This window comes from Coregonus clupeaformis, chromosome 3, assembly GCF_020615455.1.
Source record: "Coregonus clupeaformis isolate EN_2021a chromosome 3, ASM2061545v1, whole genome shotgun sequence".
NCBI classification, from domain to species: domain Eukaryota; kingdom Metazoa; phylum Chordata; class Actinopteri; order Salmoniformes; family Salmonidae; genus Coregonus; species Coregonus clupeaformis.
The window spans coordinates 31,114,133-31,186,221 of record NC_059194.1 but is presented as its reverse complement, the minus strand read 5'-3'; the positions used below and the strand labels follow the sequence as shown (position 1 = coordinate 31,186,221).

The window sequence follows — 72,089 nt, the reverse complement described above, 5'->3', positions numbered from 1 at the left end:
ATATCGCATTTGGTTATAAGGGAACCAATACAGCACCAATTTTAGGGGAAAGAATACTTATTAGGGTTAGGATGGGGACGTTCCTCCCATATGGAGAGATAATTATGGAGAATAAGTATTGTTATCAGGACCAGATGTAGAAGCGGTGTCCCCTAGTCAAAGGAGGGATAGTTTGTACAACGATATGAAGTGGAAGAGGTTAGGAGTGACTGTTCACTTATTTGGCGTAATGTTACAGCGAAAGGTCAGGGAGAATATATGTATACTTATCTAGGGCAAGCATTAGAAGTTGTTCCGGTTAAGAATTATTGGTTAAAAGGCTATGTAATTCGTAAAGTGACGCTTATGATGGAAGATTTCAAATCTGTTGAAGCTCCGCAGTCACCGAAGGAGTTCAGGAAGAATATGTTATAGTAGTCACTCCAACAGTAGATAATACACAGAGGATAATGGGAACTTTCGCATTAGAAGTAATTAAGGTTAATGCATCAACTACTTTAATGGTAACTTTGGAAGGGATTAATGATACGATGGCAATAGCAAATGTAGGGAGTATGACATCGACAACTTTTCTGAAATTAAATGGGGAATTTTAGACTCATGGGGTATGTTACGGATGGAGAGTGCTGGCAATTATAGTACCAATAGGGTTAAAATAGGAGAACAGATAGTAGTAGAGAGAATATAGATCCATCATGGAGGACAGGATGAGGTCTTTGATTTTGATGACAGACAAGGAGAGGTATCTGCAGTACCGCTCGTTGGGGAAGAGAGAAACTATATGCATGTGGTTTGATTCTTCTGTTGTGAAAATTAGAGATAGATGGGCAGGTTCCAGCAGCTCATTCTGTAAGGTCAGTGAGGAATCTTGAGGGTCCATGTCTGGTTAGAATTCCAGTCAAACATGTTAGAGACGGTCGTTCGACCTCTATCAGGTATGGGTCAGTCTTATGCTTTGTCATGACTGTGGTATCAGCAACAGTCATTGACAGATAAAATAATGTCGTTGTTAGAACAGTGGTTTAAGCCTAGGTTTAAGTGTTCTTGGTTAAATGAATTACCCTATGGGAATTGTTAAATGGGAAAGGAAAATCAGGTAACAACGGAACCCTGAAGTATTCAGGTGAAACATTGAGGGCTAAAAGTTGTTTTTGTTCTAATAAAACATATGAGGTAAAGGGTATGTTTATGGGAATATCAGATTGTGATGATTATATGATGACTTTGGATAAGCATGAACATAAGGTTAGAGATGACAAATATAATGTAATTTTTATGGACCAGTTAGTAAGAACAGCAGGACTTTGATGGTTAAAAGATTAGCTTTTGCCTGACAATGTGACTATGGGGAATTTTAGAAATATTTAGAGGGTTTGGGGTGATAAAGCATATATATTCTTACATTATGGATGGACAGGATTTGGTTACATGTCAACGTTGAAGCTTCCATATGAGGTTTTATCATTATAAGAGGGATAGCACCGGACACAGCTAAATCTAGGGTTAAAAGGGTGACATGGCGACATGTCATAGTCTTCAAGCCTATCATTGAAGGATTGGGAGATCTGAGAAGACTTGGTTGCAAAATCAGTTAGGCCCAGTAGGGGCAGTGATGGGTCAGATTTTAGTTTCAGCTTTGATAACACTGTGTGAGGTTTGTAATTGGTTACTGACCTTTGAGAAAGCTATGATATTGAGATAGGTTGGAGAATGATGCCTGGAGACAACACTCAGATGCCGGTGTTGACTGTTCCTGATCTGGATAAAGATGGACAAGTGGAACTGATGGATAAATATCATTTTGATGATTTTTCAAAAAAAAAAAATCTATATTGGGGTGATGTTGGTATGATTTATGAATCAAAGGGGGGAATAGGTTTATGTGATTCATGCATCATTTATATATCATTGTTATATTCTTAGTTGATATTGATGGTCAATTTCAAAATGTTGTTTTGCAAAAGATACTGTTGGGTTCTTTTTCTTTTCTTCCAGAAGCATTTGGGAGAACATGTGGAGATTGAAATACTCAAACAAGGACAATATGAAGGGACAATATGACTGGAGGAGATGAAACAAGGAGGGTGTGGCTGATTCCATCATCAACAGTCCATTGGAAGTCGAGACTACAGGGAGATGAAGTGTAGTGGACTACATTCCAGTGTCTGCAATGAAATATAGACATGTGTAATACATAATTGTGTAATAGCCTCAGGGATTAATTTTGTAGAATGATGTTTGATGTTATTGAATACATGTGAGGATCTTAGATGTTTTTGTTTATTTCGTGAATGTTTAGGGACAGAGAGGCTAGGAAGGGAGAGTTTCATTGTACGGTCCAATGGGTTGACCAGCCTTACAATGGATATTTATTGGATAGGATTTTGTTTGCAGGGGCTTACATGTGTATTTAATTGCATCATAGTTTCAAGGGCATTTACATGGTTTATGAGGTTATCTGGAGTACCGAGGTGGTTGCCTGGGGCAGAGGGACCGTGAGAGAATTTTACTGTCTTGATTGATGGATGGATATCTGAAAAGATGGCTGCCGGACAGTTTTTCGCTCTCACACTCCATAAAGATTTGTTCATATTTCATAGTAATGTATTCACACTCCATAGAGATTTGTTCATATTTCATAGTAATGTATTCACACTCCATAGAGATTTGTTCATATTTCATAGTAATGTATTCATACTTCATAAACAGTTGTTCATATTTCATAGAAAGGTATTTACACTCTAGAGGAGAATGTTTTGGTTTAAGGTTAAAGATACTCAATAGGATAAATTGTTACTGGTCATAATCCTATTGTTGTCGAGACTTTTTAGTTTTGTCTCGAAGGGGGGAATATGTAGTGTATTAAGATTATGTCTTTGTTAAATGTTTTTCATGAAGAACTGGAATGTTGGTTATGTTAGTATCAAAAGGCAATGTTTAGTATAATGTCACATATAATAGACAGGAAGTGTGTTGTAAACTGGTGATTGGCCAGAAGAGGGAGCCCATCTTGTTGCATTGTTTATAAATAGGGGTACACGAAGAAGATAGGGCAGAGCAGCCATTAGAATTGGAGGACACTGCTCTCCAGACCTCGCGAGTCTGTCACTCATGCTAAAGCTTGTGATCTGAATAAACCTTATGATCAACGTTCAGTATGAGCAGACTCCTTTTGTTCATCAGCAATAATTGCCACCACTCACTCGATACGACAACCTCCTTTGGCCGCCATTCCTTCCAGTTCTCTGCTGCCAATGACTGGAAAGAACTGCAAAAATCTCTGAAGCTGGAGACTCTTATCTCCCTCACTAACTTTAAGCATCAGTTGTCAGAGCAGCTTACCGATCACTGCACCTGTACACAGCCCATCTGTAATTAGCCCACCCAACTACCTCATCCCCATATTGTTATTTATTTTGCTCATTTGCACCCCAGTATCTCTATTTGCACATCATCTTTTACACATCTATCACGCCAGTGTTAATACTAAATTGTAAATTTTTTTGCACTATGGCCTATGTATTGCTTTACCTCCATAACTTACTGCATTTGCACACACTGTATATAGATTTTCTATTGTGTTTTTTGACTGTACGTTTTTTTTGTTTATCCCATATATAACTCTGTGTTGTTTTTATCGCACTGCTTTGCTTTATCTTGGCCAGGTCACAGTTGTAAATGAGAACTTGTTCTCAACTGGCTTACCTGGTTAAATAAAGGTAAAATAAAAAAAATATTTAAAAAAATAAGATAAAAAAAGAACCCGAAGGTCACTCTGATAGAGCTCTAGAGTTCCTCTGTGGAGATGGGAGAACCTTCCAGAAGGACAACCATCTCTGCAGCACTCCACCAATCAGGGCTTTATGGTAGAGTGGCCAGACGGAAGCCACTCCTCAGTAAAAGGCACATGACAGCCCACTTGGAGTTTGCGAAATTGCACCTAAAGACTCTCAGACCACGAGAAACAAGATTCTCTGGTCTGAAGAAACCAAGATTGAACTCTTTGGCCTGAATGCAGGATCGAGGGAAATATGAACGGAGCAAAGTACAGAGAGATCCTTGATGAAAACCTGCTCCAGAGCGCTCAGGAACTCAGACTGGGGCGAAGGTTCACCTTCCAACAGGACAACAACCCTAAGCACACAGCCAATACAACGCAGGAGTGGCTTCAGGACAAGTCTCTGAATGTCCTTGAGTGTCCCAGCCAGAGCTAGGACTTGAACCCGATCAAACATCTCTGGAGAGACCTGAAAATAGCTGTGCAGCAACCATCTATGCAGCACTCCACCAATCAGCACAGTAATACAGTTCACACTCTAGGAAGAGTCTTGATGGTTCCAAACTTCAGAATGATGGAGGCCACTGTGTTCTTGGGGACTTTCAATGCTGCAGAAATGTTTTGGTACCCTTCCCCAGATCTGTGCCTCGACACAATCCTGTTTCGGAGCTCTACGGACAATTCCTTTGACATCATGGCTTGATTTTTGCTCTGACATGCACTGTCAACTGTGGGACATTATATAGACAGGTGTGCCTTTCCAAATCATGTCCAATCAATTGAATTTACCACAGGTGGACTCCAATAAAGTTGCAGAAACATCTCAAGAATGATCAGTATAAACAGGATGCACATGAGCTCTACTTCGAGTCTCATAGCAAAGCGTCTGAATACTTATGTAAATATGGTATTTCTGTTTTTTATTTTTAATAAATGTGCAACCCTTTCTAAAAACCTGTTTTCACTTTGTCATTATGGGGTACTGTGTGTAGATTGCTGATATTTTTATTTATTTAATCCGTTTCAGAATAAGACTGTAACGTAACAAAATGTGGAAAAAGTCAAGGGGTCTGAATACTTTCCGAATGCGCTGCATATGGAATGGAATTACGCACCTCGTTCAAATCATGATAAAGCGGAGAGAGAACATGCAATTCTGGTGCAGCACATGTGGCCTACAAAGTTACAAGTATAGGATAGCGAATTTTATTTATATTTCCCATAATGTTATTAGCCTACCTCCTCTTTCTCTCTCTAGTGTTGCTTCATTCCTTCCTCGCTTTCAACAGTTAAATTAAATGTTTTTCGTTGTCCTTGTCTTCATCATTCTAATGTCACGCTTGAATAATATAGGACTAGAATGAGATGCAGAAGGCTTTCACTTCTCTTTATGAGGATTGAATGGTTATGTGTCTGAATAAATAACTGCTATAGCCTACCCCCATTGTGCGTTCACTCTTCTTTCAAACTACCCGTGAGTTCTATTCTCAAGAGCTGGCGTTCATCTTCGAATAGTCTATTGGTATTAGAAATGCTAAAAAAAGAATGTCTAGCAAGCTATTCTAGTCTAGCTTTTCCTGCATGGGACTCCAAAAGCTAAGGAGACTTTTTCACAGAGAGAGGCCAGTGGAGCACAGGTGCGTACTGCACAAGAGACAGAGGCTATAAGTTAGAAGCTTATTATGCATAACCCATCATTAATTAGCTAAATATAAGGCTAATACTGCATTGAATTTATTACCTGAAAGAGGTAGGCTAGGACATCTATATATAGGCCTATATATCAATCTTGAACAGGGTTACCAATTTTTATTTAAAGCAACAATATATGAGTGTTTTAAAACTCTGCAAATAAGGTGACCCCCAAAAGCCAGATGGAGATCTGTAAATTAGACACGCATTCGGTCTTTATATTACTGTAGCATAGGCTATGCTGCAGCAAATGTAGATCTACCTGTCACAATTTAAAACAGTTACCATGATGAGATGATAGGTCTATATACTGAGATGGGCTGTTGGTCCCCACCCTGAGCATTGATCATGCAGTGACCAGAGAGAAGGCTGTAGAGAATACAGATTTAGACATCGCGTATAATAGCAGTTCATTTTCACTTCATGTTCATATAAGTTATTATAATATTTTATTATAAATTACCTGTTTCTCGCAGTTAAAGGGGAGTGGTTTTGGGCAGTAAATCTCTGTAAATCTTGGTAACCGGGTTCCCGCCTTTCACGGATTCAGCCGAGGCTGCCCCTCCTCCTTGCTCGGGCAGGCTTTGGCGTTCGTCGTCCCCGGAGTACTAGCTGCTACCGATCTATGTTTCTGTGTTTGACTTGTTGGGTCTTGATTGTCTACACCTGTTTCCCATTATGTTGTATTGTCTTCCCTATTTAACCCTCTGTCTTTCATTGTGTGTTGTGTGTGATTGTACACTGCTCAAAAAAATAAAGGGAACACTAAAATAACACATCCTAGATCTGAATGAATGAAATAATCTTATTAAATACTTTTTTCTTTACATAGTTGAATGTGGTGACAACAAAATCACACAAAAATTATCAATGGAAATCAAATTTATCAACCCATGGAGGTCTGGATTTGGAGTCACCCTCAAAATTAAAGTGGAAAACCACACTACAGGCTGATCCAACTTTGATGTAATGTCCTTAAAACAAGTCAAAATGAGGCTCAGTAGTGTGTGTGGCCTCCACGTGCCTGTATGACCTCCCTACAACGCCTGGGCATGCTCCTGATGAGGTGGCGGATGGTCTCCTGAGGGATCTCCTCCCAGACCTGGACTAAAGCATCCGCCAACTCCTGGACAGTCTGTGGTGCAACGTGGCGTTGGTGGATGGAGCGAGACATGATGTCCCAGATGTGCTCAATTGGATTCAGGTCTGGGGAACGGGCGGGCCAGTCCATAGCATCAATGCCTTCCTCTTGCAGGAACTGCTGACACACTCCAGCCACATGAGGTCTAGCATTGTCTTGATTTAGGAGGAACCCAGGGCCAACTGCACCAGCATATGGTCTCACAAGGGGTCTGAGGATCTCATCTCGGCACCTAATGGCAGTCAGGCTACCTCTGGCGAGCACATGGAGGGCTGTGCGGCCCCCCAAAGAAATGCCACCCCACACCATGACTGACCCACCGCCAAACCGGTCATGCTGGAGGATGTTGCAGGCAGCAGAACGTTCTCCACAGCGTCTCCAGACTCTGTCACGTCTGTCACGTGCTCAGTGTGAACCTGCTTTCATCTGTGAAGAGCATAGGGCGCCAGTGGCGAATTTGCCAATCTTGGTGTTCTCTGTCAAATGCCAAACGTCCTGCACGGTGTTGGGCTGTAAGCACAACCCCCACCTGTGGACGTCGGGCCCTCATACCACCCTCATGGAGTCTGTTTCTGACCATTTGAGCAGACACATGCACATTTGTGGCCTGCTGGAGGTCATTTTGCAGGGCTCTGGCAGTGCTCCTCCTGCTCCTCCTTGCATAAAGGCGGAGGTAGTGGTCCTGCTGCTGGGTTGTTGCCCTCCTACGGCATTCCTCCACGTCTCCTGATGTACTGGCCTGTCTCCTGGTAGCGCCTCCATGCTCTGGACACTACGCTGACAGACACAGCAAACCTTCTTGCCACAGCTCGCATTGATGTGCCATCCTGAATGAGCTGCACTACCTGAGCCACTTGTGTGGGTTGTAGACTCCGTCTCATGCTACCACTAGAGTGAAAGCACCGCCAGCATTCAAAAGTGACCAAAACATCAGCCAGGAAGCATAGGAACTGAGAAGTGGTCTGTGGTCACCACCTGCAAAACCAGTCCTTTATTGGGGGTGTCTTGCTAATTGCCTATAATTTCCACCTGTTGTCTATTCCATTTGCACAACAGCATGTGAAATTTATTGTCAATCAGTGTTGCTTCCTAAGTGGACAGTTTGATTTCACAGAAGTGTGATTGACTTGGAGTTACATTGTGTTGTTTAAGTGTTCCCTTAATTTTTTTGAGCAGTGTATTTCGTCATCGGCAGTCGTTAGTGTGCGGGTTATTTTCCTCCCTGTGTGGAGGTTGTATGTACTCAGTTTACTTTCTAGTAAAGTATGTTTCCAGTAAGCTCTGTGTCCTGCGTTTGACTTCGCCCACCGCAATTCACTGACGCTTATGACACCGCCATTCAACCCTAGTTTCCACAAAATTTACTTGTTGTGGATAAAAATAAGTGCGTGATGACATAGTGCACACAAAATGTACTGATAGTTTTGTCACATTCTCAAACAAATAGTCACAGTTCTATGTAATGTCTTGTTTACCACCATGTCTGCAGCATGGATGCCGCGGTGTTCTGGTAAATGAGGTCCGACCGGAATCCCGATGTTCCGGAGGGGCGTTGGAAAATACCAACCCTCTGTTCACCCCGGGGTAACTATTTTCCCTTGACAAGTTTAAAATAGCCAAGTACATTTAAACAGTGCATTTGGAAAGTATTCAGACCCCTTCACTTTTTCCACATTTTGTTACGTTACAGCCTTATTCTAAAATGGATAAACAAACAATACATTCCTCAATACAACAAATAAATGCAATATTATCAACAATTAATGTACAATAGCAATGTGTAAACCTTAATGAATCCATTACAAAAAGCATACATTGATGTTGTCTTTATTGGCGAAAGAGAGAACAAGTTAACTAAGGTATTTTCAAATTCATAGTGCTGAGCTGCAGCCCATACAGAAACCTTTGTGGCCGCCCGACGCCGAGCCCAACCCTGGGTTTATGCCAAGTGGCAGGCAGCCAAAGAACACAGGAGATAACAAACACCATCCTTCCAGACCCCAAAGACTACTCCAGCTATGAGTAAGCCTATCACTCCTAGGGACCATCATTTTAGTCAAGGCCATGCCTCTAGGCCCCCAGGCAGAGCTCCCATTTGTTACCAGTGTGGTCAGGAAGGTCATACTAAGCCCATGTGCCCCAGGAACCATGCTAAAGTAGCCCAAATGTGAGTTATGCCAAGGCCCAAGTACATTGAGCGGGGTGAGAATCCCCCTTTGCAAGACATTGCTGTTTTACTCAATGGCCAGGAGGTCAGGGCACTTGTAGACACTGGCAGTATGCACACTATGGTGCAGAAGAAGTTGATTCCTACCCACATGTGGGACCAAGACTTTAAAGTTGCCATCCGGTGTGTCCATGGTGATGAGAAATATTACCCCACAGCTGAGGTTTACTTGAAAGTGCAGGGGCAGCCTTATCACTTCAGAGTAGGCCTAGCTGACTCCTTGCCTTTCCCTGGGGTGCTGGAACAGGATCTGCCTTTACACTGTGGGAACTTTGGTCTCCTTGCCATTCCAGTAATGTGGTCTTTACTAGAGCCAAAGCCAAGCAAGCTAAGTTGCAGGCCCAGACCCTTAGCACCTTACCCTTCTCAGTCAAAAGTTGAGGGAGTGCCAGGCAAGACTGGCAAGTCCAAGAGGCAGTGCAGGGCAGACAAGTTCCAGCGCACAGTGACCAAACCTCAAGGAGACACAAGTCTAGATGTACCCTTAGGCTTTAGGGTCCCTAGCAACATTGTTCAGCAACAGAAAGAAGACAAACTACTGGGCTCTCTGTATCAACAGGCCCTAGTGAACGAGTGGTCAGGACAGGCTGAAGCGGTTGGTAGCACTGAGGAGGGTTACTACTTTCTGAATGGAGTGTTATACCATTGGCAAAGACTCGCTGGCACGTAAATAGGCATGAATGATCAGTTCCCGAAGGAAATTGCAGAATGGCGCAAAGTTCTGTTCCCAAATCTTAAAGGACAATAGATTAAAAGGGAAACGTGTAGCTCTCATAGTAGTTGGGGCGGCAGGTAGCTTAGTGGTTAAGAGCGTTGTGCCAGTAACCGAAAGGTCGCTGGTTCAAATCCCCGAGCTGACTAGGTGAAAAATCTGTCGATGTGCCCTTGAGCAAGACACTAAACCCTAATTGCTCCTGTAAGTCGCTCTGGGTAAGAGCGTCTGCTAAATGACTTATTTATTTAGATAAAATGTATATTGATAGACAAAAAAGACTCCTCCATGGCTATTCTAAATATTGCAAGGTTCCCATAGAGGAGTCGAATAATGGAACACCCAATACTAGCCAAGGTAGGGATTGTAATAAAATAAATAAATGGAAAAGCAATAAAATACAACAATTGTTAAAGAAATGAACTACAACTACAGTATACCATTCTAGATAGGGTATGTTGGAAAATAATTGTTATTAGACTTTCCATTTATAGTATTTTATGAATTGATAAGACAGCATTAGAAGAAAGGATAATTAAAATAATAAATCTTCAAATATAAGGAACTGGAACACAAAAGTACTCAATCAACATGGTAAAGATAAAACACAGCAAACAGAGGACATACAGTGGCTTGCGAAAGTATTCACCCCCCTTGGCATTTTTCCTATTATGTTGCTTTACAACCTGTAATTAAATTTGATTTTTTGGGGGTTTGTATCATTTGATTTACACAACATGCCTACCACTTTGAAGATGCCAAATATTTTTTTGGGGTCAAACAAACAAGAAATAAGACAAAAAAACGGACAACTTGAGCATGGATAACTATTCACCCCCCAAAAGACAATACTTTGTAGAGCCACCTTTTGCAGCAATTACAGCTGCAAGTCTCTTGGGGTATGTCTCTATAAGCTTGGCACATCTAGCCACTAGGATTTTTGCCCATTCTTCAAGGCAAAACTGCTCCAGCTCCTTCAAATTGGATGGGTTCCGCTGGTGTACAGCAATCTTTAAGTCATACCACAGATTCTCAATTGGATTGAGGTCTGGGCTTTGACTAGGCCATTCCAAGACATTTAAATGTTTCCCCTTAAACCACTCGAGTGTTGCTTTAGCAGTATGCTTAGGGTCATTGTCCTGCTGGAAGGTGAACCTCTTTCCCAGTCTCAAATCTCTGGAAGACTGAAACAGGTTTACCTCAAGAATGTCCCTGTATTTAGCGCCATCCATCATTCCTTCAATTCTGACCAGTTTCCCAGTCCCTGCCGATGAAAAACATCCCCACAGCATGATGCTGCCACCACCATGCTTCACTGTGGGGATGGTGTTCTCGGGGTGATGAGAGGTGTTGGGTTTGCGCCAGACATAGCGTTTTCCTTGATGGCCAAAAAGCTCAATTTTTGTCTCATCTGACCAGAGTACCTTCTTCCATATGTTTGGGGAGTCTCCCACATGCCTTTTGGCGAACACCAAACGTGTTTGCTTATTTTTTTCTTTAAGTAATGGCTTTTTTCTGGCCACTCTTCCGTAAAGCCCAGCTCTGTGGAGTGTACGGCTTAAAGTGGTCCTATGGACAGATACTCCAATCTCCGCTGTGGCGCTTTGCAGCTCCTTCAGGGTTATCTTTGGTCTCTTTGTTGCCTCTCTGATTAATGCCCTCCATGCCTGGTCCGTGAGTTTTGGTGGGCGGCCCTCTCTTGGCAGGTTTGTTGTGGTGCCATATTCTTTCAATTCTTTAATAATGGATTTAATGGTGCTCCATGGGATGTTCAAAGTTTCGGATATTTTTTTATAATCCAACCCTGATCTGTACTTCTCCACAACTGTCACGGTTTCGGCCGAGGCTGCTCCTCCTCCTGGTTCGGGCAGGCTTCGGCGGTCGTCGTCCCCGGAGTACTAGCTGCCACCGATCGATGTTTCATGTTCGTTTGGTTTTGTCTTTATGTTGTACACCTGTGTCTTGTTAGTCCTCGTTAGTGTCCTATTTAGTTCTCGTTGGTTGTGTTTGTCTTTGTGTGTGATTGCTCTTCTGTTTTCGTGTTGGAGCTACGTACTTCCCTCCAGTGTTTTGGAGAGGGTTTTTCGCACATGTTAGTGCGCCGTTTGTTTGACGCCTGTGTGCGCCGTGATTTCGCCTTCGGGCTTATTGTGCTTATTTTCTACGTGATTATTGCACTAAAGTCTTTTGGACTGAGCTTCTGCGTCCTGCGCTTGATTCATGCACCACACCCACCTTCAGCACCCCTTGACAACAACTTTGTCCCTGACCTGTTTGGAGAGCTCCTTGGTCTTCATGGTGCCGCTTGCTTGGTGGTGCCCCTTGCTTAGTGGTGTTGCAAACTCTGGGGCCTTTCAGAACAGGTGTATATATACTGAGATCATGTGACAGATCATGTGACACTTAGATTGCACACAGGTGGACTTTATTTAACTAATTATGTGACTTCTGAAGGTAATTGGTTGCACCAGATCTTATTTAGGGGTTTCATAGCAAAGGAGATGAATACATATGCACGCACCACTTTTCCGTTATTTATTTTTTAGAACCTTTTGAAACAAGTTATTTTTTTCATTCCACTTCACCAATTTGGACTATTTTGTGGTTGTAATGCAACAAAATAGGAAAAACGCCAAGGGGGATGAATACTTTTGCAAGGCACTGTAGAAGGCACAGTATGTGGGTATGTGAGTGAAAAAGGACAACGGTTGCAAATCCCAGAGCCCATGTGTGTTTGTGAGCAGGGGTTGTAAGAGAGAGCTTTCAATCTTGTGCAGATATGGGATGTGCATTTTAAGTTTATTTATTTATTGTCCTATCATGATGGAACAGTCCCCAACCCTATACCCTAGACACCCACCTCAGCGACCCATACATACACTAAGGAGTCCTTATCTGTTTTATGGGCCTACTGTAAGTAGCCTATACGCAGCCAAATCAGAAAGATGAATGCGATCAGAGACCTACTAAAGCAGCACCGCCCCCTCAAGATTCGGAGCCTGGCTGGCAGGGTTGGTCCTACAAAGCCAAAGCCCCTGATGGGAGAGCATAATATACAAGGAAATTCTCAAAGCTGCTAATGAGAACTTTGACGACCTTGTACCTAGCCGGTGGGGATTCCGGTGGGGTGCCCCCACCCAGGTAGTGGCAGTGCTGGCAACACTAGCTGCAGTAACCCATGGGAAGGGGGTCACACTCTGACAATTAGTGAGGGGGCATATTATTGTGGCCCTGGTGGCAGAAAATAATTAAAGGTCTGACTGCACAGAGATGCTTGGGAAAATGGTCACAACGGGGTACCAGCGTGTGTGTGCTTCAGGGGAAGGGGGTGTATCTGATCTCCATCACCTAGGACTTGACAATGGTTAATAATATCTCAAAATGTTTGCATATTTTTGCATGCCTTTTCAAACAGCTGCAACTGAATATGCATTCGTAAATCAAGTCCTTTCTTGAGTTGGGCTCAGGGATGGAACAACTGTTGAGCATCTGAACTTATGGTTGTTTGTGGGGGTGTCACGACTTCGGCCGAGGCTGCCTCCCCTCCTTGTTCTGGCAGGCTTTAGCGTTCGTCGTCACCGGCTTACTAACCACTGCCGCCCCAATCATCATCACATTAGTCTTGTCTTGTTAATCACACATACCTAATCAAATCAAATCAAATTTTATTGGTCACATGCGCTGAATACAACAGGTGCAGACATTACAGTGAAATGCTTACTTACAGCCCTTAACCAACAGTGCATTTATTTTTAACAAAAAAAGTAAAAATAAAACAACAACAAAAAAAGTGTTGAGAAAAAAAGAGCAGAAGTAAAATAAAATAACAGTAGGGAGGCTATATATACAGGGGGGTACCGGTGCAGAGTCAATGTGCGGGGGCACCGGCTAGTTGAGATAGTTGAAGTAATATGTACATGTGGGTAGAGTTAAAGTGACTATGCACAAATATTAACAGAGTAGCAGCAGCATAAAAAGGATGGGGTGGGGGGGCAGTGCAAATAGTCCAGGTAGCCATGATTAGCTGTTCAGGAGTCTTATGGCTTGGGGGTAGAAGCTGTTGAGAAGTCTTTTGGACCTAGACTTGGCACTCCGGTACCGCTTGCCATGCGGTAGCAGGGAGAACAGTCTATGACTAGGGTGGCTGGAGTCTTTGACAATTTTGAGGGCCTTCCTCTGACACCGCCTGGTATAGAGGTCCTGGATGGCAGGAAGCTTGGCCCCAGTGATGTACTGGGCCGTACGCACTACCCTCTGTAGTGCCTTGCGGTCGGAGGCCAAGCAGTTGCCATACCAGGCGGTGATGCAACCAGTCAGGATGCTCTCGATGGTGCAGCTGTAGAATTTTTTGAGGATCTGAGGACCCATGCCAAATCTTTTCAGTCTCCTGAGGGGGAATAGGCTTTGTCGTGCCCTCTTCACGACTGTCTTGGTGTGTTTGGACCATGATAGTTCGTTGGTGATGTGGACACCAAGGAACTTGAAGCTCTCAACCTGTTCCACTACAGCCCCGTCGATGAGAATGGGGGAGTGCTCAGTCCTCTTTTTTTTCCTGTAGTACACAATCATCTCCTTTGTCTTGGTCACGTTGAGGGAGAGGTTGTTGTCCTGGCACCACACGGCCAGGTCTCTGACCTCCTCCCTATAGGCTGTCTCATCGTTGTCGGTGATCAGGCCTACCACTGTTGTGTCGTCTGCAAACTTAATGATGGTGTTGGAGTCGTGCCTGGCCATGCAGTCATGGGTGAACAGAGAGTACAGGAGGGGACTGAGCATGCACCCCTGAGGGGCCCCCGTGTTGAGGATCAGTGTGGCAGATGTGTTGTTACCTACCCTTACCACCTGGGGGCGGCCCGTCAGGAAGTCCAGGATCCAGTTGCAGAGGGAGGTGTTTAGTCCCAGGATCCTTAGCTTAGTGATGAGCTTAGAGGGCACTATGGTGTTGAATGCTGAGCTGTAGTCAATGAATAGCATTCTCACGTAGGTGTTCCTTTTGTCCAGATGTGAAAGGGCAGTGTGGAGTGCAATAGAGATTGCATCATCTGTGGATCTGTTGGGGCGGTATGCAAATTGGAGTGGGTCTAGGGTTTCTGGGATAATGCTGTTGATGTGAGCCATGACCAGCCTTTCAAAGCCCTTCATGGCTACAGACGTCAGTGCTACGGGTCGGTAGTCATTTAGGCAGGTTATCTTAGAGTCCTTGGGCACAGGGACTATGGTGGTCTGCTTGAAACATGTTGGTATTACAGACTCAGTCAGGGACATGTTGAAAATGTCAGTGAAGACACTTGCCAGTTGGTCAGCACATGCTCGGAGTACACGTCCTGGTAATCCGTCTGGCCCTGCGGCCTTGTGAATGTTGACCTGCTTAAAAGTCTTACTCACATCGGCTACGGAGAGCGTGATCACATAGTCATCCGGAACAGCTGGTGCTCTCATGCATGCTTCAGTGTTGCTTGCCTCGAAGCGAGCATAGAAGTGGTTTAGCTCGTCTGGTAGGCTTGTGTCACTGGGCAGCTCGCGGCTGTGCTTCCCTTTATAGTCTGTAATAGTTTTCAAGCCCTGCCACATCCGACGAGCGTCAGAGCCAGTGTAGTACGATTCAATCTTAGCCCTGTATTGACTCTTTGCCTGTTTGATGGTTCGGCGGAGGGCATAGCGGGATTTCTTATAAGCGTCCGGGTTAGAGTCCCGTTCCTTGAAAGCGGCAGCTCTACCCTTTAGCTCAGTGCGGATGTTTCCTGTAATCCATGGCTTCTGGTTGGGGTATGTACGTACGGTCACTGTGGGGACGACATCATCGATGCACTTATTGATGAAGCCAGTGACTGATGTGGTGTACTCCTCAATGCTGTCTGAAGAATCCCGGAACATGTTCCAGTCTGTGCTAGCAAAACAGTCCTGTAGCTTAGCATCTGCGTCATCTGACCACTTTTTTATTAACCGAGTCACTGGTGCTTCCTGCTTTAGTTTTTGCTTATAAGCAGGAATCAGGAGGATAGAGTTATGGTCAGATTTGCCAAATGGAGGGCGAGGGAGAGCTTTGTATGCGTCTCTGTGAGTGGAGTAAAGGTGGTCTAGAGTTTTTTTTTCCTCTGGTTGCACATTTAACATGCTGGTAGAAATTAGGTAGAACGGATTTAAGTTTCCCTGCATTAAAGTCCCCGGCCACTAGGAGCGCTGCATCTGGATGAGCGTTTTCCTGTTGATTTATGGCCTTGTACAACTCATTCAGTGCAATCTTAATGCCAGCATTGGTTTGTGGTGGTAAATAGACAGTTATGAAAAATATAGATGAAAACTATATTATATATGTTATCATTGTCGTCGTTCAGCCACGACTCGGTGAAACATAGGATATTACAGTTTTTAATGTCCCATTGGTAGGATAACCGTAATCTTAGTTCATCGAATTTGTTATCCAATGATTAAAGATTGGCTAATAGGATTGATGGAAGAGGCAGTTTACTCGCTCGCCGTCGGATCCTTACAAGGCACCCCGATCTACGTCCACGATATCTCCGTCTCTTCCTCACGCGAATGACGGGGATTTGGGCCTTGTCGGGTGTCTGTATGATATCCTTCGCGGCCGCCTCGTTGAAGAAAAAATCTTCGTCCAATACTAGGTGAGTAATCGCTGTCCTGATATCCAGAAGCTCTTTTTGGTTATAAGAGACGATGGCAGAAACATTATGTACAAAATAAATTACAAATAACGCGGAAAAACACACATAATAGTACAAATGGTTAGAGGGCTGTAAAACGGCAGCCATCTTCTCGGGCGCTGTTCTTTGCTGGTTCTAACCCCCTCATTAGTCTGTGTATAAGTGTTCCCTCTGCACCCTTGTCCTTGTGGGTGATTGTTAGTTGTGAGAGTAGTATAGCTCGGTGGAGCTACTCGTACATTTTGTTGCCAGGGTAGATTTTCCCCTGTGCCTGTTTCGTTGATCGCTATTTGAGCGCATTTGTGTGTCAACGAAGGAATAAAGTCTGTATTCGGTGATTACCCTCCTGCGCCTGACTCCTTTCATCACACTCATCACAGGGGGAAAGGGGTTGAGTGTGTATGAGTGTGTGTGTGTGTATGTATCCCACATATGTTGCTAGGGGGTAATGATGTTAGGGACAATGTAGGATGAATCACAAAAATGGTTTACTAAAATAATAATTGCTTGCCAAAAATGTAATTCCATTTACATTACATTTTTGTCATTTAGCAGACGCTCTTATCCAGAGCGACTTACAGTTAGTGAGTGCATACATTTTAATTTTTCATACTGGCCCCCCATGGGAATTGAACCCACAACCCTGGTGTTGCAAACACCATGCTCTACCAACTGAGCTACATCCCTGCCGGCCATTCCCTCCCCTACCCTGGACCAATTGTGCGCCGCCCCATGGGTCTCCCGGTCACGGCCGGCTACAACAGAGCCTGGATTCATACCAGGATCTCTAGTGGCACAGCCTTAGACCACTGCGCCACTCGGGAGAGTTCCCTCTGCCCCCTTGTCCTTGTGGGTGATTGTTAGTTGTGAGAGTAGTATAGCTTGGTGGAGCTACTCTTACATTTTGTTGCCAGGGTAGATTTTCCCCTGTGCCTATGTATTATTGGATTCTACCATTTCAGTGTATTTGCCAGGGATGAGAGTTTCCCCTGTGCCTGTTTCGTTGATCGCTATTTGAGCACATTTGTGTGTCAACAAAGGAATAAACTCTGTATTCGGTGATTACCCTCCTGCGCCTGACTCCTTTCATCACACTCATCACAGAATCACCCATCCGCTATGGAGTCAGCGGGTGAAGAGCGCATGCCTGGAGTCGTGGCACGGGTCCAAGAGCATTCCGTGATGCTGGACGGCTTGGGGGAAGCGATGGATCGGGTTCTTCAGGTCATCCAACGCCTGAAGAGGAGAGAACCCGATCTTTCGAGACCAGCTGGTCAACCGGATCCAGCCACCTACACCCCAGCACCTGGAGGGATCCAGATATCCCGACCACGGGCGTTTGATGGGACGGCGGCACTGTGCCAGGGATTCCTCCTCCAAATGGAGCTGTACTTCTCCAGCATCAGGCCGGCGCCATCGGAGCAGGAGAAGGTGTCCGTCCTCGTTTCCTGCCTCTGTGGGAAAGCCCTGGAGTGGGCCAACGCGGTGTGGAACGAAGGAGGAGCCGCGTTGGAGGACTACGGGGAGTTCTGGTCCACCTGAAGCAAGGGACGAGGACCGCGCAGGACTTCGCGTTGGAGTTTCGGACGCTGGCAGCAGGGTCTGGGTGGAACGAGCGGACCCTAAACGACCATTTCCGGTGCCATCTGCAGGAGGACGTCCGACGGGAACTAGCCTGCCGGGACACCATGTTGTCCTTCAATAAACTGGTGGACATGGCCATTTGTTTGGACAACCTGCTGGCAGCCAGAGGACATCCTGGTAGGGGTCTGCCCGTTTCCACCCCGGACGACTCGGATCCTGAGCCGATGGAGCTGGGTGGAGCCGCCAGCCGAGGGAGCGGAGGAGGACAGCGACAGTGCCACTCTGGTGGCACGAAGGGACAGTACGCCACACATCGTAGTCAACGTTCTTTTGGGCCTGGAGGCAGCAGGCAGGGCACTCACGCATCACCCCAGGTATTGAACACCCACACTTGTTCAGAGCCCTCTGCTGCGCACTGTACCCTACCTATCCACTTTCCCGATCACATGGTAGTTCCCCAGTGTAAGGCGCTAGTCGATTCAGGCGCAGCTGGGAACTTTATGGACAGGGCATTTGCACGCCGTCAAGGCATTTCATTGGTTCCCCTATCCATTCCACTCCCCACGGAAGTCACTATACCAGTCACCATGATCACCCAGGAGACACATTGTGAGCAGGTAATTTTTTCGATTATTGAGTCTCCTGCTTTCCCTGTGGTATTAGGTATCCCTTGGCTAGCACTCCACAACCCCATCTTCTCATGGCTGCAGAGGGCTCTCACGGGGTGGTCGCGAGAGTGTCAGGGTAGGTGTCTAGATGTTTCTGTTGGTGCAACCACGGTGGAAAGTCCAGACGGTACCTCCACCGTGCGCATTCTCCCGAATACCTCGATTTGGCACACGCGTTTTCTAAGACGGGAGGTCTCATCGGGAGGGGGATTGCGCAATAAACCTCCCAGGAGTCATGTGTACCCCCTGTCGCAGGCTGAAATGGAGGCTATGGAAACATACGTCTCCGAGTCCCTGGGCCAGGGGTATATACGTCCCTCCACTTCACCCGCCTCCTCAAGTTTCTTCTTTGTGAAGAAGAAAGAAGGCGGTCTGCGCCCGTGCATTGATTATCGATCACTGAACAAGGAGATGATTAGATTTAGTTATCCTCTCCCCCTCATTCCTTCAGTGATTGAGTCAATGCATGGGGCGCGCTTCTTCACTAAGCTAGATCTCAGGAGTGCATTCAACCTGGTGCGTGTTCGGTAAGGGGATGAGTGGAAGACAGCATTCAGCACAACCACGGGGCATTTTGAATACCTAGTGATGCCCTACGGTTTGATGAACGAGGTGTTTTGGGACATGCTTGGTCGCGGTGTGGTGGTCTACATCGATGACATCCTGGTGTATTCCACTACTCGCGCCGAGCATGTGTCCCTGGTTCGCAAAGTGCTCGCCCGACTGTTGGAAAATGACCTTTATGCCAAGGCAGAGAAGTGTATGTTTTTTTCCAGCAGTCTGTCTCCTTCCTCGGATACCGCATTACCACCTCAGTTGTGGAGATGGAGGGAGATCGCATTTCAGCCATGAGTAATTGGCCGACTCCAACCACGGTTAAGGAGGTGCAGCACTTCTTTGGCTTTGCCAACTACTATTGGAGGTTTATCCGGGGCTTTGGCAAGGTTGCAGCTCCCATTGCATCCCTGTTGAAGGGTGGGCCGTCCCGGCTCCGCCCACCCCGATCCATCACTACAGTTCGTAGTGGAGGTGGATGCGTCCGAGGTAGGGATAGGCACTGTCCTGTCCCAACGCTCGGGCACGCCACCCAAGCTCCGCACCTGTGCCTTCTCTAAGAAGCTCAGCCCGGCGGAGCAGAACTACGACGTTGGTGATCGGTAACTGTTGGCTGTTGTCCGAGCTTTGACTGTGTGGAGGCATTGGCTCTGGACGGACCACCATAACCTGGAGTACATCCGGGCAGCGAGGAGGCTGAATCCTCGCCAGGCCAGGTGGGCCCTATTCTTCACCCGGTTTGATTTTACACTGTCATACATTCCGGGTACGAAGAATGTGAAGGCAGACACACTGTCCCGGCTGTATGACACAGAGGAGAGGCCCAGAGACAACACCCCCATACTCCCGGCCTCCTGCATTGTGGCGCCGGTAGTATGGGCGATGGACGTGGATATAGAGCGGGCATTACGCACAGATCCATCTCCACCGCAGTGTCCAGCTGGGCTGCAGTACGTGCCTGCTCTTATCCGTGATCGTCTGATCTTCTGGGCACACACGTCACCCTCCTCTGGTCACCCAGGTATCGGTTGTACAGTGCGCTGCTTGATCGGAAAGTACCGGTGTCCTACCTTAGCTAAGGACGTGAGGGTGTACGTCTCCTCCTGCTCGGTGTGCGCCCAGAGTAAGGCACCTAGGCACCTCCCAGCGGGTAAGCGACAACCTTTAACAGTTCCACAACGACCATGGTCTCACCTTAGTATTGATTTTTTGACTGATCTTCCCCTCTCCCAAGGTAACACCACCATCCTGGTCGTTGTGGACCGCTTCTCCTAGTCCTGCCACCTCCTTCCTCTGCCCGGTCTCCCCATGGCCCTGCAGACTGCAGAGGCCCTGTTTACTCATGTCTTCCGGCACTACGGGGTGCCAGAGGATATAATGTCTGACCGAGGTCCCCAGTTCACGTCCAAGGTTTGGAAGGCATTCATGGAACGTCTGGGGGTCTCGGTCAGCCTGAACTCTGGGTTCCATCCCGAGTCAAATGGGCAGTTGGAACAGGTAAATCAGGATGTGGGTAGGGGGTACTGTCACGACTTCGGCTGAGGCTGCCTCCCCTCCTTGTTCGGGCAGGCATCTGCATCCGTCGTCACCGGCTTACTAACCACTGCCGCCCCAATCATCATCACATTTGTCTTGTCTTGTTAATCACACACACCTGGTTCTAACCCCCTCATTAGTCTGTGTATAAGTGTTCCCTCTGCACCCTTGTCCTTGTGGGTGATTGTTAGTTGTGAGAGTAGTATAGCTCGGTGGAGCTACTCGTACATTTTGTTGCCAGGGTAGATTTTCCCCTGTGCCTGTTTCGTTGATCGCTATTTGAGCGCATTTGTGTGTCAACGAAGGAATAAAGTCTGTATTCGGTGATTACCCTCCTGCGCCTGACTCCTTTCATCACACTCATCACAGGGGGAAAGGGGTTGAGTGTGTATGAGTGTGTGTGTGTGTGTGTATGTATCCCACATCTGTTGCTAGGGGGTAATGATGTTAGGGACAATGTAGGATGAATCACAAAAATGGTTTACTAAAATAATAATTGCTTGCCAAAAATGTAATTTTTGTAATGGCAATCCTGGATGTAGGTAACAATCCTTTGCAAGAACTGCCTAAATTATTATGCATATTATTTGTTAATTATGGAAATTAGGGTTGATATTTTTTATATATATATATATTTTTATAGCTATATATAATGCAAATCGAGGTGTTGGCAATGGAAATGCTTTTGGCGGTTGATCTGCTTCTGTTCTGTGGGTAGCACTGTGTGCTCTTTTCGAAGGATGGGTCCCAGTCTCTCGGGAGCCCTGGGATCCAGGGGGACGGGGGTGGTCTGCCGGTCACTGGGATGACAACCCAACATGGGATGGGGAGGAGTTTTAACGGGTGGAATAGTGGGGAAAATGTGGAGGTTTACTTATTACAAATGCAAATATCATGGTATAGCTACAGTGCATTCGGAAAGTATTCAGACCCCTTGACTTTTTCCGCATTTTGTTACAATACAGCATTATTCTAATATGGATTAAATAAAACATGTCCTCATCATTCTACACACAAAATCCCATAATGACAAAGTGAAAACAGGTTTTTAGAAACAGAAATACCTTATTTACATAACTCAAAATTTAGCTCAGGTACATCCTGTTACCATTGATCATCCTAGAGATGTTTCTACAACTTCATTGGAGTCCATCTGTGGTAAATTCAATTGATTGGACATGACTTGGAAAGGCACACACCTGTCTATATAAGGTCCCACAGTTGACCGTGCATGTCAGAGCAAAAACCAAGCCATGAGGTCAAAGGAATTGTCTGTATAGCTCCGAGACAGGATTGTGTCAAGGCACAGATCTGGGGAAGGGTACCAAAACATTTCTGCAGCATTGAAGGTCCCCAAGAACACAGTGGCCTCCATCATTCTTAAATGGAAGAAGTTTAGAACCACCAAGACTCTTCCTAGAGCTGGCCGCCAGGCCAAACTGAGCAATTTGGGGAGAAGGGCCTTGGTCAGGGGGGTGACCAAGAACCCGATGGTCACTCTGACGGAGCTCCAGAGTTCCTCTGTGAAGATGGGAGAACCTTCCAGAAGGACAACCATCTCTGCAGCACTCCACTAATCAGGCCTTTATGGTAGAGTGGCCAGACGGAAGCCACTCCTTAGTAAAAGGCACTCCGTTTGGAGTTTGCCAAAAGGCACCTAAAGGACTCTCAGACCATGAGAAACAAGATTCTCTGGTCTGATGAAACCAAGATTGAACTCTTTGGCCTGAATGCCAAGTGTCACATCTGGAGGAAACCTGGCACCATCCCTACAGTGAAGCATGGTAGTGGCAGCATCATGTTGTGGGGATGTTTTTCAGCGGCAGGGACTGGGAGACTAGTCAGGATCGAGGGAAAGATGAACAGAGCAAAGTACAGAGAGATCCTTGATGAAAACCTGCTCCAGAGCGCTCGGGACTGTGACACTCTGGCTCTATGGACTTTTATTTTGAGCCAGGGTTGTTATTTTTCACTTGGGTGTATTTCTATGTTGGTTAGTCTAGGTATTTGTTTTCTATGTTTGGTCATTGACTCCCAATCGGAGGTAACGAGTGTCAGCTGTCGGCTCGTTATCTCTGATTGGGAGCCATATTTATACTGTGTGTTTTCACCTTGGGGTTGTGGGTTTTTGTTCCATGTTTCTGTCAGTGTTACAGAGGACTTCACTATCGTCATTTGTTGTTTTTTCGTGGTTGCTTTATTAAATAAAGTCATTATGTTCACTCCACGCGCTGCGTATTGGTCCGCTTCTTCAGACGATCGTGACAGAAAAACCCACCATAGAAGGACCAAGCAGCGTGTCCAGGAGCAAGACAGCTGGACATGGGAGGAAGCGCCTGGTAAGGAGATCGAGAGGCTGGCGATGGCCCAGGTGGGCAAATCGTGGTCCTGGGAGGACATGCTCGGGGGCAAGGGACCTTGGGGGAAGATCAAGGCCCTGGCGAGAGAGGAGCAACGGCGTCAGCAGGGCCATCATCGTTGGAAGGACGAGAGGCAACCCCAAAAAGTTTTTTGGGGGGGGCACATGGCTTGGGCGGCTGGGTTGGAGGAGGCTGCTACAGGGAGACGTGGAGAGAAGGCTATCGGATTACGGGAGCCATTGGCGAGTAGAGGAAGGGAAGTTGTTGCGGCACGGCGTGAGAGACTGATGTGTGTTACCAGTCCGGTCCGGCCCGTTCCTGATCCCCAGTTAAAGCCAGTGGTGTGTGTTCCCAGTACGGACCGGCCTGTTCCTACTCCACGCATCAAGCCCACGGTGTGCGTCGCCAGCCCAGCCCGGCCTGTTCCTGCTCCACGCACAGAACCTACGGTGTGCGTCGCCAGCCCAGCCCGGCCTGTTCCTACTCCACGCATCAAGCCCACGGTGTGCGTCGACAGCCCTGCCCGGCCTGTTCCTGCTCCACGCACCAGGCCCGCGGTGTGCGTCGCCAGCCCAGCCCGGTCTGTTCCTGCTCCACGCACAGAACCTACGGTGTGCGTCGCCAGCCCAGTCCGGCCTGTTCCTGCTCCACGCACAGAACCTACGGTGTGCGTCGCCAGCCCAGTCCGGCCTGTTCCTGCTCCACGCACAGAACCTACGGTGTGCGTCGCCAGCCCAGCCCGGCCTGTTCCTGCTCCACGCACCAAGGATACGGTGTGCGTCGACAGCCCTGCCCGGCCTGTTCCTGCTCCACGCACCAAGGATACGGTGTGCGTCGACAGCCCTGCCCGGCCTGTTCCTGCTCCACGCACCAAGGATACGGTGTGCGTCGACAGCCCTGCCCGGCCTGTTCCTGCTCCACGCACCAAGGATACGGTGTGCGTCGACAGCCCGGCCCGGCCTGTTCCTGCCACCCGCACCAAGTCTACGGTGCGCGTCGCCAGCCCGACCCGGCCTGTTCCTGCCACCCGCACCAAGTCTACGGTGCGCGTCGCCAGCCCGGTCCGGCCTGTTCCTTCTCCCCGCACTAGCCCTGAGATGCGTGTCCTCAGCCCGGTACCTCCAGTTCCGGCACTACGCGCCAGGCCTAAGGTGCGCCTCAGACGGCCAGAGTCTGCCGTCTGCCCAACGGCGCCTGAACTGCCCGTCTGCCCAACGGCACCTGGACTGCCCGTCTGCCCAACGGCGCCTGAACTGCCCGTCTGCCCAACGGCGCTTGAACTGCCCGTCTGCCCAACGGCGCTAAAGCCGCCCGTCTGTACTGAACCTGCAAAGCCGCCCATCTGCCATGAGCCTTCAGAGCCGTCCGCCAGATCGGAGCCGCTAGAGCCTTCCGCCAGACAGGAGCCGCTAGAGCCTTCCGCCAGACAGGAGCCAGAGCCGTCCGCCAGACAGGATCAGCCAGAGCCTTCCGCCAGACAGGATCAGCCAGAGCCTTCCGCCAGACAGGATCAGCCAGAGCCTTCCGCCAGACAGGATCAGCCAGATCCGTCAGCCAGCCATGAGCAGCCAGATCCTTCAGCCAGCCATGAGCAGCCAGATCCGTCAGCCAGCCATGAGCAGCCAGATCCTTCAGCCAGCCATGAGCAGCCAGATCCGTCAGCCAGCCATGAGCAGCCAGATCCGTCAGACAGCCATGAGCCGTCCAGCCAGAATCCGCCAGAGCCGTCCAGCCAGGATCCGCCAGAGCCGTCCAGCCAGGATCCGCCAGCCAGCCAGGATCCGCCAGAGCCAGCCAGCCAGGATCCGCCATTTATCCTGTTGCTGCCCCTTATCCTGGTGCTGTCCCTTAGTCCGGTGCTGCCCCTTAGTCCGGTGCTGCCCCTTAGTCCGGTGCTGCCCCTTAGTCCGGTGCTGCCCCTTAGTCCGGTGCTGCCCCTGAGTCCGGTGCTGCCCCTTAGGCCGGTGCTGCCCCTTAGCCCGGTACTGCCCCTTAGCCCGGTGCTGCCCCTTAGTCCGGTGCTGCCCCTGAGTCGGTGCTGCCCCTGAGTCCGGTGCTGCCCCTTAGCCCGGTGCTGCCCCGTAGTCCGGTGCTGCCCCTTAGTCCGGTGCTGCCCCTGAGTCCGGTGCTGCCTCTTAGTCCAGTGCTGCCCCTTAATCCTGTGGGGGTTTAGTTGGGGGGTGGTCATGTGGAGGAGGTTACTAAAGCGGGTAGTGACTATGGTGGGGTGGGGACCACGACCAGTGCCTGAGCCGCCACCATGGACAGACGCCCACCCAGACCCTCCCCTAGACTGTATGCTGGGTGCGCCCGGAGTTCGCACCTTTAGGGGGGTACTGTGACACTCTGGCTCTATGGACTTTTATTTTGAGCCAGGGTTGTTATTTTTCACTTGGGTGTATTTCTATGTTGGTTAGTCTAGGTATTTGTTTTCTATGTTTGGTCATTGACTCCCAATCGGAGGTAACGAGTGTCAGCTGTCGGCTCGTTATCTCTGATTGGGAGCCATATTTATACTGTGTGTTTTCACCTTGGGGTTGTGGGTTTTTGTTCCATGTTTCTGTCAGTGTTACAGAGGACTTCACTATCGTCATTTGTTGTTTTTTCGTGGTTGCTTTATTAAATAAAGTCATTATGTTCACTCCACGCGCTGCGTATTGGTCCGCTTCTTCAGACGATCGTGACAGGGACCTCAGACTGGGGCGAAGGTTCACCTTCCAACAGGACAACAACGCTACGCACACAGCCAAGACAACACAGGAGTGGCTTCATGACAAGTCTCTTTCGCTAGCCAATGTATGGGGGATTGGAAATGATGCAGACAATTACATTAATGGAAGCTACAATCTATCTGCTATATTAAAGCTGATCTACCCCCTTTTTTTATGATAAAAAATAGGTCCAGACCAGCAGTTGGCTGTCCCAGAAGAGGCCCATGAGCTAGTACACACCTTAGGTCACTCCATCCCCTGGGCAGGGCACCTGGGAAAGCACAAAACCACAGACCGCATGATTTTCCACTGGCCAGGCCTACAGGCTGATGTTGCTGAATTCTGCAGGAGTTGTCCTCGGTGCCAACAGACTTCGGCCAGAGGCCAATCCAAAGTACCTTTGCATCCCTTAACGGTAGCTAACACTGTGTCGTACACATTTTGCTTAACCACGGCATTCAAATGGGGCTGTAAAGAAAACTAATGGGACTGTAGCGACTACGTTTGCGTCAAAATCCGGGGTGTAAACTACGTTTCTATTCAAGCATTGATTGATATGGTAATAGTCCAATAGTATTCTAGTGAATATAAAAAAACTGACCCCTTTGACGCGGTTCGTTACATCGTGACATGTCATTATGCAACTCATTGTGTGCTGTACAGCGTCTTTCCTCCAGGGGTAGCGCTTCTCTCACAGATGAAAAAGAATACACGATCAATGGTGAGTGTATACAGACCACAAATACAAATCCATCTAGACACCATTGCCCTAGAGCACACAGAAACTATGCAAACCTCGGCCTAAACATCAGCGCCACAGCTGTGAACGATCTGAGAGACAAGGCAAGAAGGGCCTTCTATGCCATCAAAAGGAACATAAAATATTCAACATACCAATTAGGGTCTGGCTAGAAATACTTGAATCAGTTATAGAACCCATTGCACTTTATGGTTGTGAGGTCAGGGGTCCGCTCATCAACCGAGAATTCACAAAATGGGACAAACACAAAATTGAGACTGCATGCAGAATTCTGCAAAAAAATATCCCCTGTGTACAACGTAAAACACCAAATAATGCATGCACAGCAGAATTAGGCCGATACCCGCTAATTATCAAAAATCCAGCAAAGAGCCGTTAAATTCTACAACCACGTAAAAGGAAGCGATTCCCAAACCTTCCATAACAAAGCCATCACCTACAGAGAGATGAACCTGGAGAAGAGACCCCTAAGCAAGCTGGTCATGGGGCTCTGTTCACAAACACAAAGAGACCCCACAGAGCCCCAGGAAAGCAACACAATTAGACCCAACCAAATCATGAGAAAACAAAAAGATAATTACTTGACACATTGGAAAGAATTAACACAAAAAACAGAGCAAACTATAATGCTATTTGGCCCTAAACAGAGAGTACACAGTGGCAGAATACCTAACCACTGTGACTGACCAAAACTTAAGGAAAGCTTTGACTATGTACAGACTCAGTGAGCATAGCCTTGCTATTGAGAAAGGCCGCCGTAGGCAGATCTGGCTCTCAAGAGAAGACAGGCTATGTGCACACTGCCCAAAAAACGAGGTGGAAACTGATCTGCACTTCCTAACCCCCTGCCAAATATATTACCATATGTGACCGACTGGCTCGATTCGTTCTTATGTAGCAAAATTTGAAATTGTGTTTTTGACATTGGATAAAAGTAGAGACTCAGAGCTAGAAAATGGTGTGTCATATACTACAGTTGAGGAACAATGGGAAAGTCATTCTGCTTTGAAAGTTGATAACCTCACTTTTGAGAAAATTCTCCTTGAATGTTTTGGCACCTACTGGAGAGCTGTTCTTTTTCTACACCCATTCAGCATCGTTCACACCCTTTTAAGCTTTACCCCACCCATCTCTTCAAGGATGTGAGGCTATTTACTAAACAACCAAAGATTTCAAGACTAAAGGCTGGTTTATACTACGGTGTGTTCGTACATTTTATATTACATTTACATTTTAGTCATTTAGCAGACGCTCTTATCCAGAGCGACTTACAGTTAGTGAGTGCATACATTTTTTATTTTTTTTTCATACTGGCCCCCGTGAGAATCGAACCCACAACCCTGGCGTTGCAAACACCATGCTCTACCAACTGAGCTACATCCCTGCCGGCCATGCCCTCCCCTACCCTGGACGACGCTGGGCTAATTGTGCGCCGCCCCATGGGTCTCCCGGTCACGGCCGGCTACGACAGAGCCTGGATTCGAACCAGGATCTCTAGTGGCACAGCTAGTACTGCAATGCAGTGCCTTAGACCACTGCGCCACTCGGGAGATATATGGCATGCCAGAGTGTGCTCTGGGCGTTCGTAAACTCAGAGCATTGTCAGATTGGCCGTTTGTAAATTCAGAGCGTTTCTCTCTCGTAGCGCACACTGGACGAAAAGTAGCGTTCTGACCTAAAAACAGCAGTCAAGCACCCAAGCTAACTGGCTAACGTTGGCTAGCTTGCTAACTACTTCCAGACAGCTCACTCTGACCATTTTACTCACCCTAGCAGAGCTGGTTAGGCTGTTCTTATGTTATTCAGAGCATTGGTGACTGCAACTGTGCTGCTAGCAACAATTTAATGACGCTTTTTTTGCCAATGTTTACTGACACCAGCCATATTCAACGGGTGTTGAGTGTTCGTAAATTCATCAGTTATTCTGTGCTGTGGAATCGTAGTAGATAGCCAGAGCGAATTTACCAGCTACATCTATCGACAGTTGTCACAGTGACATCATAAACATTCTATTGAAATAGTTACTTGCATAGTGGAGTCTTTTGTTTAGACTCTCTTAGCCATATACATGGATGGACACTTTTCCCTCTCTGTCACAGATGCCCTTAGTTTGATTATGTAATCCAGAGCCTTCTGTGTCCTCTTTTCAACTCCGTTTGCATATTTACAATAAAATGCCAGAATCTTCTCCATCTCATTTTACATTTACATTTGAGTCATTTAGCAGACTCTCTCATCCAGAGCGATTTACATGCATACAGTGCATACATTTTTCATACTGGCCCCCCGTGGGAATCGAACCCACAACCCTGGCGTTGCAAGCGCCATGCTCTACCAACTGAGCTACAGGAGGGCTATCACATCGCCATAGCTATCACACTCTAATTCCACTGATTTCAAAACCCGGTCCTCCAGAAAGTGGAGAGCAACACTTATGCAGTTCTACTACGTGATATCTTTCAAAAAAGCAGTGTTAGAAAGGATTACCTACACATACTGACCAGCTCATATTATAAATATTCACTCCCTGTACCTGCTTCCCGTCTCCCAGCGTCTGTCTTCACAATTAGAGACACATATTTCCCTCAAATTACACAGACCCACAAAGAATTCGATAACAAATTCAATTTTGATAAAGTGTAAAGTTAATTACTCGTGAGTTCATCAATAGTTAATTCAATCAATAGTACATTTTTCGCGTCATCACTGCGAGCCATCATGACTCTCAAAAGCAGTGACAGCCGCAGTTTACTTGTGAAGATAACTTTAGCGCCTCCCTAAAAACCTTATTCAAATTCGACACAAACCTTCAAATAGCTATGTAATGAGACATTATATAAACTCTTTATAGTGTTTTATTTACATTTTAGAGGTGATAAATTGGACAAATCGGGAGAAAAAAGTGGTTTCCCCACACGACATATCTTCTCCTTTCACTATCACTCAGTAGCCTTCGCTTCCCCCTCAGCCATTTTTAAAAAGACCCGGCGGAGCTCCATTGTCTTCTTCAATCAGGCAGAGATGGGCAGCATGAAGGTCTCATCATTGGTTTTGCTGGAAAGAGGAGAAATTTTGCTTTACAATGGTATTAATATTACAGTTGACCTGGAAGTATTACATTTTTTGTGTGCTAAAATAAGTATACAGAACACTGCGATGTATGGAAGTTCGCTAGCTACCGTTACCTGTCATTGATGTACCATTTAAGCGGATTGGAATGGACATTGTGGGTCCGGTGGAGAAGAGCATGTCTCTGCACCATTTTATGCTTGTCATCAATGACTATGCTACAAAGTACCCAGAAGTCTACAAACTGAGATCCATCACAACCTGGTCAGTAGCCTTCTGCCTACTTCAGCTATTCTCTAGGGTAGTTATCCCTTAAGAAGTTTTAACTGACCAAGGCTCGATCTTCATGTCCAAACTGCTGAAGCAAGTGTACCACTTACTGGGGATCAAGGGCCTAACAACAACTCCATATCATCCTCAGACCGATGGGCTGATGGAAAGGTTTAACCAGACCCTGAAGCAGATGCTTCAGAAGTTTGACAGTCTACCTTCCTTCGCATATTGGGAAGTACCAAAGGCCTCTACTGGCTTCTCCCCCTTTGAGTAGCTCTATGGCTTTGATGTGCGAGGACCCTGACTCTGCTGAAAGAAACCTGGGGAGGAAACGAGCAGGTGAGAGCAGAACCCCAAAATGTAATTTCCTATGTTGTGAAGATGAGAGAGAAGTTGGAGAAGATGAGCACTTTTGCCCAGGAGCTCATAGCTGAGTCCCACCAGCGCCAAAGACCTGGTATGACCAGTTAGCCAGAGACAGGAGCTTTGATCCTGGACAGATGGTGCTCGTAATGCTCCCCACAGAAAACAGCAGTTTGCTTGCCAAATGGCAAGGCCCTTTTGAGGTCACCTAGAAAATGGGGCCTACCACATATGAGATAGCCACACCTGGAGAGGCAGTCTCACACAGGGTCCTGCATGTGAATCTCCTGAAGGAGTGGTTCCAAGACCTGAGAAGCAGACAGATCTGAAACAAGTATTAATGATAAGGACAGTGGAGGATGAGGAGGAAGTGGAAGAGCAATACTTATCTGGTCAGATCCCCTCCAGCTCCATCTTGGATCTCAGCCACCTCTCAGAAGACCAGCAGGCCCAGGTGAGAGCCTTTGTGATCCAGTCATTTTCCAAGAAGTCCCCGGGCACACAGACCTGGTTGAGTACGACATAATGCTGAAAGAAAATGCTCTTGCCAGATGCATGAGCTACCATATCCCTGAGCGCCTCCTGGTGGCGCTGAAGAAAGAAATTGATGGAGTGAGTGGTGCAGTCCTATGGTGCTGGTCCAAAGAGCTGAAGGTGTTCAGGGCCCCCTGGGGGCTGTTCCATTTCACAAAAATGCAGTTTGAATGTCACGGAGCTCCGGCAACCTTCCAGCAGCTCATGGATCCGGTACTATCTGGTCTGTCTGATTTTGCTTCTAACTACCTCGATGATGTTGTCAACCACAGCTCCATCTGGGAAGAGCATCTGCAGCATCTGAAGATGCTGACCAAGAAGACCTGTCCAGACAAGGTCCAGTGGACAGAAGAGGCAGAGAATGCCTTCGAGGACATCAAGAAAGCTCTGAGTAAGCAAACCTTGTTGTACAGTCCAGATTTTGACAATACTTTTACCATGCAAACTGATGTCTCTGAGTGTGGTGTAAGAGCTGTTCTTCTGCAGGGTGAACCAGGGGACTGCCATCCTATTGACTACATTAGCCGGAAGCTGTTCCAGAGAGAGACTCAGAATTCGACAGTGGATAAGGAGTGCCTGGCAGTCAAGTAGGCTCTGGATTCGTACAGGTAATATGTCCTTGGCAGAGAGTTCTCATTGGAGATGGACCACTGGGCTGTGCAGTGGATGGACAGTGTGAAGGACTACAATGCCTGCATCACCCGTTGGTAACTTTCCATGCCAGAGACGCGACCCAGTCGTTCAGTCTTTTTGTTCTGCATCTATGGACATGACCCAGTCGTTCAGTCTTTTTGTTCTGTATCTATGGACACGAACCAGTCGTTCAGTCTTTTTGTTCTGTATCTATGGACACGACCCAGTCACTCGTTCTAAATGTTCCATTGCCATACTGGCTGGCAACGTTCTTATCCCTTGCTTGCTAGCTAGCCAACTACGGCTAATTTACAGTCACATCAAACAGTGCAGCCATAACAACAGTAGCTGCATTTGCATTTGTTTAAGCTGTTTTCTAGTGACATTTATTTGGATATATCCAAAACAATGAGCTAATGAGGCGCGATTTCGCCTGGCATAGAAAAAATGCTCTCTCATCAGGACACTGTTGTTCAGTGGAGCTAGCCAACAACACAGCTAACACAATCACTTCAAACTGAAGCTGGAAAGACTGCTAACTAGCTGCACTTCATTTCGTTCAACCTTTTTTCAAATGACATTTCTTTGTATATATCCATAAAAATTATGCCAGCTGATTCATGATTTCAACTGGCTGAGAAATGCTCCCTGCCTGTCCGTCTATGGGCAGTGGCGATTTTAGCATGTAAATCTTGGTGGGGCAAACAGTTCTATTTTTGTTTCATCAGATCAGAGGACATTTCTCCAAAAAGTACGATCTTTGTCCCCATGTGCAGTTGCAAACCGTAGTCTGGCTTTTTTATGGCGGTTTTGGAGCAGTGGCTTCTTCCTTGCTGAGCGGCCTTTCAGGTAATGTCGATATAGGACTCGTTTTACTGTGGATAAACAGTGGGGGAAAAAAGTATTTAGTCAGCCACCAATTGTGCAAGTTCCCACTTAAAAAGATGAGAGAGGCCTGTAATTTTCATCATAGGTACACGTCAACTATGACAGACAAAATGAGATTTTTTTTTCCAGAAAATCACATTGTAGTATTTTTTATGAATTTATTTGCAAATTATGGTGGAAAATAAGTATTTGGTCAATAACAAAAGTTTCTCAATACTTTGTTATATACCCTTTGTTGGCAATGACACAGGTCAAACGTTTTCTGTAAGTCTTCACAAGGTTTTCACACACTGTTGCTGGTATTTTGGCCCATTCCTCCATGCAGATCTCCTCTAGAGCAGTGATGTTTTGGGGCTGTCACTGGGCAACACAGACTTTCAACTCCCTCCAAAGATTTTCTATGGGGTTGAGATCTGGAGACTGGCTAGGCCACTCCAGGACCTTGAAATGCTTCTTACGAAGCCACTCCTTCGTTGCCCGGGCGGTGTGTTTGGGATCGTTGTCATGCTGAAAGACCCAGCCACGTTTCATCTTCAATACCCTTGCTGATGGAAGGAGGTTTTCACTCAAAATCTCACGATACATGGCCCCATTCATTCTTTCCTTTACACGGATCAGTCGTCCTGGTCCCTTTGCAGAAAAACAGCCCCAAAGCATGATGTTTCCACCCCCATGCTTCACAGTAGGTATGGTGTTCTTTGGATGCAACTCAGCATTCTTTGTCCTCCAAACACGACGAGTTGAGTTTTTACCAAAAAGTTATATTTTGGTTTCATCTGACCATATGACATTCTCCCAATCCTCTTCTGGATCATCCAAATGCACTCTAGCAAACTTCAGACGGGCCTGGACATGTACTGGCTTAAGCAGGGGGACACGTCTTGCACTGCAGGATTTGAGTCCCTGGCGGCGTAGTGTGTTACTGATGGTAGGCTTTGTTACTTTGGTCCCAGCTCTCTGCAGATCATTCACTAGGTCCCCCCGTGTGGTTCTGGGATTTTTGCTCACCGTTCTTGTGATCATTTTGACCTCACGGGGTGAGATCTTGCGTGGAGCCCCAGATCGAGGGAGATTATCAGTGGTCTTGTATGTCTTCCATGTCCTAATAATTGCTCCCACAGTTGATTTCTTCAAACCAAGCTGCTTACCTATTGCAGATTCAGTCTTCCCAGCCTGGTGCAGGTCTACAATTTTGTTTCTGGTGTCCTTTGTCAGCTCTTTGGTCTTGGCCATAGTGGAGTTTGGAGTGTGACTGTTTGAGGTTGTGGACAGGTGTCTTTTATACTGATAACAAGTTCAAACAGGTGCCATTAATACAGGTAACGAGTGGAGGACAGAGGAGCCTCTTAAAGAAGAAGTTACAGGTCTGTGAGATCCAGAAATCTTGCTTGTTTGTAGGTGACCAAATACTTATTTTCCACCATAATTTGCAAATATATTCATAAACAATCCTACAATGTGATTTTCTGGAAAGAACATTCTCAATTTGTCTGTCATAGTTGACGTGTACCTATGATGAAAATTACAGGCCTCTCTCATCTTTTTAAGTGGGAGAACTTGCACAATTGGTGGCTGACTAAATACTTTTTTCCTCCACTGTAGATACTTTTGTACCTGTTTCCTCCAGCATCTTCACAAGGTCCTTTGCTGTTGTTCTGGGATTGATTTGCACTTTTCGCACCAAAGTATGTTCATCTCTAGGAGACAGAACTCCTTGCTGAGCGGTATGACGGCTGCGTGGTCCCATGGTGTTTATACTTGCGTACTATTGTTTGTACAGATGAACGTGGTACCTTCAGGCGTTTGGAAATTGCTCCCAAGGATGAACCGGACTTATGGAGGTCTACCATTTTTTTTCTGAGGTCTTGGCTGATTTCTTTTGATTTTCCCATGATGTCAAGCAAAGAGTCACTGAGGTTGAAGGTAGGCCTTGAAATACATCCACAGCTACACCGCCAATTAACTCAAATGATGTCAATTAGCCTATCAGAAGCTTCGAAAGCCATGACATCATTTTCTGGAATTTTCCAAGCTGTTTAAAGGCACAGTCAACTTAGTGTATGTTAACTTCTGACCCACTGGAATTGTGATACAGCGAATTATAAGTGAAATAATCTGTCTGTAAACAATTGTTGGAAAAATTACTTGTGTCATGCACAAAGTAGATGTCCTAACCGACTTGCCAAAACTGTAGTTTGTCAACAAGAAATTTGTGGAGTGTTTGAACATGTGTTTTAATGACTCCAACCTAAGTATATGGAAACTTCCGACTTCAACTGTATAATTTATCTTCATATGACAAGGATTAAAAAGGATTTGCCAGTAGATTGTCGACTTGATTCATGATGATGACTACTAGCTTGCTAGCTAAGATGTTGAAAGTATTGAAAGTATGATGTTGACATGATCAGTCCAATCAAAGCTACGGTAGATATAACGTGATTTGACGTCATTTTATCTGTGGCCAATGACTGTGAGCCTTCTTGGATGGGCACTTTTAATGTAACTCTATGGCAGCACCCAAGGGGCTTGAATTTGCGAGCTCTCCCCGTAGATTATGCGGTGACGTAGTGTCCCCATGAGTGACAGAACACTGAGCCAATCACGGCTCAACTAGAGAACATTACCATCCCCTACGCTTCGTATTTTCCGCTGGCTTCCCCACCACAAAAGAAAGCACTAGGCTGAAACACCTGCATTTTGGAGCTGCCTTACTCAAGAAAGCAAAAAAGAGACCATGTTTGTACGTGGCATTATTAACTCAATTATTTTATTTTATGTTTTACATTGTTTGCAAACTGATATGTAACACATTTTGATGCCAAAATAACATGCAAAACAGACCAAAACATATATCTTTTTTAATATATCTTTTTTAGCTAAACAGATGGGGCTCTCTGAATATTGAAACAATGTTGCAAATGTCGGCGAGACAGACAGCAAGGTTTATACAAATCTCCGCTGTAGAATTCTAAATGTTAGTCTAAAAGAAATGTGAGATAATCTCTACATGCTTTTTATAGTGGAGATCAAGTTCATAAATTGCCTTTCTGGGTTGATGAGACAGTAGATTGCGCAGTCAGATGGAACAGAGTAAATAGGCATTTTAACATCGTAGATTTAGCCGGTGGTAACTTGTGGAATAGACACCGGCTGGAATGCGGTTTTATCCAATCAGCATTCAGGATTAGAACCACCCGTTGTATAAAAAACATATATTATAAAATACAATCATAATTAAAGTGATAAATCAGCCCCACTTTCTTTAACCTCCATAAAATAACCAGATAAATACACTGACTACAGTACATCTCAATATATGTTTTACCCTATACAGTACAAAACTACAATTCATTTCACTTTATGCATATCACTCTTATAATGAGATGTCAAGGGAAGTGCCTCACATTTTCGAGAACAAGAGTTAGGGCATGTCAATATTGGCATTGTGGATTACACTCTGGGAGATTAAATCCACTATAAAAGTAAGTGCAGCCAACTGGTTTTCATACATCAATAAGCCAATGGACCCAAAACAGTCTTCATAGAATAGGACAGAGATGTCTCTCACAATGCTGCATGACAGATGACAGAATATGATTGCAATGATGAACGCCATACAATGACTAAACAGAGAATAATGATTAATGAAAGGGTAGTGAATGAAAGGAAGTATAATTCTTATAGTATCTTGCAAGACTGTAGCAGTATCATCCAGCCCTTTTCAACAGATTGGAGTGTAGATGATGAACAGTAATCCCCTCATGAGTAAAACCATATTAGATTCACTCTGACAAAGGAGTGATAAAAAAGTGCCCCTTGATTATGGGACTACAAGGAATGCATTTCTGTGTACAGTACACCAAGTTGTGTCCCAATAGCCTACATAGAGCTTTTCAGAATAGTTCCCTACAATGTGCTAGCTATTGGCTCTGCTGGATAACATAATGCTATGGAATAGCCTACACCCCCCAAGATGCAAAGCTATATGCTCCCACGGGACAGAGAGACCATTAAACAACGAAGATAATATCATCAAAAACATTCACAATGCCTCCCATATTGCACAATTATAAGCACTTCAATACACCAAGTAAATGCATTACTCCTACAATATGTATTTTTGGCTCAACTGTTTGTGGACAAGGCACACATTTGGTACAAGGCACAGTGCTTTGGAAGCATTATTGGTGATAATGCTGATTTGACAGATCGTCAAAGTCTCGTGAGATTTGCTCTCTCTCTCTACAAGGCCCAAAAGGTCAATTGACAGTGTGTCAATATGACTTCACATTTCTGTGCTATAAAAATGCCACATGTCCCTCTATTCACACACACACACACACACACACACGTTTGTTTTAATATCCTTGTGGGTACCATACAATTGATTTCCATTCAAAATTATATTTTCCCTAACACCTAACCCTAACCCTTAACCTAACCCTAACTCTTAACCCTAACCCCTAACCTTAATTCTAACCTTAACCCTAATTGTAACTCTAACCCTAACCCCTAAGCCTAAAATAGCCTTTTTCCTGTGTGGACCGGCGAAATGTCCCCCCTTGTCCCAATTTGTGTTGTTTTACTATCCTTGTGAGAACTTCTAGTCCCCACAAGGATAGTGAAACCAAAAACACACACAAACACACATAATTGCACTTTGATGGCTTCGCCTCCTCTGTCTCTCTCCTCAGCAGAGCAGTGCTGTGGCCTCTACTGCTTCCTGCCTGTCTGTCTGGTTCTACTCCACTGTGACAGACTTGGCCAGGTTCCTGGGACAGTCCACCTGCAACCAGAGGAGAGAGAGACAGCCATTAAACCAGCTCAATCCTGAAGAGTAAAGGAGACAACACAAAACTAGATACACATTCAGCATAGTTGATTTTGTGAGTACTTGTAACAGTAGATTTTAATGCTTGTTGTAATGAAATCTAAATAAAATCAGAGTAAATACTGGGAATTAAAAGGTACAGTAACGGATGTCTGTGAGCAAAGGAAAAGATAGCAGTAAGACAAGATAGGTTGTAGTGGTAGACTCACGTCGTATCCTCGCAGCACGGCCAGGTGAAAGGACAGGAGTTGCAGTGGGATGACACTGAGGATGCCCTGGAGACAGTCCACTGTCTGAGGCAGCTCAATGGTCTTGTACGCATTCTTAGACACCTCTGGGTCATCCTGGCAACATAGGATAATCGGCCGCCCCTGAGGGTGAAAGAGATTATTAAAGTATTTTGATAGTCAGGCTGTGTGTGTGCTTGTGGTTGTATGTACGTGTGTTTGTCTAGGTGCAATTCCATGGTAATATAATGATGCTGAGACTCAGATTTTTCACTTTAAAAGTATGATAAACAAAAACCATTGATTGAAAAGTTAAACAAACCATACAACTCTATGAATAATGACTACTTTTAACAATCTCCACAGAAAATTTAACAAAAACACATTTACTCGAAGAACACTGCAGATGTAAAGTTTGGTAACAGAATTACGGTAAAATCTCCCTCTGTTTTTTATATGACCATGTTTTCCAAAAACCGTGTGTTTTGAAAAAATATATTTGGGTGATTGAACTACAGTAAGTGAAGTGGATTAACACCCGGTAACAGAATGACATCATGGGTCCTGATCTGTACTATACAGAAATGCATAATAATGAATGTCACAATGTTTTTCTATGAAAGGTAGAAAATGTCCTATCCTCCTTTGCATGGGTTTTTTCTACACACTGGCTATTATTCGAATGAGCTCCGCCCCCAAACAAGACCACATTTGGTTGGTCCGGACCGGACAAAATCTGTACCAATCATAGACGTCTATGTTTCACAAGTTTAGACATCACAGTACAGCACAGCACAGCACAACACAGTAGAGTACAGTACAGTATAGTTCAATACAGTAGAGTTTAGTACAGTACATTAGAGTATAGTTCAGTACAGTACAGTACAGTACAATTTAGTAAATTATATTATAGTCTGCTCTAGTGTGCTGTACTGTACTGTACTGTACTAAACTTTACTATACTTTACAGTACAGTACTGTATTGTACTGACCTACACTCTATTATACTTTTCTTTACTGTACTGTGCTGTCCAAACTTGTGAAACAGACATCTATGATTGGTTCAGAGTTAGACTGTCACGATCGTCGAAAGGAGTAGACCAATGCGCAGCGTGGAATGCGAACATATTTTATTATATTCACCACACGAACAAAACGATACGTGAAGTCCTTGGTAACAAACACAAACCAACACGGAACAAGATCCCACAAACGCAAATGCCCAAACGGCTGCCTAAGTATGGTTCCCAATCAGAGACAACAAGCAACAGCTGATTCTCGTTGCCTCTGATTGAGAACCACCCCGGCCAACATAGAAACACAATGAACTAGATCCTGAACATAGAAACACAAAACATAGACTCTACACACCCTGGCTCAACATAACAGAGTCCCCAGAGCCAGGGCGTGACATAGACGGACCAAATTTCAACTACTTTCAACGTCCATGGATGTCTGGTGTCGGTCGGTGCTCAGTGGGTGAGAGGGTTGGTTACAATAAATGGAAAAAAAGGGGTCTCATGGGTAGGTGTCAGTAAGAGGCAGGAGAGGTGACATTAAGAGAGAGAGAGAGGAGAGAGAGACAGAGAGAGAGACAGGGAGAGAGACAGGGAGAGAGACAGGGAGAGAGACAGGGAGGGGTTGTCCAGACTGTTTTCACACTCTTGCTATGACCACCACGCGACAGAAAGAAAACGGTTATGAGATGAACATAAGAGTATGCCAGTGGAAGATAGGACAGTAGCAGGTGACTCAACTGTGGTTTGTGACTATTATGAATTCCCATTGTAGCTAATTCAGTTGCAGACATTCTGTTACTGATTTGATTGGTCATTCTGTTACCGATTTGGTAACAGAATGAAGCGTTTTAATCACTTAATAAATCATAAACTCATTGGTAAAATCATTGGTAGGTTTAGCTTCACTTGTTACTTTGAAACTTTCATTACCCTCCCTCCTCATGAGGGAGAGAAATTAGAAAATATCTTAAAGATATGTGGGTTTTTGTAATTTTTACAGAAGGCAAATAATCTCTGCAAAACCAAATATAAATGTTGATATTAGTTGGCTGGAGTCTTTACTTTAACAGTATTGTGTTTTGATGTATTTCTAATAACTTTTAAGACTTTTTCTGCTAGATGTTTTCTAAGACCCCTTTTCCATCTGTTTGACCAGAAATCAAAGCATTTGCTTATTCCACATTTTCCCCGTATTTAAATTGTTTATAGACCCTTAGCTTTCATTTGACACCAAAAGGGATTTGCTCCTATGAACTTCACATGTTAGTGCTCATGGGGCTTTTTACATTGAAATGCCACTAGTGTACTGTACGTGAGCAAGTTCTTTGTATTTAGTTGTGTGTATCTGAATATTTGAATAAGGTTGCGTTTAGACAGGCAGCCAAATTCAGATATTTTTTCACTAATTGGTCTTTTGACCAATCAGAACAGCGCTGAAAAATATCTGATGTAAAAAGATCTGATGTGATTGATCAAAAGACCAATTAATTTGGCTGCCTGTCTAAATGCAGCCTATGTGAGTGAGTAATGTGACATACCGATCTGGCTGTGACTTGCTGCAGTGCGTTCTGACACTTGGTGTAGCAGGCGTCTCTCATCATGATCATGATGACCGGCATGTGCTTGTCAATCAGAGCCAGAGGACCGTGCTTCAGCTCCCCAGCCAGGATGCCCTCTGAATGCATGTACGTGATTTCCTTGATTTTCTGTATGGGAAGAATCAATCAGTCATATGACATAATAATCAGTATTATCATGTCAGAATGTGCATATACTGTGTGTATATATAGATGTTTAATGGCATATAAATAAGCAGAAAAGAGGAGAAAAAGCCAAACATTGCCCCTAGATGGACGCTGACCTAAGTTCAGTTTTGCATGTTTCCTATAATGGTTGAGGGTTAGTATTTGGGGTGGGTAAACTAATCCTAGATTTGTCCTCACCAGTGCCCCCTCCAGACAGGTAGCGTAGTTGAAGCCTCGCCCCATGACCAGCAGAGACTTCTGTTCATACAGCTCATCTGCTATGGACTTGATCTTCTTATCCAGAGTCAACACCTTCTTGATCAACTCTGAGAGAGGGAGAGGAGAGAGATAGGGGATGAAAAAGAGAGGTTTAGTAAAAACAACAAAGTGGTGTTTTTGCTGGTGAGATCAGGCAGTATATTGGTTAAAGTGTGTTAGTCGTAATGATAGCATGTTGGTTATAGTGAGGTTATAATGGGTTAAACATTATCACAGTGGGTGCTGTGGTTTATAGACTCACCTGGGAGTATCCTGAGTCCATTGATGATCTCCAGCCTTCTCGCCTGCAGGGAGATCCTGTCCTCACTCATCATCAGACCAAACATAATGAGAGCCGCAAACTGGCTGGTGTAGGCCTTGGTGCTGGCAACCCCTATCTCTGGGCCAGCGTTGATGTGCACCCCACAGTCTGTGTCTCTGGAGATGGAGGAGCCCACGGTGTTGGTGATCCCCACCGTCAGAGCTCCTTTCTCCTTACAGTACCTCAGAGCCATCAGGGTGTCTGCTGTCTCACCTGAGGGGAGGAAGGAGCAGAGGACAGAGGCAATTTAGCATTCATACAAACACTAGAATTATCCCCTATCCAACAGATTATAGTCTCTGTACTAGCATTGTCTTTTATCAGTGTATCCACAGTCTCCACCATAAATAACAGAAACACTAGAGTTTTATGAAACACTAGCAATAAAATATAAATAGCAGTCTATCTACCAACGCAGTATGGCATTACCTGATTGGCTGATGTAGAAGCAGACGTCGTCTCTGAAGACAGGCGTGTTGCGGTCCAGGAAGTCGCTAGCCAGCTCCACCATGACAGGAAGCTCTGTCAGCTCCTCCAGAATCTGTCTGGTCTGAGAGGTGAAGGGAAAGGGGAAGAGAAGAAGTCATCACCATCACCATCATTACCATCATCATCACCATCATCATCATCATCATCACCATCATTATCTTTCCTTTCTCCTTCTCTTCCTCAATCGCACTTCTGGTTGGTTCACTTACAGCCACGGCAGCATGGAAGCTGGTTCCACAGCCAATCATGATGAGGCGTCTGCAGCGTTTGATCTCCTTCAGGTGGTCCTTCAATCCCCCCAGGATCACTGAGGACAGGACAGGAGAGAGGAGACCATCAGCATGAGCATATAGAGCCAAGAGGTGAGAGGGATATTGTTCAGATATTTAGGGGTTTTATGTGAATATATGTTGGAAGTGCGCTGACATTATTTTTATTTGTCCAAAGCTGTTTATTCTACCTTTTTGCTTTAACATATAATAAAAATAAATAAAAAAGTTGATAAAAAAAAATATATTTAGGGGTTTTGGGGGATAGGGGGTCATATAGTAAGTGGATGTTTGTATTGGTTTATAAATAAATACGTTTTGCAGTTGTGGCACGTCTCAGTTGTGGCACGTTGTGGCACGTCTACTTCCACATAATAACTGTTAATTATTGTCGCATAGGCTTTGGTTAAGCCATATGTCGATGAAAATGTGCAAATCACCTTGATTGGAGGTAAACAACACACTCCCTGCCTCTAGTCATGAACCGTCAGGCCGTTACCGAGAACCATATACCCGATTTTGAACAGGGTCGTTAGCATTAGTAAAAAAATACAATTTGTTGCCCCGACCTAGCTCAATATCTAGGCATCGGATAAGAACGAGACTACTGTCACGATCGTCTAAGGAGGAGGACCAATGCGCAGCGTTGAAGGTGAACATATTTATTTAGAGAATGATCACACGATCAAAACAACAGACGATAACGTGATGTCTACGGTTGAACACAAACCAAATAAGAACAAGAAACCACAAACACAAAGGGAAAGACAGACAGTTTAAATATGGCTCCCAATCAGAGACAACCAGCTGACACTCGTTGCCTCTGATTGGGAGTCACTCAGGCCAACATAGAAATACAAACTAGAACTCCCAACATAGCAATAGAATACATAGAATTACACACCCTGGCTCAACATAACAGTGTCCCCAGAGCCCGGGCGTGACAACTACAACGTCCATAAAGTGACCATTACACTTGCTACCTTTCTGACTGAATAAGTTTGTACGGGCAACAGTTTTGGTTACATTTATAATTTATCGCTCTCATGTGCCAAAAGCTTTCTGGCTGAGCTAAGACCTTCAAAAGATGATCGGTTATAAAGTAGTTTTGCTTTGAGTTAAAACTTAGCTTTGAATGGCAAGTCATTTTACAATGTAAGTCTGTCGCAAACTAGTTAGTTAAAAACTGATTTTAGAGGGCAACAGTCAGCAGACCAGGGTTTAAACCAGCAACCCTTGCAGTTATGCAAGCACACTACCTATGCCATTAAGGTCCAGACCTTTTGTCAGAGGCCGCATTACAAGTTAGAATAGCAATGCCAATTACAGCCTTTTGGTTGCTAATAAAATCTGTCTTTGCATGTGAAAATATTGTTTAATTCACCCTTAACAACCATGGACATTATTTAAAAAAATAAAAAAAAATAAGTGAGAAGTTGGCATTGGTCTGAAGCTGAAAAAGAAAGAAAATTAAATGCCTACTTCACCCATGCTCTACCAAGGTTTTCCAGCACACAGCATTGACCTACTACAGTAACTACAGTTGAAGTCGGAAGTTTACACACACCTTAGCCAAATACATTTAAACTCAGTTTTTCACAATTCCTGACATTTAATCCTAGTAAAAATTCCAAGAAACTGAAGATCTCATACAATGCTGTGTACTACTCCCTTCACAGAACAGCGCAAACTGCACAACTGAGCAAGAGGACAAATACATTAGAGTGTCTAGTTTGAGAAAAGACTTCCTCACAGGTCCTCAATTGGCAGCTTCATTAAATAGTACACGCAAAACACCAGTCTCAACGTCAACAGTGAAGAGGCGACTCCGGGATGCTGACCTTCTAGGCAGAGTTGCAAAGAAAAAGCCATATCTCAGACTGGCCAATAAAAAGAAAAGATGGGCAAAAGAACAAAGACACTGGACAGAGGAAGATTGGAAAAAAGTGTTATGGACAGCCGAATCGAAGTTTGAGGTGTTCGGATCACAAAGAAGAACATTTGTGAGACGCAGACCAAATGAAAAGATGTTGGAGGAGTGCTTGATGCCATCTGTCAAGCATGGCGGAGGCAATGTGATGGTCTGGGGGTGCTTTGGTGGTGGTAAAGTCTTGAAGAAGGAAGGCTATCACTCCATTTTGCAACACCGTGCCATACCCTGTGGACAGCGCTTGATTGGAGCCAATTTCCTCCTACAACAGGACAATGACCCAAAGCACAGCTCCAAACTATGCAAGAACTATTTAGGGAAGAAGCAGTCAGCTGGTATTCTGTCTATAATGGAGTGGCCAGCACAGTCACCGGATCTCAACCCTATTGAGCTGTTGTGGGAGCAGCTTGACTGTATGGTACTTAAGAAGTGCCCATCAAGCCAATCCAATTTGTGGGAGGTGCTTCAGGAAGCATGGGGTGAAATCTCTTCAGATTACCTCAACAAATTGACAACTAGAATGCCAAAGGTCTGCAAGGCTGTAATTGCTGGAAATGGACTATTCTTTGACGAAAGCAAAGTTTGAAGGACACAATTATTATTTCAATTAAAAATCATTATTTCTAACCTTGTCAATGACTACATTTCCTATTAATTTTGCTATATTTCCTATTCAAACTCACAAATTTCATGTATGTTTTCATGGGAAACAAGGACATTTCTAAGTGACCCCAAACTTTTGAACGATAGTGTATATTTTTGTTCAGTATATATACACTGAGTATACAAACCATTAAGAACACCTGCTCTTTCCATGACATACACTGACCAGGTGAATCCAGGTGAAAGCTATGGTCCCTTATTGATGTCACTTGTTAAATCCACTTCAATCAGTGTCAATGAAGGGGAGGAGATAGGTTAAAGAAGGATTTTTAAGCCTTGACACAATTGAGACATGGACTTTGCAACTCAATATTAGGATGGTGTTCCTAATGTTTGCTATACTCAATGTATATATATATATATATATATATATATATATATATATATATATATATATATATATATATATATATATATATATATATATATATATACACAGTTGAAGTCGTAAGTTTACATACACTTAGGTTGGAGTCATTAAAACTAATTTTTCAACCACTCCACACATTTCTTGTTAACAAACTATAGTTTTGGCAAGTCGGTTACGACATCTACTTTGTTCATGACACAAGTAATTTTCCAACAATTGTTTACAGACAGATTATTTCACTTATAATTCACTGTATCACAATTCCAGTGGGTCAGAAGTTTACATACACTAAGTTGACTGTTCCTTTAAACAGCTTGGAAAATTCCAGAAAATGATGTCATGGCTTTAGAAGCTTCTGATAGGCTAATTGACATCATTTGAGTCAATTGGAGGTGTACCTGTGGATGTATTTGAAGGCCTACCTTCAAACTCAGTGCCTCTTGGCTTGACATCATGGGAAAAAAAATAAAATCAGCCAAGACCTCAGAAAAAAATTGCAGACCTCCACAAGTCTGGTTCATCCTTGGGAGCAATTTCCAAACGCCTGAAGGTACCACGTTCATCTGTACAAACAATAGTACGCAAGTATAAACACCATGGGACCACGCAGCCGTCATACCGCTCAGGAAGGAGACGCGTTCTGTCTCCTAGAGATTAATGTACTTTGTTGCGAAGAGTGCAAATCAATCCCAGAACAACAGCAAAGGACCTTGTGAAGATGCTGGAGGAAACAGGTACAAACTTATCTATATCCATAGTAAAACTAGTCCTATATCGACATAACCTGAAAGGCCGCTCAGCAAGGAAGAAGCCACTGCTCAAAAACCGCTATAAAAAAGCCAGACTACGGTTTGCAACTGCACATGGGGACAAAGATCGTACTTTTTGGAGAAATGTCCTCTGGTCTGATGAAACAAAAATAGAACTGTTTGGCCATAATGACCATCGTTATGTTTGGAGGAAAAAGGGGGTTGCTTGCAAGCCGAAGAACACCATCACAACCGTGAAGCACGGGGGTGACAGCATCATGCTGTGGGGGTGCTTTGCTTCAGGAGGGACTGGTGCACTTCACAAAATAGATGGCATCATGAGGAAGGAAAATTATGTGGATATATTGAAGCAACATGTCAGGAATTGTGAAAAACTGCGTTTAAATGTATTTGGCTAAGGTGTATGTAAACTTCCGACTTCAACTGTATATATATATATATATATATATATATAATTAGGCTGTATGTATTTTTAGATATAGGCCTATTGTAAATGTGTATTATTGTAGCGTCACCATCTTTACTGCAAAAATAAATAAATACACAAATATAACTGTAGACTACATATTCACTGCCCATTGATCAGCACAGCAATTGATAAAACAGAACAATGTTGGCAAAACAAGTGAGTATATGCCAATATTACACAGGTAAGCTAATGGTTATATAAATCAGGAATGCAGACAGGCTCTATAGACCTCTATATCTATATGAGTGACATGTTTTTATGTTTGGCACCTACTGACCAAAGAACATATTTGGCTAAAATAAATATTTAAGGAAATCCAGGCAGGCACCATATTACAACAAGACAAAACAGCTCAATCAAGCCTTATGATCTTGTAAGTACAAAAGCTTGCTTTCATATAAAAAAAATAACCTTGAAAAGGTAGTGGATGGGATAATGTCTTAGTGTGGTGTGTGAAGAATCTAATACTTTACCTTGTTTGCAGTACAAGTCACATTATTGTGGGTGCACCTCATCTAAGAGTGTGAATTAGGCTGTTTGAGAAGTTTTGAATCCTAAGCAACCTGCCTACACATTGTTTGAAGTACAATAGTTTAGCATTGTCACATCTGGTGGCTTATCCATTGAAAAAGTGTAATCCTACAAATACCTAGGTATAGGGTTGGATGACAAGTTTTCCTTTAAAGTTCATATGGATAATCTTGTGAGGAAGCTTAAATTGAAATTGGGTTTTTATTTTCGTAATAAGGCTTGATTCCCGATTATGGCTAGAAAGAAACTTGTTCAGGCCACTTTTCTCTCTGTAACTGATTATGGTGACTTGTTGTATATGCATGCAGCCTCCTCTGTCTTACAAAGACTGGACTCTGTTTATCAAGCATCCTTGCGCTTTATTACAAATGCCAAGTCACTCACCCACCATTGTACCTTCTACCAAATGGTGGGTTGGACCTCACTTTATATGCGCAGAAAGCTACATTTGTTTGTGTTCATCTACAAAGCCCTTTTGGGTAAACTCCCTCTTTACCTCTGTAGTCTGGTCTCCTTCACCACTAGCAGTCACCATACCCGGTCTGCTAGGTGGTTGCTACTTAACGTCCCCAGGACACTTACAGTATTAGGCAAGACTGCCTTCTCGTCTTGTGCACCAGAGGCATGGAATAGTCTACAATCCATGCTACATCTAGATATGTTAGTGCCACTGAATTAATTTAAAATGTTGATGGGAGACTGTTACAGAGGAGTGTAAATGCTTTTTTTAGGCTGGATCATGTTGTTGTATTGTATTGTTGTTAGTTTTAATTCTGTAATGTATTTGATTGTTGCTGCCTTCTTGGCCAGGTCTCCGTTGGAAAAGAGACAGTGTCTCCATGGGCTTTTCCTGGTTAAATAAAGGTTAAGTAAATAAATAGACCAACATAGCTACTGTAGTAGGTCCAAGTTGTGTGCTGGAAAACCTTGGTGGAGCATGGGTGAAGTATGCATTGTGGTGCTCGTGATTTTCCTTTATTTTTAGGCTTCAGACCAATGCCTACTTTTCACATCAAACAGAGTTGCTGTGCTAATATTGATTTAGCCTAGGGCACTGTGTCATCAGCATCCTGGAACAATAGGGAGTGACAGGATCAGGATATGACATCATCATGGTAAGCTACCTTTGTTGGTGTCGAAGCAGATCCGCCCCCTCATGGTGTTAAACACAGACTCTGGCTGCTCAAAGATCTCCTTTTGCATGAATGCCTCAAAGTTACCTGCACAGAGAAGATAAGGACACAATAGGGACAATGGTTAGGTCACAGGCGTAGCTACTCACTGACGTCAGCAGAGGGAGATCTTATTCTAGTGTTCTTAGAGCTATAGATAGCAGCTTCAGTAAAGTATGTGTGGCCAAATGGGTATGTGTTCTCTGTGTAAAATCAGACTACGTTTCACTAGTATGACACTAGATCTTATCTTTGACGTGTGTGTGTGATTGGGAAGTTATCGATACTGACCGGCTCTAGGTTTAAGCTCCACTTAGGCACATATCTAGAATCAGCTTTCCCTCATCAAATCCTAAATATTGCACCTTAACCTTATACAGAACTGACCCTAGGTCAGTGTGTAGGGCCTGGGACACTCTAACCTACTCGTAATTAACCCTTAGGTTGCCATGGCGATGAGCCCTATGACCTCTAACCTCTGACCTTTCATGATCTCCTGCAATTCCATCTGGAGGGTCTGGATGGCCCGGACAGGATCCTCTCCTGCCAGGCGGTTCAGCCTGTGGAGGGACAGCTTCCCCCCTACAACCGCTGCTATGTCATCATCCTCCAGGTAGATCACCTTGTTGGTGTGCTCTATGATGGCACTGGGCAGGGAGAGCGAGAGGCGGAGGAAGAGAAAGGAGCATGAGACAAGCACACACACACCGTGCACGTATGCACAAACACACACCTAGGGCTTTCAGCTCACCTAGCATCAGAAGCAAAGTAGTACTCCACAGCCTTGCTGTCTCCAACAGAATTCACAGCAGTGGAGTTGTCTGACCGGTTATGGCTGTTCTTCTCCTTGACCCCCTCTTTGAACATAGCTACTGGACAGAGGGCAGGGGGTAGAGGGCAGGGGTTAGGGTTCATGGTTCAGACTGAGCACTGGGACAACCAGAGATGGATCACTGAAATCAACACTTCTGCTTTAATTGAACTCTTCACCTAAAATATTTAGTCATTTTTCATAAACTGATAAAAGCTGTTTTAACCCAATGATTGTAAACCAAAACAAGGTTGGTTTAGAGTTCATGATCGTGATTGACAAACAACAGAGGGTCTGATCCAAGGGTCCTTTGACCATCAATAAAGATGCTAATCATTTGTATACATTGCTTCACCTCAGAAGATTCTGGAATGAATAATCAGGTGAAGGTTCAAACTGCCATCCGTATTGATTTGTCACATATTATTTATGAGGTGACTGACTGCAGCTGAGGGATGTTTGCCCTTTAGCACAGTTACAGTTGAGCACTGCAGTCATGATGGGGCCAGGAGTTTTAGTCCCCAATAGCGATAAGTGACCTTAGGCTCTCTCTTTGTCTCTTTTCCTTCTTCTGCACTCCACAGGCGAAAACACATTTACAGTAGGCATCCACTATGTTGCTTTCACCTATCCTGTGTTTTAAAAGAGATGAGGGAAAGGAGCAGAGAGAAGGAAGCCACTTTATAGTATTGAGAGAAGCTCCCAATTATCTCATTTAAAGAGAAGCTCCCCATTATCTCCTCATTCCTTTCTCATTGGGCCTTGGACTTTGGACCCAACCCACTTCAGGTACACTAGTCTCCAGCAAGAAACTGCAATAATATATCTAAGCGTAGTTAAGTAAACAGATGAAGACACAGTCAACATATCTACACGATGAAGACAGTCAACATACCTACAGGGTGTTCTGTCTCCAGAGAGTTGATACACACAGAGAGAACATAACAAACCAAACCCATGTCTGTTATTAACTGATGAGTAGGTAAGGGGCAGATTTATTGTGACACACATGTCAAGATACATATTTTAAATGTATCATTTGGAGACATCTGTCCTACTCATTGTGTGTGGATTTTAGTTACTGTATGAGAATTCTGCACCCTATTCATTAGAAGAAAGGTAACTTTGAATGTTATATTGAGAATGTTATATTGCAATTGTATGTTATTAACTGAGTGTGACCATGACGTTAGCCTATGATAACCCATAGAGGTTAAACACAGTATTGGCATTTCCACAAGAAGCAAGAGTGATTTCTCAAACATATTTAAATATGAATCTTGTCATTTTTGGACTTGACTCTTTGGAGAGTAGTTTCATGAAATCATGCAACAGTTGATTCATTGGAGACATTAGTCTGATTTAAGGGAATGGGATTGTTGTTAGTCATGCAATTCTTATGAGGTGGTTCAATCAAATCAAATGTTATTGGTCACGTACACATATTTTGCAGATGTTATCAGGTGCAGTGAAATGCTTATGTTTCTAGCGCCAACAGTGCAGTAATCTGAACATCCAATCAGAGGTCAAGCCACAACACCCAAGTGTTAATTGGGTAGTTGGCACACCTACGGCTCTCTGTCCCACTGGGACCACTTAATGAACTGCACTGTCCCTCAGGACAAAGTAGTACAGAGCTACAGACAGGACAATGAAGAGACGAGACAGCCTACAGGGAGGAGGTGAGCGCTCTGGGAGTGTGGTGCCAGGAAAATAACCTCTCACTCAACGCCACCAAAACAAAGGAGATGATTGTGGACTTCAGGAAACAGCAGAGGGTGCACCCTCCTATCCACATCGACGGGACCACAGTGGAGAAGGTGGAAAGCTTCAAGTTCCTTGGCTTACACATCACTGACAAACTGAAATGGACCACAAAAACAGACAGTGTGGTGAAGAAGGCACAACAGAGCCTCTTCAACCTCAGGAGGCTAAATAAATTTGGCTTGGCACCTAAAACCCTCACAAACTTTTACAGTTGCATAATTGAGAGCATCCTGTCGGGCTGTATCACCGCCTGGTACGGCAACTGCACCGCCCGCAACCGCAAGGCTCTCCAGAGGGTGGTGTGGTCTGCAAACTACCCGCCCTCCAGGACACCTACAGCACCTATCTAAACAGCTTCTATCTCAAGGCCATCCGACTGTTAATCAGCCATCACCAGCACATTAGAGGCTGCTGCCTATAGACATAGACTAGATATCACTGGCCACTTTAAGAAATGGAACACTAGCCACTTGAATAATGTTTACATATCTTGCATTACTCATCTCATATGTATATACTGTATTCTATACTATTCTACTGTATCTTAGTCCATGCCGCTCTGACATCGCTCGTCCATATATGTATATATTTATATATTCTTAATTCATTCCTTTCTTAGATTTGTGTGTATTGGGTATATGTTGTGAAATTGTTAGATATTACTTGTTAGATATTACTGCACTGTCGGAGCTAGAAGCACAAGCATTTCGCTACACCCGCAATAACATCTGCTAAACACGCGTATGTGACCAATAAAATTTGATTTGATTTGTATTTGATTTGACAGGATTAGGGTTAGCCTTAGATTATTACATGTTATCCCACACAGGAGAACAGGCTTTCATAACCATTAGTCTGGACCAGATGGTAAGTACTGCTACTGTTAGTGTTAGGACACAGATACAGATACTGCTCACGAACACAGATAGCTCTGACAGGGGTTAGCTTGGAACAACTGCATTACGTTAGCTGACTGGTTGGTTAGTTAGCTAATGAGTTGGTTAGTTAATTAGATAATGTATGGGTGTTTCATATTGACCTGAATCGGGACTTGAACTACAGACATATAAGTAAACTTTTCATGCAAATCTCATATGCCATATTTATGCGTCAGTTACACCCTCTTATCTCAAATTAAGAGATCGGTGCATGAAGATAATGTAACCAAAGGTGTTCAGTTGTGGTTTGATTGAAATACGGTGTGTTTTAGGTTGATAACACAGTCAGGTTGCTGTGAGAACAGTAGGCAGACTGAAAGGTTTAAGAACACTGTAAAGTGATCATGTCTGATAGAGGGGAACAGAGCTCACCAGTGTTGTACTGGATTGGAATGTGCTCTGTAGGCAGCTCATCCTTGCTCCGCACACCAATGAGAAGAGGACTTCCTCTCCTGAAGGATATAGACAGAGAAAGGGGGATGGATAGAGGGATGGGGAGAAAGGGGAAAAGAGAGGGCGAGCGTGAGAAAGACAGAGGGGGTCGATGGAGAGAAATTGTTAGATTTGTTTCAGAGAACAAACACAAATGCAAGCGCGCACACACACACACACACACACACACACACACACACACACACACACACATTGAAGTCACACTGCCTCTTGCTGCCTCTCTCTTATTTTCTAGCACTTTTTTGCTCCTTTTCCTCCCTCTCCCCTACAGGTGGATGAGTTCAGTTCCTGCTCATGTTTCTAGCTTCCTCATCTCCAGTACTCTATGTGTGCTTCTCTGATTGGCTGATGCAGGTATGCAGGTGCAGATGGGTGTGACCGCGACAGGTGAGGGGAGTGGGTGTGCCAAACATAACCTGAATATAGCTCACACCTTTATTCCTACAGTGTCAAATAGGACCTATGACAGTGTGTACACAAAGCACCTGATAAAAGTACTCAAACATAACTCTTAACACTCCATCAAAAATACTGCAATCATAAATATCTAAGTCATTGTTGTGCTTGACAGCTTACACCTGGCTGGGGTAATTCCCAACCGAGAAAACAGGCACGTTTCTCAATTACACTCTTTTCTTTCCCTCTGTTTACTGTATCCTTCTCTTCTCTGACAGTCCTGTACATTGGGCTGGGAGCAGGGAGCTGTAGCTGGGGAAGAGTGACTTCAGGCAGGAAGGCACACTGCTGTGCTGGTTGTTTTAACCCTTTACACTTAATTGGCCTATATAGATAGGGCTAAATTGAAATATTTCTTACAGAAGAAATGTGAACTGCATAACAATGGTAGCAATTAAAAGGGAACCCTCCTCCTCTTTACCATAGGTCAACCACCCTCATCTCACCACTCCCTCTCTCCCTCCAACGAGGAAACAGAGAGAAATAAATAAAGTGATTGGAGGTGATTGAGTATGATTGGTTCTGGCCAGGGTTTTTTCCTAAGCAGCAAGAGGAAACAGAGCATAGTCTTCCTTCAATGAGTCACAAAGAGTAGAGGAGAGCCAGGCAGGAGGCCAGCAGCCAGAGGCCAGCCCTAGAGAGCCCCAGCAAGGAGTGACTGAACCTGGATCACACCCCTCTCTTTCTCCCCCTCTGCCTGGGTCTCACACACACTGCAGCAATGCTTCTCTGTACCACACACACTTACATACATAAGCATGCACGATGCACACAAACTAACAAACACAAGCTTGAATACACACATGCAGGCATGCAAGAGTACACACACAGAGACCCACCCCACACTTCCACCCCTTTACCATCAGCCATGACTGTTGCAACTTCCAGTCATCATAGCTGATGCATTAATTAGAGGGAATAGAAGCTTGGCAGAGACACACAGTCTGAAGATCAATATAGGGCTATATAGAGTCAGGCTGTTATTGTTTTATTGTGGCAATAGCTGAGACGATGAGTCAATGCCAATGGGTGTTGATCCTTTCAAATCAAATCAAATGTTATTGGTCGCGTACGCACATTTTGCAGATGTTTTCGCGGGTGTAGCAAAATGCTTATGTTCCCAACAGTGCAGTAATACCTAACAATACAAAACGATATATGCAAATCCAATAAATAAAAATAAATGAATTAAGAAAGATAGAAATATTAGAACGAGCAATATAAATATATACTGTATGTATAATATGGTGTGTATAGACATTATGGACAGTATAGGAATAGAACATGTGTTTACAGCAGTAGTTATATAGGATGAGCCTTGACTAAAATACAGTATATACATATGCAGTGGGTAAAACACTATGTAAACATTATTAAAGTGACCAGTGTTCAATGACTAGGGCAGCAGTCTCTATGGTACAGGGTAGAGTGCCGGTTGGTAGCCGACTAGTAACAGTAACTGAAGTTCAGGGCAGGGTACTGGGCGGAGGCCGGCTAGTGGTGACTATTTAGCAGTCTGATGTCCTGGAATGATTATGTTGTTTTAGTTGGAATGATTATGTTGTTTTAGTAATGTTTCATACTTTAGTGTGTGAAGGCCAGACAGACTTATGTGTGGTCATGGCATAGGCCAGACAGACAGAGATGTGTGTGGTCATGGCATAGGCCAGACGGACAGAGATGTGTGTGGTCATGGCATAGGCCAGACGGACAGAGATGTGTGTGGTCATGGCATAGGCCAGACGGACAGAGATGTGTGTGTGAGTGGACATGGATACTGACCTGGTGGCTACCGCCTCTCCGGGGAAATAACGGCTTTTAAACATCAGAGCGAAGGCCCCCTCCTAAGACAGGGTGACGAAGAGGAGAGAATACAAACATGTCTGTTAAGGTCCATGATGATGACGACGAACATGACAAGGAAGAGGAGGAGGATGAAGATGAGAAGGAATTGTACAAAGAAGAAATACAACGAAGGAAAATGTAGAGGACAGTTTCAGTCGAACAGACCGACAGTGACCTTACAAAACAACATTCAAATTCCCTGTTTCTTTTTGGAGACAGTCTTTCCATCTGTGTTCCCCCTCGTGGAGGGTAGTAGTGGGGATGTGTAGGAGGGATGGGGGGGGGATGTTCAGGGAAGTTAGGGGGAATAAGACCCCTATTGTATAAAATCAGCTCTGTTTCCAACATACTGCCAGCACTCTCGCCAAGAGTGGGAGAGAGATGGAGGAGAGAGGAGGGGAAGGAGCAATGGTCTTTAGGCTGTAAGGGTTCTGCTCTGGTCTGGTTCCTATTAGCCCAAACCCAGTGAAGCTGTACACTTCATCCTCTGTGTTCTTCTCAGAGCTTTTACAGTGAGCCAGGGAGACGGGAGATGGGGCTGAGATAGGACTGGCTCCAATAAGACCAAACTCAACAACAAGAGTGTGTGAAGAACTGAGCGAGACTAGTTAGCAATCTAGTTCTAGTTGGTGCAAAAGTGATTTGAAAAAGTGTCTCGCTCCTGGTCACCAGATATACAGATCATGATGTCACTAAAGATGTTGCTGGGTTGGTTGCCATGGTGACTGTTTTGGTGATGGTGTAACACTATTAATGGGAAGGAAAGTGAGGTAACGTCATACTGGGCTGAACGGAGAGAGATGGGAGGGCGGTCAGATTTTAGGCCAGACTGGACTCAATGACCCACTCTATGACACAGAGCCACAGGACAGGGCTATGGTATGATGAAGGGGAACTGGGGGAGATTGTTGCTCTGTTGTTGAAAACACTCCCTTACAATGCTGTTTCAGAGATGGCATTCATCATAGGGCCAGATGTGAATCTGAGGGGATGCTTTGTCATTTTGTTAAGCAATTCATTTTTGTTTAGTAGTAATAGTAGCAGCAGCAGCAGCAGCCGCAGTAGTAGTCGTTGTCGGCGTACTAGTAGTCTTTGAAGAGTACTTTAAATAACTCTCACGGCGCCTCCGACACCCCCCCCAAACAGAAAATAAAAAACATAAACATTTATTTTCCCACTAGCATTGACTTTGCTGTTAAATACTTTGTTGAGGGAAATCTACTTGATACGATTGTGATGTGTTGTCTCACCTAGCTATCTTAAGATGAATGCACTAATTGTAGTCACTCTGGATAAGAGCGTCTGCTAAATGACTAAAATCTAAAAATGTAGTTGTAGTAGTAGCAGCAGTAGTAGTAGTACCGTAGTAGTACTATAGTAACAATATAGTAGTACAGTAGGTGTTGGCAAAGTGGGTGGGGTTATATCCTGCCTGGTTGGCCCTGTCCAGGGGTACCGTTGGACAGGGCTGCAGTGACCCCCGACCCCCCCGTCTCAGCCTCCAGTATCTATGCTGCAATAGTCTATGTGCCGGGGGGCTAGGGTCAGTCTATCCTATCTGGTGTATTTCTCCTGTCTTATCTTGTGTCCTGTGTGAACATAAGTATGCTCCCTCTAATTCTCCCATCTCCCTCTCCCTCTCTCTCTCTCTCTCCACTCCTGGAGAACCTGAGCCCTAGGACAATCTGGCCTGATGACTCCTGGCTGTCCCCGTCCCCAGTCCACCTGGTCATGCTGCTGATCCAGTTTATGCTGTTCTGTCCACCTGAAGTGCTACCTTGTCCTGGACCTGCTGTTTTCATATTCTCTCTCTCTCTCTCTCTCTCTCTCTCTCTCTCTCTCTCTCTCTCTCTCCCGCACCTTCTGTTTTCAACCCTCTCTCTCTCTCCCTCCCTCCCTCCCTCCCTCCCTCCCTCCCTCCCTCCCTCCCTCTCTCCCTCTCTCCCGCACCTGCTGGCTCGACCTCTGAATGCTCGGCAATGAAAAGCCAACTGACATTTACTCCTGAGGTTCTGACCTGTTGCACCCTCTATAACCATTGTGATTATTATTTGACCCTGCTGGTCAAAGAACGATCTGGCCTTAATGGCCAGGTACTCTAATATTCTCCACCCAGCACAGCCAGAAGATGACTGGCCACCCCTCAGAGCCTGGTTTCTTCTTAGGTTCCTGCCTTTCTAGGGAGGTTTTCCTAACCACCGTGCTTCTACATCTGCATTGCTTGCTGTTTGGGGTTTTAGGCTGGGTTTCTGTATAAGCACTTTGTGACATCTGCTGATGTAAAAAGGGCTTTATAAATAAATTGTATTGATTGAGTGTCCCAGTACTCACCAGCTGTTGAATGACTCTCTCCACCAGCGTAGAGAAGGACAGGTCTTCTCTCTCTCGGTTGTCGTAAACGTATTTGATCAGTTTAGGGATGACCTCTGTGTCGGTCTCTGACTCAAACTCATAGCCCTTGGAGTTCTGAAAGAGGGTGGGGATCAGAATGAATTTTACAAGCTTACTGAAGCAGCACTCCCTGATATGCCTCTAACTTTTATTGTGTAATTGCTGGGCTTTTCATGCAAGGCTTCCTTGGTCTCAATTGGACTCCCTGCCTAAATAAAGGTTAAATACATGTGCATTAGCTAGCATAATAACTCTGCTAGCATAACACCAATAGTCAGAGGAGTTGGCTACAGCACAAACAGATCTAAGATGAGGTAAGTACAGTCATCTATTTATACCCATTATAGTTAAGGAGGAGAAGGCACCCAGCTAGCACATTTGGTTCCTTGGAAGTTGTGGGAACTAATGTTTTTGGTTTCACATTGGTTGTGGGATCGAAGCCAAAAGTTTCCTGACCAGTAAAACATAACGTTTTTTAAATGTTCTAAGAACAGAAGTGAAAATGTTGGTTCTGAGAACGTTTTACTCTGGTTCCTTTCAAAGCTTTCATGGGAGGTTTTATTAACGCTTTGAGAACGGAAAATATAGGTTTTTTGGACGTTTTTGAAAAACTTCCTTAAAACTTTCACAAAATGTTTCAATAAGGCTTTTACTAACACTGCTAGCTTATTTTGGGTTAACTTTTTTTAACTCCAAGCACAGATAGGACACATTAATTTCCTTAGGCATTAGTCGTATTGTGACACGGCATCAGTGAGAATCAAACCTATGATCTTCTGTTCTCTATCCAAGTCCACTGCGTCACCATGATGGAGATAGCATCCCATGTTCTTTTAACCATACAAAGCTGTTTATTTTAGTCTATTTAAACAGACCTATTTTCAAAGGAAACAAGAACTCATTAAGATCAGGTGTGGCCAATTAGTGGGTGCGGCCGACACACCTGAACACACTTAAAATGATAGAGGATAGAGAGATTTTGGTTGATGCTGAGAACCAAATGTATATGTTTTTAAATAACATTCTTAGAATGTTTTCTGAACGTTACTACATTTTTCTTGTGTTTTTAATGGAAAGTTTTCTTAACGTTCTGAGAACGGAATTTAGAGTTAATTGATGTTAATGTGTACAATTTCCTTCTTTTTTGTACATTCCCAGAATATTGCCAAAAGAGAACCATACATTATCTGAACGTTCTGAGAACATTGCTTAAGTCATACAATTCTTTATAACTTTCCCAGAATGTAGTAAAAATATTACATTAAATAGAACCACATGGGAACTTGTGTGGAATGTTCTGTGAAAGTACTGAAATTCCCACAGAAGAACGTTATTTCTTAACATTCTCTGAAATATTTGAGAACATTCCTAATGTCAAACCAGTTGGAGAACGTTCCTAGAACATTACCAAAATGTAAATGAAATGTAACCATGTTTAAGTAATGAAATACCAAGAAAATGGAATGTTCCAAAGCCAAGCAACTATCATGCACCATTCCCAGAAAGTTGTGGGAAGGTTGTATGCAAAATAACCATAGGATAACCATGCTCTCACCAAGCTCTAAGAAACATATGGTTCTCAGAACGTTATGTGCTAACTGGGCAGAACCAGCTAAACTGGACTGACAAAACCAGACAGACAAAAGGCAAGCTGACTCAGAAGAAAAAAGGTGCGCTGTATGATTTCCACAAGTTGGCCTAAGCAAACATTGCACATTGCCACTTTGTCAATGCCATTTCAAATCACTTGCACTCCTTCTACCCCCCCCCCAAAAAAATAAATAAAATAAAAATAATAATAAATAAATTGTAAAGTGGTTATCCCACTATAGGGTGAATGCACCAATTTGTAAGTCGCTCTGGATAACAGCGTCTGCTAAATTACGTAAATGTAAATGTAAATGATGTGTAGAATAGTGCAACAGTCATCGGTCAAAAAGCCCAAAACAAAGGACCCAGGCCTAAGATCGTCAAAGGCAATGGATGACAGAAGACTTGAAATCCTATAACACTTCTGATCATATCTCGGATCTTTACCAAGGGTGTGACCCAAAACAGGCTGATCTTTACGGTGGAGTAATTTATACTGAAATAGAGTACAACTATAGAAATACAGAAAGGGGAGTGGAGGGATAGAGTAGGACTTGTCTTACCAGGTACTTCTTTAACTCTTTGTAGTTGGTGATGATGCCGTTGTGGATGACAACAAACTCTGAGGGAAAATAGAGACAGCGAGAAATCAGTCAGGAAATAGAGACAGCGAGAAATCAGTCAGGAAATCCTCTTAACATACACTACATGGCCAAAGCATGTGGACACCCCTTCAAATGAGTGGATTCGGCTATTTCATCAACACCCATTGCTGGCAGGTGTATAAAATCGAGCACACAGCCATGCAATCTCCATAGACAAACATTGGCAGTAGAATGGCCTTACTGAAGAGCTCAGTGACTTTCAACGTGGCACCGTCATAAGATGCCACCTTTCCAACAAGTCAATTAGTCAAATTCCTGCCCTGCTAGAGCTTCCCCGGTCAACTGTAAGTGCTGTTATTGTGAAGTGGAAATGTATAGGAGCAACAACGGCTCAGCCGCGATGTGGTAGGGACACAAGCTCACAGAACGGGACCGCTGAGTGCTGAAGCACGTAGCATGTAAAAATGGTCTGTCCTCGGTTGCAACACTCACTACCGAGTTCCAAACTGCCTCTGGAAGCAATGTCAGCACAATAACTGTTAGTCGGGAGCATCATGAAATGGGTTTCCATGGCCGAGCAGCTGCACACAAGCCTTTGGGATGAATTGGAACGCCGACTGTGAGCCAGACCTAATCGCCCAACATCAGTGCCTGGCCTCACTAATGCTCTTGTGGCTGAATGGAAGCAAGTCCCCGCACCAATGTTCCAACATCTAGTGGAAAGCCTTCCCAGAAGAGTGGAGGCTGTTATGGCAGCAAAGGGAGGACCAACTCCATATTAATGCCCATGATTTTGGAATGTGATGTTCGACAAGCAGGTGTCCACACACTTTTGGTCATGTAGTGTATCTTAACAGCAATTCCTGTCATTCCTGCCTGACTGCATAGGTAAGGGGTGTACCCTGAGTCCTGACGCACTCACACACACCTTGGCATGCGGTCAGAACTTGGAATATATACAGGTGAAATTGACTCTAAACATAGTTATCTTTAACACAAAGAACACATATGAAAATGTGTGCCTGAGGAAGGACATAGCTATGTTTAAGGTCAACTGAACAAGACCCTGTCTGTCTGTCTGTTTAGCTGTCTGGCCGGCCTCTGTGAAAGGCTGATTCTCTCTGTCTATCATTTGCATGTATGTAAATACTCCTTTCACTGAAGCCTCCCACACTGAAGCCTCCCACACCCAAGCCTCCCACACCCTTTAAGAGAGAGCTGAGGGGAGACCTGGGCTGGTCACAGTATGCTAGGTGTGTTTTACATTTTGAGATATCTAGCCAATCAGTAACCAGAACAAAAGCCAGCTCACCTGACTCCTGATACCTCCATTAACCAGAGAACTATGTCAAAGCCATGGCAGAGCAGTGGGTTGGTGTGTATGTCTGCACTGTATGTTGTGTGCAGGTATGAACGGTGTGTGTGTGTACACAGGTGATTGTGTGTTACCATTGTTCTTGTCGGAGCGGTGGGGATGGCTGTTGAGGGCGCTGGGTTCTCCGTGTGTGGCCCAGCGTGTGTGAGCCATGCCAAAGTGTGTGTCCAACTCCGCCTCCAGATCCATGCAGTCTTTCTCTGATCACAAAAACACATCAAGCACTGATCAACAATAAGAACAAAGGTATTCTATCAATGATTGAACAGTGACATGATCAGATTTAAGATCAGTCAATAATGGGTACAGTGATAGGGTAAAGCTGACAGAGGACTGCCTACGAGTCTGGTAATTCAGCCGAGCTCAATGTCTTACCATAACCCTTCCACCCATACCGTAACCCTACACTGTACCCTCTTTCATTAAAGAGGTATTTTGTTAGGACAGAGAAGAAGAGAAATAGAAGAGGAGAAATAGAAGAGGGAGAGAAGTGCACTAGAAGTGTCCTGAGGCCGAAAAAGAAAGGAGTTATCAAGAAGAAAGAGGTACAGGCCATGGGATTCTTCAGAAACACATATCTGCCGCTGGAGGAGAGGAATGTGATGGGGGAAATGAGAGAAAGGATGTATCCATGAGACCTACTGTAGAGCTCTTCATTCAGGGCCTTGACTTTGCCTTTCTTCTTAATGAGAACGATGTTGTTGTTGATGTCATCTGTCATTGTGTTTTTGTCACCATCCACAGCGATGCCTGAGACCAGAGAGAAAAACTACTGAGGCAAATGTATACCAATACAAATCCTAAACCAATCATCATCAATGAAGGCTAAACTTGCTAGCTAGTAGGCTGCAAGGCCAGTCAATGAATCAGTTCAACTTCAACTGAGGCAGTATTCATGTCCAATTTGAAAGCTTGTTTGAAAGACTCCAAATCCATCCTAATCCATATGAAACGCTCAAATAAAGAGATTGAATAAGATCTTAAGAACATCAAATTCATAACATATTGTACAAATTGGATTTGTAACAATATCATACGAATTGCTAAATATATATATTTATTTTTTGCAGGACGTCACATATTATATGAAATGGATGACGTAGTACACCATTTTCGGGGACCTGTTTTTGGCTCGTGAGCACTACTTTCAAAACTACTGGCTGAAATTATACAAAACCTTTATAACGCATCTTTAATGCCTTTAAAACACTTAAATGTGAGATCATTCAGGGAAGAGTTAAATTGTAATTTCAGAGGAAAGAGACGATTACTGTGGAATCCCTGTGAATATCAACCAGCTCACGTAAGTCACAAGGGTGTGTGTGTATGTGTGTGTGTACGGCGCCTTCAGAAAGTATTCACACCCTTGACTTTTTCCACATTTTGTTGTGTTACAAAGTGGGATTAAAATCTATTACATTTTTTGTCAACAATCTACACAAAATACTATATTTTCAAATATTCGTTTTTATATTTGTTTAAATTAATGGAAAATAAAACACTAATGTATCTTGATTAGATAAGTGTTCAACCCCCTGAGTCAATACATGTTAGAATCACCTTTAGGAGCAATTACAGCAGTGAGTCTTTCTCGGTAAGTCTCTAAGAGCTTTGCACACCTGGATTGTAAAATATTTGCCCATTCTTTAAAAACTTTGTCAAGCTCTGTCAAGTTGGTCGTTGATCATTGCTAGACAGCCATTTTCAAGTTCTGCCATAGATTTTCCAAGCCGATTTTAGTCGACACTGTAACTAGGCCTCTCAGGAACATTCAATGTCGTCTTGGTAAGTAACTCCAGTGTATATTTGGCCTTGTGTTTTAGGTTATTGTCCTGCTGAAATTTGTCTCCCAGTTTCGGAAAGCAGACAGAACCAGGTTTTCCTCTAGGATTTTGCCTGTGCTTAGCTCTATTCCGTTAATTTTTATCCTAAAAACTCCCTAGTCCTTGCAGATGACAAACATACCCATAACATGATGCAGCCACCACCATTCTTGAAAATATGAAGACTGGTACTCAGTGATGGGTTGTGTTGGATTTTCCCCAAACATGACGCTTTGTTTTCAGGACAAAAAGTTCCTTTCTTTGCCAAATATTTTCCAATATTACTTTAGTGCCTTATTGCAAACAGGATGCATGTTTTGGAATATTTGTATTATGTACAGGCTTCCTTCTTTTCACTCTGTAATTTATGTGAGTATTGTGGCGTACCTACAATGTTGTTGATCCATCCTCAGTTATCTCCTATCACAGTCATTAAACTCTGTAACTGTTTTAAAATCACCATTGGCCTCATGCTGAAATCCCTGAGCGGTTTCCTTCCTCTCCGGCAACTGATTCAGGAAGGGCACCTGTACCTTTGTAGTGACTGGGTGTATATATATTTTTTACCGTTCTACCAATAGGTACCCTTCTTTGCGAACCATAGGAAAACCTCCCTGGTCTTTGTGGTTGAATCTGTGTTTGAAATTCAATGCTCGACTCAGGGACCTTACAGATAATTGTTTGTGTGGGGTACAGAGATGCGGTAGTCATTTAAAAATCATATTAAACACTATTATTGCACACAGAGTGAGTCCATGCAACTTATTATGTGACTTGTTAAGCAAATGTTTACTCCTGAACTTATTTAAGCTTGCCATAACAATGTCTTGACTCAAGACATTTCAGCTTTTCATGTTTTATTAATTTGAAAACATTTCGAAAAACATAAGTTCACTTTGACATTATGGGTTATTGTGTGTAGATCAGTGACACAAAATCTAAATTTAATCCATTTTAAATTCAGGCTGTAACACAACAAAATGTGGAAGTCAAGGGGTGTGAACACTTTCTGAAGGCACTGTATGTGTGTGTGTGTGTGTGTGTGTGTGTGTGTGTGTGTGTGTGTGTGTGTGCGTGTGTAGAATATACCATTGGAGAAATGCCAAAGCAATAGTAAATATCAGTGAGGCAGATATCATTTGTGTATGGTGAGGCTCAGAACAGGAATAGGGCAACAGATTCTATCCTCACATGTTCAGGACTCTCTACCACTGCCTTCTTTGCTTTCTGGGTTCACCTCATCTCATTTATCTGAACACTGCTGACCGATGCCCTGTCCCAAAATCAACCCCTAGCCGTAGCCAAGATCCTACTACCCAAAGGATCAGATAGGTGGTAATAAGGTATTAGAGCTACCTTTTGCCCACTGGTACGCCAGCTAAATGGGGTGTCCACACCCAGTTTCACATGGAGCATGTGATCACATGTGTATACCTGCTTCAACAGTACCTGCATGTCAACATAGCAGGACAATGCACTCATCGGGATGATAACTGACAGTATCCGGCAGCACTCAGCTTCCTTAAGCCAGGTCAGCTGTAAGTGATTAGATATCATACCTTCAGTATTACCACACAGAGTCTCTGTATCAATATTCTCACTGTTTAACCGCCCCGAAGCACATCGTGAAGGAATAACTAGTCACTGGGGTTTTACAGTGTACTGACAGTGCTATAAGCCGTACACTGCCTGTGCAGTTCCACAGTAAGACTGGATAAAACATAGTGAGATGCAGGTGCGGTGCTCTGTGGGCTTTAGTGTGAGGGATCTGTTGTGTGTGTGTTCAGGGTGATAACCAGGGCCATACCTGCTGAATCGTAGCCTCTGTACTCCAGCCTCTGCAGTCCCTTCACCAGTGTCTCAAATATCTCCTTTCTGGTGCGAGGCACACAGTAATTCAGGTAGGCAAAGATCCCTGCAATGAGGTAGAGAGAGAGAGAGAGAGAGAGAGAGAGAGAGAGAGAGAGAGAGAGAGAGAGAGAGAGAGAGAGAGAGAGAGAGAGAGAGAGAGAGAGAGAGAGAGAGAGAGAGAGAGAGAGAGAGAGAGAGAGAGAGAGAGAGAGAGAGAGAGAGAGAGAGAGAGAGAGAGAGAGAGAGAGAGAGAGAGAGAGAGAGAGACTCTTATCTACTTATTTCACCCTCTCTTTCAGTCTATCTTCACATTCAACTCGAGCTGTTTTATGAGTTCTTTCACTGAAAGACTTGAGCAGTGTGTAGGTGTAATGTAGACTATCCATTCAGTACTAGACTATGGTCTAGAAAACCGTTGAGGAGGCAAGTACTGTACTGCAAAGTCAGTAGCCCAACAGTTGTTTGTTGTTGTTCATAATTCTCTATTCCTGTGTTTAGGAATATGATCCTCTATAATGTGCTGTGAACATGGAGACAGTGTCCTACGCTGATAGGTTACTGACATGGCCAACTGGGACAGCTTAGACATTAATCATAATATATAATTAACTGTGTATATCAATGAACTAATCCGTGTCCAACTGGAGAAATTATGGAATCATATAGTCAAAGCTTTGGCAATAAAAAAGCCACTCATGGGAAACTCATAGTGGTGCAAATTAATCATCAGCGTTTACAATGCATGAGTGCAATGCTGGAATTAGATTTAGAGTGATCAACACAATCTTTAGCATATTGAAGTTTTTGTGACACTCAAGGTGCGGATTGATGGTCAATAGACTTGTAATGAATTATTCTCATATCTGTTGATAGTGATTGATGCCAGACTGGAGGTACAAGGACCGATGACACACTGATTATTCACTGTTGTATGGTATTGAGGAAATTCTGTGGACACTGACTCTGTAGCTGACAAAGTCACTGCCTTTTTGTTTTGATTTCGTATGAGCCTCTCCAGCTGGTGTTTACAGAACATTTGGGGCTGTCTGACTGGGATATAATGCGCAACATGACCGAGTTTTTAATTAAATATCCATTACAGTGTAGCCTACTAAGGTTTCTGATAAAAAGCTAATGACACATTATGCTCTGGAGAGCGGCTCAAATGTTTGTGACGTGTGCAATTAATGGTCCCAGTATGTGCAACACATGTGGCCATTGAGAGGAGCACATTGCGCGCAGTGTCCGCCTCGACCAGGTAGGCTAACTTTAGGCCGGGGCCGGAGGAGATGCGGTGAAGAAACTAACAGACCTAGATTTACTGTCGGAGATGCCAGGAAGAAACTGGCCGACTTACATTTACAGTTGGCTGTAAAGCTTTGCTTGGATTGCTTCAGCTCGATGCAAATATTTACTATTAAAACCCTAAAACTAAAAGCATTTAAATAGCATACAATCATATATTTTTTGATAATGCATAATCACATTTAAGCAACAGAAATGTGAATGGGCCTAGAGTCCAACGACTCGGATGAGAGTACATATTTAAGCATAGCCTAAATTTCGTTAAATTGGATATTTGAGGATGAAGCTCCTGGGCTGATCGTATCATATTGATGTCTGATGGTATCATATTGATGTAGCCTATCATCATAACCTGATCATAAAACAATTTTTCCCGACCTGTCATAGCCTAAAATTACTGCCAGACCTGTCATTAATACTCCAAGGAGCTACATTGACACGTAGCAGCTCAGAGCATGCCATGAGACTGGCATGTTAATTGTCTACAGCGGATGGATCGGAGTGCAACCAAGATATGGACCGCTGCAGAACACTGATAACCTATTTGGTTATTACTAGAAATAATACAAGTTATATTTATATATAATCTAGGTTTATATTTATGTATATGTAATTGGCCTACGCTGACATGTAAATTGCCTACAAGGATGGCACCTCATTGACACAGTGTCAGTGACATACACACAAAAACTGTTTGCCTTGGTATGGCTCCCAACGGACTGGTTTTAAATGACAAAACAACATAGCAAATACTATTGTACGATTCCAATAGGCCCTACATGACGAGCCTACTTTAGGCTACTGCTTGTCATGCCTAATGCATAATTTGTCTCCTGGTTATCTAGATTAGATGTAGGCTTTCCGTTCTTACCACACATGGTTCTGATTGTCTTGTCCTAACTGGATAGTGTTCAGGGCGACGGTCGGTCGTTTTCGCTGGTACTATGCTATGTAGCCTAGTTCAGTGTAAAATCCAAATGAAACTGTGTAAAACCTCTCACTCCAAATACTTACGGCCCCACCCCCGTCTCCAAGGCAACTAAAGAAACCACCCCTTCACTGTCTTTAACCTACACCAACTTTATAGCCTCTTGTTGGTGTAAAACTACTTCCTTGAACTCAAGTTTCACTGTAAACCTGTCCTTACATATTCCAGATACTTCCATCACCATAATTAGGACATCATGTGCATTGTATGGAACTAATAATAAGAATCAAAAAGAGCCAAAGGCATGTTTCCTGGAAGCATATTTTCCATCATCAGTGATGGTTATGAAAAATCAGGAAATGTAACTTGTGATGAACTGTGAAATGAATTTTATATGGAAAGTCTTTAAACATCCTTATCACCCTCATCCTTCTCATCATTATCATCATCATCATCATCATCATCATCATCATCATCATCATTATACAATGTCCTTGCATATAGGCTTGTCTAGCTCACCTGCCTGTTTTGCTTGGCCACCCTAGCAGTCTGGAGGACCACCTGTGAGTCAAACCTGGGTTGTCAATACACATCAAGGCCATGTTAGTCCACGGACCTAAAGGCTCGGGTCTTCAGGTCTCAGATCAGATCACTCACCATGCAAGCACAGTTTACTGAACCACCTCAGCTCCACTTGTACACAGAGCTACAGATAGCCAGAGCAACTAGCCCATGCATGCCATTCTGCCTAGCCAATGGAGTCTATATGTAACATGCAAGATATGAACCCGGGTCTCCCACGGGAAAAAACAACATATTAGACCATTAGAGGACATTTTATGTTGGGTTGAGGGCAGACACTGATCTTGAAGTTTGCAGACTAGGCTACCTCATCACGTGAACATTAGCGACTTGTGTCTGTAGTCCAGTCCAGTCTCTGTCAATGGGGCACTGATATCGTCCAATTACTGTAAATTACTGTCAATGTGGCACTGATGTCATCCAATTCCTGTAAGTTTACAATCTTGACATGGCCAGCATATAATGTTGTAGAGTTTGTCTAGGCAGGACCCACCTTAATTCTATGATAGTGGATAACCAAACGGTTGATGCTCACAAAACCATAGATGGTCACCAAATGGTCGATTGTGATCGACTGGTCGATCTCCAAGGTCGTGTCTATACTTGACACCTACCTACGACTTCTGCTATCAGAATATGAAGATAGCATTGAAAAGACGGGTCTAACGCACAAAAGTCGCTTTGTGGTCTGATTGTGTTCAGATCTGGCTGACCACTTCAGGCTGTGGTCAGGGATGCATTGTGAATTGAATTGTTGCATCTAAAAAAAAATAAAAAAAATTGAATTGTTGCATCTCATTGTGTTGTTGTCCTCCGGTGGCTAGCTAGCTAGCTAAAATCAGCCCTGTCCTAAATTAGCCATGGATGGAGATAGGGATTTGGACTTGTAGATTTACTTAATTCTCAGTACTGGCCAATGATTATAACAGCGATTCGGATCCAACCATAAATTCATACATTGCACCCCTGGCCTGAGAGGATGGACGTTCATCATGTAGCTAGATGCAGTAGGCTAATGTTAACTAGCTGGCCTGGCGCATCGTTGCCCTTGAAAGGTAGTTAGGCTAGCGAGCAAGCATTTTAGCCAGGTAGCATAGGACAACAAAAACTAAAAGATATGTATGACAGTCATATACTGTTTCATCAACATGAAAGAGGAGGATGGCATTGGTGTTTCTCTACAAGTAGGGTGAGTCAACATGTTTTTTTCTACTTGCACGCGCACACACACGCACACACACACACACACACACACACACACACACACACACACACACACACACACACAGAAATCAGTACCATGGACAGCCACATCATATTTAGTTTACGTTGATTGGACTAAATCGTTTTTGGTATCTTTTAGTTGTCACTGTATTAGACTATGCATAGGTGATTAGATGATGTTGAAATGTCGAAGTTGAAATGGTGCTGGAATAGTGGAGGCAGCTCCTGTTTTCTTTGCGACTCTCCGTCATTCTAAATCAACAGTTGTTTAGTAGTCCGAAAATGTCAGAAACATTACCTTGCTTGACCATACTGTAGGTCATGTAACTGTTTGTTACATGCAATATGTTTTGTGGTTGAATTTATTCTGCTACTCTGTCTTCTTATTGCCTTGTCCATACATGCTGACCAGACCGCGCATGTTGATTTTGTCCACCCACACCGAACGTGATCAGGACAGGCAGGTTGAAATATCAAAACGAACTCTGAACCAACTATATTAATTTGGGGACAGGTCGAAAAGCATTAAACATTTATGGCAATTTAGCTAGATAGCTTGCTGTTGCTATCTAATTTGTCATGGGATATAAACATTGGGTTGTTATTTTACCTGAAATGCACAAGGTCCTCTACACCGACAATTAATCCACAGATAAAAGGGTAAACCAAGTTCGTTTCTAGCAATCTCTCCTCCTTCAGGCTTTTTCTTCTTCTTTGGACTTTATATGGTGGTTGGCAACCAACTTTAAGGTGCATTGCCACTACCAACTGGACTGGAGTGTGGACCTCAGTTCATCTTTCAATCACCCACGTGGGTATATGCTCCTGAAAAACCAAAGAGGAGATGGGAGAGGCAGGACTTGCAGCGCGTCAAGCGTCACAAATAGAACCAAGTTCTATTTTAGCGCCTGGCTACGCTTACGCTCGTTGATGCGCGTGAGTAGTGTGGGTGCAATGATTGAATAATATGTATGTGTACATTTATTTTGCAACGCTCGCACACGCGACACGAGCTGTGTGGTCAGCATGTTAGGTCTATATATCACGGTTTCAAGGGATATGAACTAAAAGGTTATAGAGCAAACAACGCAATTATCACAACACATAGGTTGTAATATGGCTTTTTTTCTGGATTTGCTTCCCCAGTGATTTTATCCACGCACCGCTACTGCTTTTTGGTAAGTCTTGGTGGAGGGGGCATAACTGAGAGATGGTACGATGGTGAGAGGCGGACCCTCTGATGCTCTCCCTCCACTGAGGCATAATCAGTCCAGTAAAATCAAGTAAGCAAATTATTGTAATTGTAATCCCTCAGCTATGCCTCACAGTAAAACACCAAATTATGATATATTACCAGTGTGATCATATACCTTAAGTTTTGAAATATAATTTTAAAATGGTCTGAAAGAATAACATTGTCTGGGCAATTCAAGCATAGCCAATATGTATTGGGCATATAGCCTACTACAAACATCATTGCTACAGAATTGTTTTTAATAGGTTAATGTTGCATAGTTTAATGTTGCATAGGCTTATGTTTTTTAAGTCATGTTTAAAAATAAATCTGAGTGGTAGATCTCAGCCTTCATTTTGACTCAGAAAGTGATCTCGACTCAGAAAAGTTTGGGGCCGCTAATTTAGAGAGATAAGGAGAGACAAAGAGAGTGGGCAGAGAGTGTAAGAATGAGAGAGAGACTGTAAAAAAAGGCCCTTCCTCAAATCAAATCAATTTATATTGGTCACATACACATATTTAGCAGATGTTATTGCGGGTGTAGCGAAATGCTTGTGTTCCTAGCTCCAACAGTGCAGTAGTATCTAACAATTCACAACAATACACACAAAAGTAAAATAATGGAATTAAGAAATATATAAATATTAGATTGAGCAATGTCGGAGTGGCATTGACTAAAATATTAAAATACAATAGAATAGAATACAGTATATACATATATACATATGAGATGAGTAAAGCAGTATGTAAACATTATTAAAGTGACTAGTGTTCCATTATTAAAGTGGCCAGTGATTCCAAGTCTATGTATATACGGCAGCAGCCTCTAAGGTGCAAGGTTGCGTAACCGGGTGGAAGCCGGCTAGTGATGGCTATTTAACAGTCTGATGGCCTTGAGATAGAAGTTGTTTTTCAGTCTCTCTGTCCCAGCTATGATGCAACTGTACTGACCTAGCCTTCTTGATGATAGAGGGGTGAACAGGCAGTGGCTTGGGTGGTTGATGTCCTTGATGATCTTTTTGGCCTTCTTGTGACATCGGGTGCTGTAGGTGTCCTGGAGGACAGGTAGTTTGCCCCCGGTGATGCGTTGGGCAGACCGCACCACCCTTTGGAGAGCCCTGCGGTTGCGGGCGGTGCAGTTGCCGTACGAGGCGGTGATACAGCCCGACAGGATGCTCTCATCTGTAAAAGTTGTGAGGGTTTTAGGGGTCAAGCCAAATTTCTTCAGCTCCTTTGTTTTGTTGACATTGAGTGAGAGGTTATTTTCCTGGCACCACTCTCCCAGGGCCCTCACCTCCTCCCTGTAGGCTGTCTCGTCATTGTTGGTAATCAGGCCTACTACTGTTGTGTCGTCTGCAAACTTGATGATTGAGTTGGAGGTGTGCATGGCCACGCAGTCATGGGTGAACAGGGAGTACAGGAGGGGGCTGAGTACGCACCCTTGTGGGGCCCCAGTGTTGAGGATCAGCGAATTGAAGGTGTTGTTTCCTACCTTCACCACCTGGGGACGGCCCGTCAGGAACTCCAGGACCCAGTTGCACAGGGCGGGGTTCAGACCCAGGGCCCCAAGATTAATGATGAGCTTGGAGGGTACTATGGTGTTGAATGCTGAGCTATAGTCAATGAACAACATTCTTACATAGGTATTCCTCTTGTCCAGATGGTATAAGGTAGTGTGCAGTGCGATGACGATTGCATCGTCTGTGGATCTATTGGGACGGTAAGCAAATTGAAGTGGGTCTAGGGTGTCAGGTAAGGTAGAGGTGATATGATGCATTGAGCTCTCTCTGTCCTGTAACATATGGTCCTACAGTGATCTCTGTAGCTCAGCTGGTAGAGCATGGCGCTTGTAACGCCAAGTAGTGGGTTCAATCCCCGGGACCACCCATAAACAAAAATGTATGCATGCATGACTGTAAGTCGCTTTGGATAAAAGCGTCTGCTAAATGGCATATTATATTATATTATATTATATTATATTATGATCCTTAACTAGCCTCTCAAAGCACTTCATGATGACAGAAGTGAGTGCTACGGGGCGATAGTCAATTAGTTCAGTTACCTTTGCTTTCTTGGGTACAGGAACAATGGTGGACATCTAGAAGAAAGTGGGGACAGCAGACTGGGATAGGGAGAGATTGAATATGTCCGTAAACACTCCAGCCAGCTGGTCTGCTCATGCTCTGAGGACGCGGCTAGGGACGCCGTCTGGGCCGGCAGGCTTGCAAGGGTTAACACGCTTAAATGTCTTACTCACGTCGGCCACGGAGAAGGAGAACCCACAGTCTTTGGTAGTGGTCCGCGTCGGTGGCACTGTGTTATCCTCAAAGCGGGTGAAGAAGGTGTTTAGCTTGTCCGGAAGCAAGATGTCGGTGTCCGCGACATGGCTGGTTTTCCCTTTGTAGTCCGTGATTGTCTGTAGACCCTCACACATACGTCTCGTGTCTGAGCCGTTGAATTGCGACTCCACTTTGTGTTAGGCCTACTGCTGCTAGGTAGCTCTCTCTCTGCTCTCTCCCTCCCCTCTGTCTGTCCTTGATTGCAGGAGTGAAGTCTGGTGTGCGGGAGTCAGGGTTCCAGCTGCAGCTCATTCACCATAATCACCTCAGCCTTTAAGACCCGGTCAAACTTACCACTCATCGTCAGATCATAGTCAAGATGACCATATATTTGGAACCTGACTCCTGCCTCCGCTTCACTCCTGCCACCACCATCCTGCTCTCCACTACCGGACCTCTCTTTTGGACTCACCACGGACACTAGGACATTACGGTACCACACCTGCCCTGACCTGGATCTGTTACCCTCCCTGTAACCTGGACTTGCTCTTCCCCTATTATTGGAAACCTGGACTATTGAACATTTTAAATAAACCTGTTAAACCTTCTCTGGCTTGGTGTACTTGTCTGCATTTGGGTTCTAATACTGGTAAATCATAACAGTATGATCTGACCATCATGAACCCAGCAGACAGTAGCTTGGATACCACCCCAGAGTGCACTCAAATTTGGACTGCCATAGCCAATCAGGGCATTTTACTTGGCCAACATGATACCCTGTTTAAGACGATTGCTGAGGACAGTCAGGTGCTGCTTAATCAGGTTCAATTACTCACCAATCAAGTGTCTGCCCTTACTACCCCTTCAGCCCAGATCAGAGAGCCTTTTGTTCCTGCTCCAGAGCGCTATGACGGGAACATGGGAACCTGTGGCGATTTTTTGACTCAATGCTCGTTAGTGTTTGAACAACAGCCCCTCACCTACGCCTCAGAAAGAGCCCGTATTGCCTACCTTATCAACTCTACTAGCGGTTCCGCTCGTGCCTGGGGATCCGCGGTCTGGGAGAGTCAGTCAGACATTTGCAACGCTTACGTTGCCTTCACCACTGAGATGAGGAAGGTTTTTGACCACCCCGTACGAGGCAAGGAGGCTGCGAAACGGTTGTTTTCTCTTCGGCAGGGGGCTCGCAGTGTGGCGGAGATGGCAGTGGAGTTTCGGACTTTAGCAGCAGTGAGTGGTTGGAATGACGAGGCATTACAAGGAGTGTTCATCAATGCTTTGTCTGAGACTTTAAAAGATGAATTGGTGTCATATGATGAATCGCCTACGCTGGATAATCTTATTTCACTCACCATCAGGTTGGATAATCGGATTCGGGAGCGCCGCCGGGAGAGGAGTGTTAGTTCCAAGCAACC

The 72,089-nt window shown here is 44.3% G+C and overlaps 1 protein-coding gene across 2 annotated transcripts; it reads right to left on the bottom strand.

Annotated features, from left to right (window-relative positions):
* Positions 1-36,730: 36,730 nt before the first annotated feature.
* On the bottom strand, positions 36,731-65,399 carry LOC121546886 (glutamine--fructose-6-phosphate aminotransferase [isomerizing] 2-like). Of its 2 annotated transcripts, none has more exons than XM_045209410.1 (18): positions 65,299-65,399; positions 63,079-63,186; positions 60,091-60,198; positions 59,523-59,648; positions 58,032-58,090; positions 55,819-55,953; positions 53,425-53,486; positions 51,106-51,185; positions 47,969-48,089; positions 47,701-47,864; positions 47,170-47,265; positions 41,253-41,350; positions 40,984-41,104; positions 40,495-40,767; positions 40,173-40,300; positions 39,768-39,935; positions 37,193-37,354; positions 36,731-36,938 (listed from the first exon to the last, which is right to left on the bottom strand). In XM_045209410.1, the coding sequence occupies exons 1-18, from the start codon at positions 65,303-65,305 to the stop codon at positions 36,894-36,896; spliced, it is 2,061 nt and encodes a 686-aa protein (XP_045065345.1). In that variant the 5' UTR covers positions 65,306-65,399; the 3' UTR covers positions 36,731-36,893. The 2 variants fall into 2 exon arrangements, with proteins under 2 accessions (XP_045065345.1, XP_045065347.1); XM_045209412.1 differs by having other exon boundaries at positions 47,969-48,086.
* Positions 65,400-72,089: the final 6,690 nt, after the last annotated feature.

What these genes read in the sequence shown, in the direction of transcription:
- LOC121546886 (XM_045209410.1), bottom strand. An exon ending in AAGAGTTAAAGAAGTACCTG is followed by an intron (nt 55,954 to 58,031) that starts GTAAGACAAGTC and finishes ACCCTCTTTCAG; the next exon opens with AACTCCAAGGGCTATGAGTT. An exon ending in CCGTGCTGCGAGGATACGAC is followed by an intron (nt 36,939 to 37,192) that starts GTGAGTCTACCA and finishes CTCTGGTTGCAG; the next exon opens with GTGGACTGTCCCAGGAACCT.